Source organism: Lepisma saccharinum, chromosome 25 (genome assembly GCF_977018435.1).
Source record: "Lepisma saccharinum chromosome 25, izLepSacc3.1, whole genome shotgun sequence".
Taxonomy (NCBI): domain Eukaryota; kingdom Metazoa; phylum Arthropoda; class Insecta; order Zygentoma; family Lepismatidae; genus Lepisma; species Lepisma saccharinum.
Window position 1 is genome coordinate 41,529,562 of NC_139253.1, and position 72,089 is coordinate 41,601,650.

The following is a 72,089-nucleotide window of genomic DNA, read 5'->3' on the forward strand; positions in this document are numbered from 1 at the left end:
TCCCTCGGTACCGGAGAAATTTTGTAAAAGTTTCGGAAGTAACAAATATTATCAATGGTCAGAAAAACTTTCGAAAAATAATTCTGTTGCCTAGAGAATTGAAACAATCCAGGATCTCCGCTGATTATTTTGGAAATTACAAATTATTTTGTTAATAAATATCTATCGTAGCAAGTTCTGGTTGAAATGCTATGCAAATGTTGTGGTGTAGAACGCAAAATAACTTGTTCATGAAATCAAAGTAAGATATACACGATACAATAGAGGAACGTCGGATATAAACAACCAGCGTTGGAATTTAGGATAAATGTAGGGGGATGGATCTTCACAATTTGACATTTTCCAAATTCCTAGATTGTTAATGTGATATCAGGCCTATCTAAATGGAGTTCCGGGTTTGATTCATTGTAAAGGCACCTTACACAGTGGTTCGAATTCCACTTGAAACTGTAGGTCGAGTCCAGGTTAGCCTATCTGGGCATAAAGTGGACTTAAACTTGACAGCAAAGTACAAATAAGTGTTTGCACTTTGAATTCTTCCTCTTTTGATTTGAACTGGAATTGATTTTGCCATTTATAATCTAGCCGGTGGGGCACATTTCTTTCTTGTGACTAGAAGAATTCAGAATAACATGTCCAAGTGATTACATATTTCAATACCGGTTGTGATATAAAGACATGCTAACTATAGGAATCGGACTTAAAATATGAGAAAATAACTTAATAGTAATATCTTAATATGTTTAAATGGTAAAAAACTTTCTAAAGTAAAAATAGTGATAAACGATAAGAAAAGACTTGGTATATTTGGGAAGCCATATTTCACAGTTCGAACACCAAAAAAATTCTGAGAAAAATTTATGAAATATAATATATTAAGTAAAATTTTGAAATGAATGGAAAACGAATGAGAAAAGAATTCAAATTCAACACCATAACATAATATTAAAACCGGTTCCTCTATATGGTAGCGAATGTTGGACTCTTCGTCAACATTATAAAACTAGAATAAATTGCTCACAAATGAGAATGTTGCGGTCTCTAAGTGTAGAAACCTTAAGAAATAAAATTAGAAGTAAATAAATCCGAAAAAATTGAAGGTCAAAGCAATGCTGGAAGAAATTTAAATATATCAGTTCAAGTGGAATCAACATGTTCTGAGGATGCCAGATAGCCGCTTGCCTCGAAAATTATTACATTACAGGCCGAAAGAGAAAATGAATTTAAGAAGACCGTATCGCCGACGGAATTATCAATTTTTATAGCCGCAGAAGTTGATTGCCCAGACCTACAAGACGAAGAAGAAGAAGAAAGAAATACCTACATTTAAATATATGAATTGGAATATTCTTATCTGCGAAAGCAAGTCTTCCGCTTTCACCCTCACCTCAGTTACTTTTGTTGTTGAGGGTACTTCCTCAATAGCTGCTTTCCGATATTTGAGGATGGCAACAACATTAGGACATGAATCCTTAGGAGTTGAGAACGAATTTAGAAATGGAGGCACGTAGAGGGGCACCCAAACAGGGCGGGCCAGGGGGACCCGAGCCCCCCACCCCTAGTTCTCGTTTAGGACCCCCCCTATAATGGACCCAATGCATAACTTTCAACACGATTTCATTTCGTAACAAAAAAAAAATTGAGAGATGGAAATTTCATAAATTATTGAAGGGCTCTGTGGGAAATTACGCAGGATTCTACTCTGAAATGGGCATTTTACTCTATCTCAGTATTTCTTTTTTCCAAATACACAATTAGTAATGAAAACGCATGGTGTATTATGATTATGTGCGAGAATAGAGGAAGAAGCTTTGAAATACTGTAGTCCTCGTGTTCTTGAGTGAGTCAGTACATCGAAAAATAGGTGCCTTTGTTTTCCACACGAATGTAAGCTACTTTTAACTTCCATTGTCGGCGTCTGTTGTTGATGTATCGGTTACCCAGTGGCGTAACCACAGGGGCACAGGAAGCATTCCCCCAACCTTGGACGGAAATAAATTCTACGGGGGGCAAACACTGAAGTAAAAAAAGCAAGGCTAGCAGAATCTAAGAGTAGCAGTACAAAAGGATACTCAAGGTGGTATTAGTTTTCATGTATTTCTTTCATTTTTTTTCTTGCGGACCGCCAAAGGCACCTACAGGAAGGGTACAGGGGGCAATTGCTATCCTTGATGTCAATTACTTTTACAAATAAAAATACATTTCGTAAAATTTTCAATTTCAGAGGCGTAGCCAGGGGACGGCGGGAGTCGGCTCTGGGTGCCGAAAAATTTAAATGAAAGAAGTTGTAAAATAGAGAATGCCATGACGCCCTATTAAGTCAGTGTTGTCTTTGGCTGATTGATTGATTAAATTGGTGTTTTAAGTCCACTTTATGCACAGTAAGGCTAATCGGGACTGGACCTACAGTTTAAAGTGAGATCCGAACCACTATGTGCCTTCACTGGGTATCGAACCCGGGACCCCTTGAGTACAAGGCAACGACGTTACAACTGCGCAATCGGGAGACCCTGTTGTCTTTGGTTTTCAATACTTTGGATCTAAAAGTTTTCTTGTTCGCTTCAGTCGCAATGCCATTGTTTTCTCCAATGCATTGTAAATTACTAGAGAGAGAGAAGTGATACCAACTATGTACTTCAGAGTGTTGCTCTTAAACAGATTTGTCCTAAATGCATAAACAGTTGTTTGGGAGGAAATGGAGCGCCCACATTTAAGAGACAATTTATATCATTTTTGCCGTTGGTTTGTTATGAGGTGATGGATGCATTGATTATGTAGAATGTCATACATATGTGCATTAAAGAAGCTTTGAATACGTACACAATTTAGTGTTAGCATGTTGCATTTGTATTTTCATATTTTACGTCCATCCATGTTGCATGTGTAAAACATATGTTGAATATGAAAATTATACGTCATATGTACAAAAATAATCATATTTGGAATACATTTATCATGTATTGTCTGTCTTTTAAGAACACAGTTTGTGTACTCCATTATTAGCCAATGTGAAATTGAACGTGTTGAAGAAATATCTAAAATAACTTGTTCCAACACAAATACACTTACTTCTACCCCTTCGTAGCGTCATTTACGAGGATAATAAGGTATTTGTACAGTCACGGACACTTCTGGATTGTAACGACCGTATTGAAGAACCACTGAAACAAGCCATCCATGTCTGACCACCAAGCGCCTTGTGACTAGACAACCCAACCAGCAATGCAATTCTGCGGCTTGTATACCAGTCACGGGTATACATCTCTGTAAATTGAGTAGTGATGCCAAAGAGAAATACGAGATGAAGATTGTCGATCGTAATGTCTCTTGTTCTCAACATGGAATAATACTCGGTCCACGTTACGTTCCATTATTTAATGTTGTTTGGGAATGAACCTGACGGACTAGGTTTATATTTTCAATCCTTGCATTACAGTAAATTCCATATTTTACAATTATATTAATGCTTTGAATGAAAATAATACCCAGAAAAACATCGAACACACGTGCACACCACTCTTCTCACACACATGCACGTGAAAACAAACACACAAAGCTAAGTTTTAACTTCCAAGTGAATGTCCAAATAACAGTAAATGGAGAAGCACGATGTGCGAAACATGGGACTTTTCACAGAAAGAATGCGTCTATTTTTGACATACGTGGTTTCTATTAATAGACAATGAAACAATTATGAGAGAAATTAAGATGCATTTTCGTCTTCAGGTGTTGAGGAAGGAAACAGACTGACTGGAAAAAAGAAAACGTGGTGTTATTGATAGAGTGTTGGTTAGCGTACAGAGCTTTCACCAGTGAGATCTAGGTTCGATCCCCACCAAGGACAGTTTTTTAAAATTCTTTTCTATTAGTGAAGAAGTATGTAATATTGTTTTCTAAGCATTTTGACGAAAGGATACACATAAAATTTGTTCGTTTAATCTGTATTTTCATTCTTCTAATAAGTTCTCTATCACAAGGGGATATAGAGATTCTCTATCTAGGCGATAGATATCTTCTCAATGGTTCCGTAGCTACGATTCTACAGTCCCTTCCACCCACTTGTCTTATTTATTTGCTTTATTCATATCAACTCACGAAATACCATGAATCTAACGAAAACACACAGATATAGTTAGAACAAGAAACACACCTCGCGTCGAAGGTTCCAGACTCGAGTTCTGGCTTTTTTGCGAGGGTGATTATTCCTGTGTGTGTGTTTATCATCTTTGTCTAAAAAATATTCCTCATTATTGCCGTGATTAACCTAGGGAGAGACCAAAGCGACTGAAATAACAAAAGTACAGAAAATGCAAGACACATCTGCCTAGGGATATTATAACCATAACCCACAGCGCTACAGCCCTTGAAGGGCCTTGGCTTACCTACCGACTGCTGGTCTCCCTCCCACACTGTTCCTCCGTCACCTGTTATAGCGTGGAGGTCTCAGACCAGTATTGGGGTGACGGGTGATCAGCCCGATCAGGTTCGTTCCCAAACAACATTAAATAATGGAACGTAACGTGGACCGAGTATTATTCCATGTCGAGAACACGAGACATTACGATCGACAATCTTCATCTCGTATTTCTCTTTAGGGCCTCCCCGATGGCGCAGTGGTAGCGTCGTCGCCTTGTAATCAAGGGGTCCCGGGTTCGATACCCGGTGGAGGCACAATTGGTTCGGATCCCACTTTAAGCTGTAGGTCCAGTCCCGATTAGCCTTACTGTGCGTAAAGTGGACTTAAAACAACATATCAATCAATCAATCTTATTTCTCTTTGGCATCACTACTCAATTTACAGAGATGTATACCCGTGACTGGTATACAAGCCGCAGAATTGCACTGTTGGTTGGGTTGTCTAGTCACAAGGCGCTTGGTGGTCAGACATGGATGGCTTGTTTCAGTGGTTCTTCAATAGGGTCGTTGCAACCCAGAAGTGTCCGTGACTGTACTACAACTACTGCTTATAACAATAACATTGACACACTTGCCACTGTTTTATTGAATCAGGATTAGTATTTTTTTTACTTATACCTGTAAACATATGTGTGCTACTTCATACTGCATTACTGTGGCTATTGTTACATTTTATACAATGCGTCAGGCCCGTAGCCAGGATTTTTTGAGGGGGGCCAAGTCTGAAACCTTGGATGGATATATATATATATATATATATATATATACAATTGTCATGAAATATATGTCAAATATTAAATAATTAATTAATGTATTTATTTATTTATTTATATGTATAAACATATGTAAACAAATTAATTTGCTAATTTATAAACTAGTAAATTAATTCATTTAACGACTGGTTCAAAATGTCCAAAAATTAGAAGATAGGTGAAATGGTTTTAATAAGTGTTAGATATTATTTAATTATTGCTTCTTATTAAAAAATGATAATTAAATTTTCATACTATATTGTATTATGTTTTTTATAATGGTGTAAATCTGTTAATGGTCTCTCGAAAGGGAATATTTCCTTATCAAAGTTGTAGCTAAAGATTTCAGCGCCCAGGACGAGAATGATTTTATTTTCTCACCCCCTGCACCAAATTTGAACCCCCTACCTACCTAGATGTAGCTGACATACTTAGACATTTTGGAAAATTTATGTACTTACTCTTTTCCGTTGAATTCGATGAAAAGAAAACTTCGCATTCAAGAAATGTGGCTAATAAAAGGACCTAGGGTGACAATGACAACAACCTTACTATAAATATTATTATAAATTTTTAAAATCTTATCTATGACTGTAGAAGTACGTTTTAACCCATGCTGTTACCAGCCCTAAAGAGAGAGAGAGAGAGAGAGAGAGAGAGGAGAGAGAGAGAGAGAGAGAGAGAGAGAGAGAGAGAGAACAAGAGATGTATGCAACATTCACACACAGGCTGGCATCATTCTTTGTTATTCCTTCTTTGTATGTGTTTATGATGTTATTCTTAGTAAAGTATGTTTGAAGTCCAAACTAATTGCTTATCTTCTTTGTAATAACACAAATTGTTATCCTCGGAAAATTTTAATGGGGGAAAAAAATTAATAGAACAAGATCGTTGGTGGGAAGGTGGGAGATCACCCTTCCGAAATGGGAATTCATACCCTGAATGTAACCACCAACGCTATTGAAATCCTTGTAATGAAGAACATGTCTGAATGTGAATTAACCACAAAAAGAAGACATTTTCTCATCAAGACTGCAGTTCCAAAGAAGTCAAAACAGGGAGTAAATATGGTGAACTGTCCCGACCAAATTGGAACATTTAGTAGCTTCGCATAAATGGTTATAAAATTAAAATTACTAAATATAGTAGACTGCATACTTCTGGAGTCTGCCTCTCTCCAGAGCCAACCCATTCATTTATACAAGAAGTAAATCTAAATTCTTGCAAAATCTTAAAAAATTATCCATGTTATTTTTGTAGGTTTGCATCAAAATATTTCATGGGTCGAGGGGGCCCCCCTACCCCCCCCCACCTGGGTACGGGCATGCAATGCGTAACCAACTTCAAAAAATACATTTTTGTGTCCATGTGTGAGCATTATGAAGATACTAAACTGCATGAAGGATTTTGCGAAAAAGTACAGTATATAAAGAGAATTATGATAATCAAATTCTCAATCAAAAGTTATGTATAAGGTATTATTTATATAATGACAATATAATGATTTTTTGTCAGCTCATCAAGTTAAATGTATCTTGATATGTATATTTTTGTTGTCAGAGCTAGATTTGTAATTAAAAATTTTCAAAGGTTAACTTAAGTGCGTAAACTCTTAGGTCTCTACTATTAATTAAAAAAAAACTTGCTCCCCCTTTCCCCCCAGCAAAAGAAAAAAGAGATAGGTTTATATGCTTTGATTAGCTTTGGGGCCTCCCAAATATCTGAAGAAATCGGAGTCTGTGTCACGTAATGGTTCTGATCCCACTTTAAACTGTAGGTCCAGTCCCAATTAGTCTTACTGTGCATAAAGTTGACTTGAAACACCAACTCAATCAATCAATCGAATTTAGAAATGTAGGTTATGTGAAAAAATCTTAAGAAGGAGATTCACTGCCTCCTTCAATTCGAACAAGACAAATTCGTTTTTCTGGAGTTGTTTGTTCAAGATTTTCTATTGCTTTCGCTGGATCCCTTCGTCGACTCGTAAGTACTTAAGAGTACGTTATGTCGATGGCCTAGCTCGTTGAGTGCTTAGGATCTCAACACCGAGAGTCTCAGATTCAACTCCTGTCGGGGGCATGGGTTTTCTTTGTTGCGTGTTCCTGCGTCAATTTCACCAAATTACCATTTATATTATCGTCACGAGTAGCCTAAATTGGCATAAAAATAATATATAATAAGAAAAATTAAGGAAACTAGATAATTCAAGTAGATAAATTCTAACAAATTAAACCTAAGAAGAATATGTTAAAGTCTGCAGAGATGGAAAAATTAATTTGTTTTCTTGTTTTTATCATAAATAAGAATATCTAACCCCGATTACAACTCTTCAATTGTAAAGGTCTTTGTATCCGGTTATAGTATTGATCATATATAACAGAACAATTTACGACATGCCCCTCCTTCTGCCTGCTTTTTTTAAATATTTTCAATCCGATTTTTCTCTTGTATATATTCCTTCAATTTATGCTAACCACTGCGTCAATTGAATTTAAGTAAGAATGTCATTTTAATTTTCGTATTGCATAGACACTATAGCGGGAGTACCGAAATTGTGTTGTATTCAGGCCCAGTAACTACTTGAGCAATTGGTTGTAGTCCATATTACAGTATACTTACACTGAACAAAATGTCACAAAATAAAGTTATGCGTCTTATCAGTACTAACAGGGCCACGCATGATGTTAAAGTGGCTGGATGTGGCACGCGGGACCTAGTTTGGGTAACTCTGTTCTACTACGATTTAACCCAGAGCTCGTCATATCGGAAAGACCCGTGTTTCTCTTTTTGAAGAAACCTTTGGTAATGGCGGGCTTTAATACTTTCCCACCCTACTCTTTAAATGTGGAAACAGCAACCTTTCATTAATGATTAATTGTATTAAGTCTTTTGTGTGAATTTTTACCGTGTAGCAACGTGGTTACTTTTTCCGAACGAATACAACTTCCATTTTACACATGTTCTTTCCATTCTGAACAAAATTTGTCAACAAATGGCTAAGTTGGAAATCGTCTACTAGATTTGCAAATATTACATCAGCAAGAGTTACGGAGGAACAGTAAAGGGCATAGACAAAAGAAAATGTCACAAGATTCTTCTATTCTCGATTTGGGATTGCAATGGTGTCACAAATAATATGATTTATGGAGCATTGTTCAGCCATGCCCAGAACAGCATTCTACCGTTTTCCTTTGTCCAGAACGTGTTGGGCAATCAATTACACGCTTCGATGATGACATCACTTCTTTGTCGAAGAATCCGTTAGCCACACTCACCTTGTTTGCAATTGAAGGTGATTTTGTAAGCGAGGTGATGGCCGTTACAAATTAACAAATAACTGCGGCTGCTTCCTACGGCACAAATATGGGGAGCGAAGATCCCGTCCACTTTCACCAGGCACATCAATGAAATTGAAAGTCTTGGGGGGAACGTCGTCCCGAGGGTCACTGTCAGCCGTTGATATGGACCAATGCAGTATCGTACCAAGGTCAACCCGTTGAATCTAGAGCACTGACGCCCAAGTGAAGAAGACAGGATTCATCAAAGAAGAAGAAATGGTGGCTCGTTTCCATAGCTTCAGTACCCGTGGGCACTGCCAACGAACACCGAGGACCTTGAAGAAGGCGTGTACAAACTTGCTGGCAATTAACCATCATATCCCGTTCCACAACCATCCATTCCCATACAAAGATCTTGAGGGGAAAAAACTTACTCGTTTGAAAGGAGTATCAAATCGTCCTTTAATCTTCAACATGTAATCAGAGCATCTAATTAGTAGAGATCCAGATTACAAAATATAGATCACGCTACGTAACCTTCTAAAGAGCCGTTTATCTACCACACTAAAAAAACGAACTGCAGTGATGATACATAGATAACCTTCAGTCGTCATATTGAAAGGAATGTATCAGAGAAATTTTCTCTAAAAAATAACAGAAGTTAAAAAGGAAACTTGAGTCACTTCCAATGCTGTCACTTAAGTAATAAAATCTGAATGACCATTTTTGAATAATCTTCACTACAATTGTGATATTCTCACTCTGTCAGGCTATGTACAATGAAGGTGAAATAATTAAATAAGTGAACTTATTTTTATTTTATTGTATATAGCTCTTATTTTGTATGGCATCGTTGTTTGTCTTATAAGTACGCAGCCATAATATCATAATGCACAATATGATTCACATATGAAGACACAAAAAATAATGAATATACAAATATCTTTCACAACAGACAAACCAAAGCAGGAATAAATAGCAATTAGACATGAATAAAATATATATGCTTGTCTAGCAGGCTAGGATAATGGTTTTGTATAAACGTACGCAGCATCATCGCACAAAGCTGCTTCCCAATCTTCTCTTAAAGATACCTATTGAATTTTATATTTTTCCATGTGAGAGTGCATTCCAGTATCTAACCAGTGGAAAAGAGTTACCAAAAGAATCAGTACAAGAATTTGAATCCCATTATTTGAGTAGACAAAATGACAAAATGAGTATATTTTTTCTTTTGCTTAACAATTTCTTTATTTTCACAATTTTTTCGTCTTAAATGCAATTGTATACATTTAGCTATTTCCATGATTTTTCATATTTGTTCAAGTTACAGATAAGGACAGTATTTCCAAAGAGCAAGGAGAAGTGTTTTGTCACAACATGCCCCGGTGTGCGGCTAGTTGTGACATGCCGAGGGCATGTTGTGACAGTATCTAGCACTTATGAATTACATAGTATAGACAAATTGTGTAACATCACTGTGCAGTAAAAATAATTTCAATGGTTAGATGCATCATTGATTACACCATTCAGATGAAAAAGTTGCCTCGCGATGTGATTTTTCTATTAATCAAGTGATATCCCTAACACCATATCAGGAAAATTATGGTGTAAGTCTAGTATAATACGAGTATAAAAATGTAATAATCGTTAACAACATAATAATGCAATGAAATAATGAATTGTGAAATTCAAGATGCGTTATGTATCATCATCCGAGTCACAATTTTGACGGATATCAACAGATTTTCCCTTAGTACAAGCATCACGTGCCCACTGTTTTCACTCAAGGCATTGGACCCACTTCCCTCGAGACTTAGAATTGGAAAATGGTTCCGTACGCACAATTCAAAAACAATCATCATTATTATCTGAACTTTGCTCATTTTTAGTACTTTTCCCCTTTTCACATAAATATCTGTAATTTAACAGCTGTCACAACCTACCCCTTACTCCTGTCACAACTTGCTCCATATGTCCTCTTTCACTTCTAATCTTCCCTTGTCACAACCTACCCCTTACTTTTGTCACAACTAGCCCCGTACGTACTTTTTCACTCCTCACCTTTCGATCTCAACTTCAAGTTTAAATTTACTGGAATCAAAACCTCTCACATACTGACTATAAGTAATACAATTCTCAGGATATATTACTGCTGTTTGAGGCTATATTGAAAACTGCAGAGAAGAAATAATATTTACCACAGAAATTATGTAAAAACCCCATAAAAAGAAAACACCCATCTAACTCTTCTCTGGCGAGAAACACACAACTGGCAAACAATGGCTAAGAAATGCACCTGCCAATGAGCCACCACTATCAATAACAAACGCATATCAAGAATAGTTTCCACGGAACAGTGCTTGTCACAACCAGCCCCGTCACAACCAACCAGTCTCCTTTATATATGCAAAATTTTGCTCTTTAGTCACAACGAACAATGCAAAGGCATTTCTACTCTCAAAGAAACATAGAGATCTTAATACTCTCTAGAAAATACATGTTCAGAAATTTAAAGAAATTGAACTGACATACGATTTCACATCAAGAATTCCAAGAAATGTTGTTTTCTTGCATTCTTATCGAACGCTAATGTTAATTTAATTATTTCCTTTATCAACCCCATTAGTGTGCGATTTTGGGTTTTACGTTACCTATAGCTCTTTTCAGTTCTTACGGCGGGCGCTCTAGAAGCTGGCAGGGGAAGTGGGGAGCGGGGATTACGCAACAGACCAATCAGACAACAGCAGTGGCGCCGAGAGACACGACGCGGCCGGGAAAAGTACTGGCCGCTACGTTTCTTATCGTGCTGGATTGGTCGCTTCCCGCTCCCCACTTCCCCTGCCAGCTTCTAGAGCTTCCGCCGTAAGAGCTGAAAAGAGCTATAGTAACTTATGAGTAACTTTTTCATTCATATTTATCGAGAATTAAGTCCTTCTTAATCATGTTTTTTGTCAAGGAGGAAGGAAAATTTATAAACCGGTTTATTCCAGCTGCTTATATTGTAGTCACTAACATTGGAGTTCATCACAAAAATACTACTTCAAAGATAGCAAATGCTATGCGTTGCCTGTAAATTGACCTATTTATATTTCTATCTAACTACTGTAGTCATTTTATGTCGCTTCTGTACCTCTTGGAAAAATCGCGACGATGAGGATAAATTATGAAATGATGAAGGGTTATGGTACAAGCACAATGATACACCCAGAGTTTGAACCTGAGACATCATCTCGTTTCGTAGCGTGTTACGTCGACCACTACACCACGGAGGCAGGCTGCAAGTTGATTTCGATTGAGCGTTCCACATATGCACACACACACACACACACACACAACTATCTACAAGTACCATCATAGTGCATCTTGATACTTTCTTCCGAATGGAAATCAGCACAGACAAATAAACAGGTCTATATAGGGTAGACCGGGGGAAATCAGGTCATGGGGGAAATCGGGTCACGGGGGAATTTGGGTCGTTTTGAATGTACGCGCTTATAACTGGCAGACCAAACGAAAATATTTTATTCCAGTTCCAGCATTACGCTCCCACCTCCCTAGAGAAATGAACATTTCATGCTACGAGCCCAGGAAGTGTGTCGCTTGAGGTTGGTCTGTCTTCTTTGTGGGTGCCATTTTCTAACAACTTGTGAAATTCCAGTCAACGTAAATTTGATATGTTTTTAGTGCACTCATTGTATTAATATTTCAAGTAGAATTAATTTTTATTTTCATGTATTCATAAGTGAATAGGATTCTTGTACAGATATCTCTCTCTTGTAAGTAGGTTGAATAAAAATCAATATTTTCAATAAAAAATCATTTTGATGTTTTTTTAATTTAAATCGATTTTTTATTTTAAAAAAACACGCTTAAAATTGCTTGTATGGTTTTTTGCATCATGCACACAGATAATGTTCTTCATAGAAAGTTTTCTCTAGCAAAGGGCCCTATGAAATATTTGAACAGTTTGATTAAAGCAAATGAAAAAAATTACATGTAAATATACATTTTTCCGTTTCTGATACTATATATAATATTATATGAACCAACTATGCAAATGCATGTTGAATGTGTTAATGAAACTACCTATAATAATTGCATTAACTTTTCTTCCAGTGAAAATAAAACAGTCTGGATGTACTGTATAATTTTAACTTAAAATGTTTTTAAAATATTATAAATCAAGATAAATTTAAGTGCGTTTAAACTTTAAGTATTACATTTCCTTTCGAATGAGCTTCACCCCATCAGTACTTATATTTTCTTTATTTCTTGGTGCCTAATAAACATTAAATGATTACGAGATTAATGTACTTTCAGGGAAAGTGATTCTGATATCTACAGAGCCCTTATGTACATTATTCTATAAATTATTTACATAAAGTGATTTAAATAAGTATTTTTTTTTAAAAAAATACCTTATTTAAATCTTGATTTAAATCGCGTTTTAGTTCAACCTTATTTAAATCAAGTGACCTTGCTTGTAAGGTACATGTACTGGCTGTATTTGTTGAAGAATATAATTTGGGGTAATTTGGTTTTTCTTTTAACGGGGTAAATTGGGTCATTCATTTCATTACAGAATAAATTTCTGCATAATTTTCGTCCTACATATATTATTACATCACTTGTCCACGAGAACAGTAGAGCATGTCTTAGCTTTGATCCATAGCAAGAGGTTAGATGGTACATATCGCAGTTGATATCTATAACAAGTAAGTACAGCTAAAGGCTAGAAATAAATAACTGTGTGTTTTAATCTTTTCGGTCATGTTAACCTTCCGCTGCAAGCAATGCAGCAATGCAAAAAAAGCAAAAAAAAAAAACGAGACGGTCCCTTAGTATGCAAGAGAAGATCTAACGTGCCAGAAAAAAAAACGAACGTGCTCGGCATTTTAGAAAGGTAAGAACCAGACAAGGGATCGCACTCATACTTGCAAATGACCTGGTCAACAGTAAATTATATTTAGTGCCTTCTTTTAAAGGATTATATTTCGTGGAGTGTGTTGGCATGCTGCACTGCTCATCATTGCTAAATTCGAGGTTAATGCTGCAGTAACACTCTTACTTATTAGGTGCACTGATTATAGTAGATAAACTGTATTCATTCTCAATTTCGTTCGTACATAGGTCGAACACAAAAGTAAGCTTTCTTGTCTTCACTCTACATATTTGCAGTAGACGTAGATAAGTAAGCAAATTGTGCAGGGTGCGTCAATGAATCGAGAGATTTTGCTACACTGGATATAGCAAGTTGTTGCATCAGAGGTTACATATGACTACAGTATCTTGCAGCCCTTGCTTTACCATTGAACTTTGATGGAGTCACAGAAGGGGTCACAGCTGGCATTCGCTGTAAGAGCGTATTACAAAACCAACGGGGATATTCCTTGGCCCACCAGATCATCGTATCTCTCCGCGGGTGAATTTCTTTTTGGGATATTTGAAAGCAAAAATTTTCCAACCAATCACCACGCACCATCAATGACCATAAAGATCGGATCCTGGAAGAGGTAACTCAAATCCCTACCCATAGACTGATAGAGTTTGTGGAACGAAATGGAGGTGATCGTAGTAATGTTATTTTTAAATATATCAAAATGCAAGGATTGTATTTGTATGTCTTCTGGTATTTCATTTTCAATTAATAAAGTAGATCATTATGTCTTAATTATGTATGTTTCGATATGTATTACGTATTTTTTGTCTCGAGTGTGGAGTACTTAAAATTGTTCTATTAATTGCCGATGGAGGGTGGTTGGGGGTGAAAGCATGGCATGATGATGACAGGCAGATCCAATTTTTAAGGTGTGCTTAACAATACATTTCGCTACCACGTATTGCATACGAGAATCAACAATTGGACGGAAATGTGATTGGAGCATGTTAATAGCGCTATCTACATTTTGGATTATGGTTGTACCCAGTACTCCAAGTGGAGGGAACGTGAAGGATGCAAAATGCATCCCTCCTGCGAAGGCATTCCTCACCTACTTCACTGTCTCCATGGTGAGCCATAAAAGCATCCACTCCTACATACATATTTTCACATCGAGCACTGGGTGTACAAGAAGTTCCCTGATCTCCTAAACGCCTCTAAGATGCAACAAATTAATTCTCGCTAATTTTCAATTTTCCCATCCATCCATGCCCTATTCTACTTCACATACCACATAGCCAGTAATGATAGAAGTATCCGATATGGCACTTGAAAGAGAACTATTTTAAGATTGAAGTTCATGCTGTAATATTTTCCTCTTTGCAAAACCAATTTGTCAATAGTCTTGCCTTTCATGAGAGCAGTCTCAAATTGGATTTCCAACACAGATTTCCAGTGTTGACTGTTTCATAGGACTATTGGAAGTATCATCTGGAATACAATTAAGGTAAAATCGGCAATGAGAACCAAGTTCTCATCATCTGAACAGAAGAAACCTTTTGGAATGCTTTGTCCTTGGAAAACTTGTATCAAAAATATTATGCTTTTAGCCAAGTGGTGGTGAAAAAGGAGCCCGATCTTCTAATATTTAGTTAAGTAGGTAACCCAGTAATTTTTAACATAATATAATGGAAAGGGTAAGACCACCTACCTAATCCTTGCAATGAATTAACCGAAGTGATTGTATGAAACCCAAAGTGATGAAGAGTGAAGATTTGTAGTTAAGAACCTAAATTTATGAAATGCGCTCTCTTTCATGTCAATACAAATTAGATGGCAAAATATAAAACAAGTTATTCTTTCTTCAGTGTCGTTATTTTAGTTAGAGAGAAGTGACAAAGTTTGTCAACGTGTTTTGAAGTCCACTCAGATAGATTAATTGGTAATGAATCTACAGTTTAAAATAAGATCCTAACTACTGTGCAATGTGCCTCCACCGGGGATCGAACCCGGGTCCTCTTAGTTACAGCGTGTGTGTGTGTGTGCGTGTGTATGTGTGTGTGTGTTACCACTACACCTCCTTCAAGGAGACCTAGAAGCGAAATCAAAAACAATTTTCCGTAACAGAAGTATGTCAAACTCTTCTTCTTTATCTTCTCTAAGGAATCTTTATGATAAGTGGATTACATAAAAGTACAAACATGGAAACAAAGTATAACAAAGATATTTCGCTTTTCTATTTCAACAATGAATCTTAAGAAAACAAATGTTTACTGTTGCTAGACAACAACAGATTAATTGAATTATGTATATCCATCGCCTGCTGTAAATGAGCACAGCAGGCTGCCCAAATCTAAAAGTGCTCTAAATTGTAATCTGGTGGTCGAAGGTTAGAGCATATCGAAAATCAGACGACTGTCAATATGAGGTAACGTTTTAAAATGTGTTATTAACTGTTCTTTAAGTATATATGTATGAAGGAACATTGTCAATTGTTGTTCGTCAGGATGTAGCAATATCATAAACTTAGATATCAGTTAAACGGACAGATGACATCGCGCTGGAAGCTAATGTTTTAAACTTTTTCAAGCACTTTTGCTGCATTTCATATTAGTACTGTATGATGGAATGTAAGTACAAATATAAAATACCTCAATGTACATAATTAGTGTGATTGAGTGTCAATTTTGAAAGAAGAAAATATACAATGAGATAAATATTTCCTTGGGGTTAGTATTTTGGATGGAGGGTGCTTTGCGAAGATAACAAAACAAAATATTCTTAGGTTCTCGATAACGTAGATCTCTGGAGGTTTCAGTGTTGTTAGATTCTAACGTTACCTAAATACCTCAATATACCACTAACATGAAATTATTTTGTACTTATATAATACGTTTGATAGATCTGACCCTTTGATTTTTCAATACCCATGAATAAAAATTAGCCTGAGGTAAAAACCTTAAAACCTTGCAGAAATAGAGGAAGATTTTTATGATTTTCAATAAGTTAATAGCTTAATTATATTAATAATATTAACACTCTATGTTAATTATGTGTGCAAGCTGTAAAAAAGTACTATTATTTATTTATGGCTTATTAGTTACTATGTAGGACACCCATTGTAAGCAAGTAAAACCAGATAAACAAATGCTCTTTTGTCCAAATATACATTTTTTCTTGGTATTCAGAATATGAAATGTGTCTCTCCTCTGCCGTCCCACTCATATTTTCCCCTGACGATATCCTTCTTTTCACATACCCGACGTTTCACGTCACTTTCAACGAAAAATTTAGTACTATGACGTCAACTCACAAACTTTAATTTCAAAAAGCATTATTGCTACAAAGGATAAATGATGAAATTTCTTCTTAAGCCGGCAGAATATGTGCTCTCCGTTAGGACGTAAGGAACCGCTGGGTAAAAAAAAACAGAAAAAAAATACTTCTTGGGTCCGAATTTTAATTGTTTTAAAGCATGTAAATAGTCATGCCTTCATTAATTAATCGAATTTTATTAATTTGAACATTTGCATTACATGATAAAAACAAGAAAAAAAAATAACATGTTGGAATACCAAACTGAAACGCACGAGCGCGTGTTGGGTAAAATTTACCCAGGCAGTGTTTCTACGGCCCTGCGAACAGAACTAACGAAACTCTAACAGGCGTTCAAGGTCCTGACATTCGGGAGCGTTCACTGGAAATGTACTGAGAAAGGTGACCTCAGACACTCATTGGAAGTGATCAAAAAAATATATTTCAAAATCGGCTGAGAAATTTTTACCCATACGCGCGTCCTTACGGGCTAAGCTTGGTTATAACATTATGTGCAAAGATAGAAAATGTACGCAATGCATGAGTGGCATCGACCTCCATCCAGGAACTAGTCCTCGGTGAATTAGTGAAAAGCAGAGAAAAAAAACAACAAAATTAGAATCCAAGAGTGATGTCTAAAAATGAAAAAAATTTACACAATTGTGGTCATAAACATACGAATTAGAATAGAGATAGAATAAATGTGTATAATTTTGGATTAAGAGCATATAGACTACATAATGAGCTTAATCTCCAACACGTACACTTCCTTTCGATCAGATATTAAAATTAATGATATTATATGAAATAGTAGAATCTTGAGAATGAAAAAAAAATATCTGGATATGGACCAGATAATGGCCCAAATTCCTTTTGTTTTATTGCGATTTCATCATGCTATGAATGCAATTTTAACATGATTCGATTTCGATTTACTTCTGTTAACACATCCTGCGGAGTTTTAGTGACTACTTAAGATTTCGTTCAATATATGCTTTCGTGGTTAGGTTAGGCAGGTCAGGTTTGGTTCTCATAGCATTAAAATAAAGACCCCAAATGCATTCTACTAAGGTTCCGATTTACTTTCACATTAATTCCCACTAGTCTACGATACTTACAGTCGCTTGTCAACGGAAAATACATTGTCTATGGGAAGCGCGGATGCTTGCGTAAGGTAATTTTTAAGTTGTTTCTTCAACATAAATAACTTTTTTTCGAAATCCAAAAAGTGCTCATTACTTTAAGGAAGGTTCAAATTTCGTGTGACAATGATTAGCAAAATTCTACAATAATTAGTCTTTCTGCTAGGAGAATTTGAAAAAATAATCATGAAACAATCGGAACCATTACCCAGATAAGTTATGAAAAAAAATTCCAAGATTTTTTAGGGGCCAACGCAAGTCTCTTCAAGAACTGAAGATTCTGGTTTCAGCCGTTGGATCTCGACTCGTAATTTTCTTCACAACTCATTCGTCTCCAAGAAAGCTTCAAGACTCTGAAATGGTTTCAGTGAGCAAGTTACAAAACGTTTTGTGGAAATCCTTTATTTACAAAAGAAAGTATTTGTAGAACCTCGCTGCATTTACAAGTGAATAATATCACAATACATTTATAATGCTTTCAATATTACCAGTAATTAAGTCCACACACACTAAGGTTAGTTGTCTCTGCTTAGTTAGTACTGGTTTCTCCTAGATACATGACAATCACACGTGCACGCACGAAAACGTTCACGGAAGATCCTCCTAGATCTTCGCCTTGGTATTAAAGCCATCAGCCTTTCTTTCTGTCGACTTTCTTCAATAAGGCCCTCCGTTTTGATGGCCATAGCCACCAGCTGGATCCTCGTACCTGACCGTGGGCCTGAAGCCATTCTCATCAGCCTCGTAGGTCACGACTTGGGTTCTTCCATCCGGCAACAAGACGCGGTACTCGCCAAACGCTGATTCGTGCTCTCGACTCTCCCTGTGGCCGAATTGTGTGCCGTGATAGGAGTCGCTCACATCGTATGTAAATTCATACTGGGCGGGTTCCTAAAACAGAAACAGGTTACTTGAAAAATAAGTGGAAATTTCAATTGCTTTTTCTTCAAATATGCAGTGAATTCCCCTGAAGGATATTTATTTTATATTGTCTCCACGATTAAGATATTTTACTTTATTTATTTCTTTGAAATTGTATTGCCAGTTTATATCCTCAAGAATCAGACTATTGGCTGTGTTCTTGTATCTGAAAACCTATTTCTTATAACAGTAATTCGTCACAGAATAGAAATCTAAAGAGTGAAGTTTTATCTGTACACCTTGTTAAGAGATTGTGTTGCACATGTAATCAATCTACAGACTTTCATAATTTATGAACTTGCGTAACCTAACATGATCATCTTGACAAGCCAATTTAAATAACAGATCTAGCAATTTTACGTTACGACAAAGTACATCATGCCAGTGAGAAGAATGAGTGACTTTATTTTACGTGATTAGAATAGGCAAACACAGCAATTTGTTTGAATTGATACACTTTAGCGTTATCTTTACGATATACAATAATGCATCAAACTGTGAGCCTGATTCTTCGCAGAGACCATCTATTACCGCGTTTGTTACAACCTGTCCCGGTTCCCGCGCTAGCTGATCGCTGGCTTTTCTCGGTGCTGGGGAAAGTCAAAGCCAGGCAGCCAATTAAAATACGCAACTTGGCAACAGCGTCTACGTAAGCGCCTCTCTTCTGGCTTCCATTCGCTCCTCGCTGTCCAGCAGACGATTTTTTCCTCGTTTCTCATTGGCACCGAAACTGTAGAGCGATCCCTAGCGCGGGAAACGGGACAGGTTCTAACAAACGCGGTATAGTATTCCTTCAGAAATACTATTTTGTAAGTCTGATAATTGAAATTCAATGAAGGGAGAAAGTTTCGTTTCTTATTTATACACTTTGATAATATGTACTGAATGTTTTGGGTTACCAGTCTGCAAGATCAAACTCAATTTTTCTCTTGGATGGACAGTCACCGGCAGTGGCGGCGATTCCAGAACTAGGCTGGCAAGGTGAAAAAAGTGGGGGAGCAAGGACAGTTCATCTTTCCTTGTTACGTAAGGTTTAGTGTAGTGCAGAGGCAAAAGTGGCAAAACCTGGGGGGCAACTGCCCCCCACGCACCCCCTAATCGCCGCCACTGGTCACCGGCAATAAAAATGCAACACCTAAATCACAGCCTAAATCCTATAATACTCTCTTCTCTGCAAGGTGGTGTGTGTGTTGCTTTACACTACGGCGATAAGTGGGTTTTAATAGGAAATTTTCAAAGGCAACTTCTAGCACCGCCGTAGAGTTAGTCAACACACATAACACCTTGCAGGCAAGCGAGTATTTCAGGATTTAGGTCTGTTGATTGTGTCAAATGCGACTGCACACATTAGACATACACATATACAGAGGGTCATATAGACCTCAATATATAGCCTAAATAAAATGTTGATAATTCATAATAACTTACCGACAAGGAATCCTCGAACGCATTGTATCTATTACTGCCAGATCCAAATGAGTTGTAACCCGAGGATAAAGAATTGGATGGAGCCCCGTAATGAGAAGACGGTACTCGAGAAGACGCTGCGAAGGACGGTGGGCTATAGGTTGATGAAAGTGCTGACGAACGGTAAGAAGAACCAAACTTTGAAGACGGAGAGCCGTATCTCGTGGACAATCTGCTGGACGAAGAACCTATCCTGGAGCGTGATGGTGGACCATACGTCGAGCTAGGCCTGCTGTAACTGGACGCTGACGACGTAGGGGCTCCGTAAGAGGTAGACGGGATGGACGCAATGGTGTATCTTCCATCGTATGAAGAGCTGCCAGACGACGGGGCTCCATAGGTGTCTGACGGAGGCCCATAACTGGAGGCTATTCCGGGTGGGGGAGGTGAAAAGTCATTCCCTGTGGTGGAGTACGATGACGGTGGTAGATAGCGGTTACCAACTGGAGGCTCGGCAGAAACAAATGTCGCCAATAGGAACAATGACAGTGCCTGAAAGAATTCCTGTTTTAATTATATTGATACACCTTGTCCATAAGCTGAATCTTATGAAGATGGTTTCAGGAAACCTCTGTGATGCAACAACTACATGAGACGACTTAGTGAACTAATTGATTGAAAATTTATGTGGTAACCATGGATCGTTCATTGTGAAAACAGAGCGTACTGGCAACGTCGTCAACCTGTAAGGGTTCTGGGTTCGATACCCGGTGGAGCCACATTGCACAGTGGTTCGGATATCCCACTTAAAACTGTAAGTCCAGTCCCGATTAGCCTATCTGTGCATAAAGTAGACACACAACCAAACCAAAGCCAAATCCTTATGAAAATATTGCATGCGATTAGATATGCCCAGTTTACCAATGAAGGGTGTTGAACAAATCTAAGCACGGATCGCATTTGTCTTTTCAACTGTCAAAATCCAGGAGCTAAAATGCCACAATATGATGTGCTGGAATGAAAACAAGTATTGGGTAATGGCAATATTCAAAGAAAGGAATAATATAGGATACCATAAACCAAGAAAAAGTAAGCCATGGTTAAATAATGAATGTCATAACCTAATAGAAATAAGAAATCAAGCTAGACTTAGATGGTTAAATAACTCTGATGATACAAACTTAAGCAATTATAATAGAATAAAGCGAGAAGTTAACCGCACGTTTAGAAGTAAAAAAGAGATTACTTGAAAAGCAAAATTAACGAAATTGAAACAAACAGCAAAAATAAAAATATCAGAGATTTATAAAAGGTGTAAATGAATTTAGAAAGGGGTGGCAACATGAAGTAAACTTGGTAAAAGATAAGAACGGCAATTTTTAGGCTGACCCAAGCGATATTTGAAATAGATTAGTAGTATGATTGACTGTATTATAAACTCGATAAATGATGAGCCCCTCTCAAGCAGATTTGTCTACACTTAAAACTAGCTCAACATGAGCATATGAGCTTTTTGCTCAAGTGTGGAACCCTGTCTAATCCAAGATTTTTGTAAAAATGCCCTCGGGAATTTCCTGTGAAATGATGAGCCCCCTCAGATTGATTTGCCCACACTTACAAAAGTTGCATCAGCCAGATTTTTATCCATAAGCTTGTTAAAAATAAGCTTTTTTTGATATTGTTTTGGACATACTTAAAATTAAGCCAAAAACCCATACCTACCCACACATATTTACTTCCGGTTTAAGTTTAATTGGATACCAGGTTCAATTTGTTTATCTAATATTAAAACAATGCAATTCTTCTAGAATTGCTCTGTGACCCTCTCATTTCTTACATCATAAACATATGATTTTTCACCTATGAGAATAACACTACATATGGTGTCATCAGGTAATGCCTCATGGAATTCACAGATAATTTTAATGTTTGTCCTGTCATTAACCACAACTTCTTTCCTTTTTGAAGTGTTGATTACAAACATGGGTCTCTGTGCTTTGAATTCATCTGGTGTGTAATACATGTCAGTATTGCCAGTAGTGACTCTTTTGAATACTGAAAATGCCTCATATAAATTGAGGAAATCATCCTTGGACATGTCTAAATTATAATTTTCTCTAGGAAATACCTCATTTCTGCCATTTTTAAGATATATGTTCTTGATGTTGCAGTTATCAAATTTACTTGAATTTTTTTCCTGATTATTGTGTCTTCCAGTCTGAAACAGTACCACCACAAAATCCGGCATGTCATATTGTATACTGGAGAATGAATTTGTAGCATCAAACTCATAATAAGTACCAGTTGCGGGCTTCTGTACACATTGATATGTATAAAATTGTAAAGGAACCTGTGGATTTTTTATTATATCTGCTTTGTATTTAAGAGCATAACTGGCTTCATATTCAACAACTGGGATTCTTAGCTCCATAGTCTGAATAATGCATTTGCCTGCATCTGGTAGGGTATTAGGCAGAGCTTCCCCTGTAGAGTTTAATGTGCTGTACCTCATCAAAGCATTATTATCATTGGCAGCTCTTCTAAATGTAATTCTTAAACCACCCTTCCACATAATATATTTGTAATCTGAGAAGAATCCTGGCAATAGGCGCATGGGGAACAGCACTGTGTGGTTCTTAGATAATATCTTATCACCAGCCTCAAATCCACCTATTTTGTAGTAAGAAGCCTCGGTTTTGGATAATTTTAGTGTGGCCAAAGCTGTGGAGGTAATGCCGGGATAATCTACTCTGTTTATAACAACACCATGCTTTCTGATCTCAATTTCAGAGAAAAGATGCGGCACAAAATTATCTACCAATCTTATATTTGAATTTGCCGGATAATCTGTACCATCGAGCTTTACAACATCAAATTTGATGTATAGATCTGCTCTGTGGGGGTGTATAAAGCCATCCCCTACATCAAGATCAACCTCAATCTCTGTGTTGGGTTGATTTAAATTTGCAAATGTCCTCCTGTTTGGGGGGAATGATTGTAGCTCATAACTCTCAATATTTTCCATTTTTTTCTTGTATGTATTTTTATTTAAATATTAATCTCTATGATAGCAGTTGTTGTGGCTCCAGCAAAATCAACTAATTCTTCTTTTTCATTAGTGACCATCAATTCAATATAATCTATTCTATTATGACACACAGGAAAATATAATGTTGGGGATGGATTGTAGATGATGGGCTCCATAAATTCAGAGTTAGGCTTGAATGTTGCAATGATGCCAGTTTGTTTGTGAGTGCCTATGCCATTTGATTTGGTGATCATACCCTCAGCCACATTACAGTGAATATTCTGAGTCTCTATGGCTAAGAATTTAGGTATATTCATAGCAGTGTGTTTAATAGCTGGTTCAAGTTTTGTGTTGTTCTCAAAGCCTAACAGCTCTCCTATAGTACCCAGATCCACTGTCTCTGTAGCAGATGCAATCTCTACTCTGTGAGTGACAGAATTTTGACTTAACACTACACCTCTGGGTAATTGAGCATTTAGAGTAGATAGATTATATTGCCCTGGAGTGATGACAATTTTTTGATCCCCAACAGCAATTGTGTTGTTGTGGTGTGTAATATTAGGGATCAAGTACATGCCATAAAATGCTCTGAGAGCTATTGTTTTGGGATACACTATATCATCATGCAATTTGAGTTTCAATATTGAATTTTGGCTGGTGAGATGGAATACCCCCATGATGTTTTAAATACCACAAGGCCTTTTGAAAATCTTCAATTGATGGTTTATTTATTTGAGACATATATCTAAGAACAGATAAACACAAATGTCCAAAATTAACATCTTTGAAATTTTGAACACGGGCATTATTGTAATAAAGATTAGCTGAATTTAGATATTTTATTAAATTTTCAGGTGGAACACCTCCAAATGAATCAAACACAAATGCCTCATCTTTTAAATATTTAAGATAACAGATCCAGTGAGTGCCCTGATTTTTGTACTTATCCAAATTAACAATACCACACTCTTTGTTGAGTGGTTGTTCTGGTAAAGAATCAGACATGTACACACCTCTAAAATGTTTGATGCCCAGTGGCTTGAATAAAGCTTCAATATCTTGGTTTGTAAGCGGCTCTTGTTTTTTTTAAACTTATTCATGGCTCTCTTAACACCTTTGCCTTGTTTCTCCATGACCAGGTTATGGCGCTTCAATTCATCTAATTCTGCAATATTCTTCTTGGCATCTATTACTGTTTTTGCTATGGCGGCTGATCCCCCGGCCAAGCTCCCCACAGCCCCGAGAGCAGCTAAGATGGCAGGGATCGTAAATATGAATCCCCCCACATGTGATTTTTTTCTAGATTGTTGTAATTTTTTTAATTGGGGGGTACTAAGCAACAATTTCATACCATGGCCCTTGGCAATACAAGAATTTTTTTTCTTGCGCTGCTTTTTGGTTAAAAGGCTATCAATAGTTTTAAGAGATTTAAGACCTGCATAAGGTATTTGATACATAACACCCTTGGCCTTCATTGTAGGTTTATTATATACATATTCACAAACCCCACCCCAGTTTTTGTTTGGTGCTCATAGCTATGGTGGTCCCCAATGCTGCTATTTTTTCACTCAAAGAAGCATCTTTGCTTACAAATCTACCAAATGCAGCCTCTTCTAATTTCTTGTCTGCAACATGTCTCTTGTCAAGATCAGAATGTGTGTTGTATGCTATGTCATGGTCTCTACAAGCAGCATCTAGGGGATTAACACCAGGATCACCTCTGTTTAATCTATGGTCCAATTTTGTACCGGGACCACAATATTGATAGCCTGGAATGTGTAGTTCAAATGGCACCTTGTTTATAATGTCATTAACAAGGCCCCGACCCTCAGAAATATTCCAAAATTTAGGTGGTAGAGTATTAATAATTTTTATAAGATATCCAATCCCCTTAGTGTCATTTACTATAAAATTAGACAATTTTGTGCTTATCATGTCCATAATTCCAACCTTTTCATTGTAAAAATTGTGGTTGCCAGCATTTTCCTCCCCAGCTATCACCAATAACCTATCTACAAGTTTCCTGACATCATCAACCCACACAAATTCTTTGGGCAGGGTGTTGTATTGTTTGATTCCACTGCCAGTCTTGATCTGTGACCATATGGGCTTGATTAAATTGTTGTATTTTGCTCCACTGCTCGACTTGACTCTTTTTTGTGTGGGATCATTGTTCTGGTATAGAGCATCTGATTTTATTAATATTTCTTTGTAATTCTCATAATCTTGATCTGTATAGCTGCCAGGTCTCTTCCTAGTCATCAGTTCCCACAATCCAGGTGTTCCGGGATACTTAACAAAAGCACCTTTTTCTCGGAGACGAGATTCTGAATATACAATCAGATCATCTCCCATAAATGTTACTCTGAAATTGCCAATTCTATGTATGATGCTGCCATCACGCTCTGTGTCAGCATATAAGCCAAAAACCTCATCTTTGTTGTCTTTAGATGTGCTTAAATATTTTTGAGCAAGAAGACCCAATTCAATAGGATCCTGAGTAGTTTCAATTCTTCTAGGAGCAATAGGTCTAGGTGTATGAATACTGGAAAGTGGGGTGAATGGATAATCTAATATGTTCCTTGCAGCTACAGGTACAAGCTCTGTGATCAAATTTTGATTTTGCTCTGTAACAGTTTTGATATTCTTACCTAATTCACCAATAGCATCAATTATAGGCTGTTCTGTTTGTTTGTGTTTTTCATAGATTCCACGGTTCTCTGATTTCCATCCCTTAAATCTTTTTACAAGATAATCTCTTAATTTAAGATCATCAATAATTGGCCTTTTCATGTTTATTTATATATGTTTCAATGTCTAGAAAATTGTTGATTTTATTTCTGTATTTGCCAGTATTAGGTGTTCTTGTCATATCAATTGTGACAAACCCATAACTGTCCTGGTTCCAGCACCCACTGCAAATCTTGGAAAAAATATTGTAGCTCATGTCCCCACCTACATATTCATCATGTATGTGTTTGAGGTTGGTATGGTCTTGATGAAACACACATATAAAATTGCTGTTGTCTCGGATCAGTTGCTTCGGTATTTTTGAAAAAGTCTGTGCCAGGTAGAAACAATCTATGTTTTTGTGTCGGCCCTGTGTAAAGAAATTCCTAACCTTGTTTTGATTATCCAGTATAATGTCATCAAACACAACAACAGAATTATCAAGACATTCATGGAGTGGCTTAACATCTGGTTCAAAAGTGGCTATATGCAATCCATCATATAGCTTCATCAGCTGCTGATATTTTAATTGTTCCAAGCTCTTAGAGAAGATATACAAGTGCCTGTTTTTCCAATCTAACCAGTTGGGTGCTAATAAAAAATTATCAACTATTAGTGTAGTTTTACCACAAGCAGATGGCCCAACAATAAGACACCTAATATTATCAGGCAGCAAGTTGCCATTTCTCTTATTCTGCTGTTCAGGTTCTGGCAGCCTCTTTATAACATCCCAGGTGTTCATATTATTATTTTGTCTGCATCGATCCAGCTGTGTTCTGGAAGTCCTAGCCATTTGACAAGTAACTTGTTGCCTTTTCTGCGGATGATTTTTTCTATGAGATATGTGTCAGGCTGTTTAGTTTTGCTGAGCTCTTCTTCATAGAACCTGCCTTTGAGAATTTCTCCTCGGTGATCCTTTATTATATATGTGTTAAGGGTCCCAGGTTTAACTTGAACCACTGTAAATAATTCAGTGCTCCAGTTTCTTGTAAAGCCTCTTTTGAATAAGTGCTTATATTTGCTGATTCTTACTTGTTCACCCACCCTGTATTTGGCCTTTCTTGTTGTTGGCTGATATTTAGGATAATAAACAGTGCTGATCAATTTTTGCTCATCAGATGAAGTTACTTCAGAGGGTTTCATGTTGATTGTGGAATGGACCGAGTTGTTATATTTTTGTAGAAGTTCTGGAAGAATATTAATCCATTTATAATTACCTTGAAGTGTAAATTGTTTATACATAAGATTTTTTAGGGTTTTGTTGAATCTCTCTACAATTGAGGGCTTGAGATCACTGTAACTCGAATAATGTTGTATTGACTGGCTTTTAATAAATTGTTGAAACACTGAATTATAAAATTCTTTGCCATTATCTGTTTGCAAATAGCGCGGTGATCTTCCACTCTGATTGATGATTGTTCTGATGGCTTTTGTAACACATTTTCCAGTCTTGGATTTGAGTGGCACAGCCCATGCAAATTTTGAAAATGTATCTATTACAGTGAGTAGATATTTGTAGCCCTTGTTGATTTTGTGTAAGTTTTTCAGCTGTCCACTTGCCATTTCAATCAAGTCGCTCTGCCATAAATCATCTATGCTTTTTGTGACTACTGGCAGTCTCTTATAATTATGTCTGGCTTGTCTGTGTAATTCATCAACAATAATTTGTCTAGACATAATATGTAAACAAGAATATTGCAACTATGGGGTGTTCAGCAGCTGATACTACAGGATTTTCTAAATATAATTTGTCCCCTATTTGTATTTTAAATTCCAGAGAGCCATCATCTTCAGCATAGGCTGTTTCTAATGTATTGGGGTCTGTAAAATCCTCCAATTCTACACTGGTGATTTTCACTTTGTTATCAGCATTTGTTATTGATAAGGTGGGGTAGTGGTGTGCCTGTGGTTGAAGCCAATATTTGATCTTGATTGGTCTCAATGTGCCCCCAACAAAAAACTGGTAATAAAATTGTGCAGGGGACAGCATATATATTTTGCCACCTGGTGTAAATGGTGAATCATATTCTTTGTTGGGGATGCTGTACAATTCAAGAATTACTGTATGTTTAGGATTTTCAATTATGCCTGTTATTTCTTTTTCTGCTGTAAGCAATCTACTTGTTACAGATTCAAGGTGCTCATTGATAGTCCTAACAACATCATCATGGCCTGGCTTGATTTTTATGTCCACAACAAGTTTCTTGTATTGTTGCACAATTTCTTGGAGCTGGGTGGCAAAAACAGACAAAGCATTTGCTTGATTGGATTCCATGGTCCCTAGCTGTTGCTTGATATTAGCTACAATTTGCTGTAAATTTTCAACAACTGCCAATTTTGAATTTTGAGCAGTAAGATCATGGACCTGTCTTCTGATATCCTCAAACAGGGCATAAAAAGGTAAAAGGTAAAGTGTTCCCCTGTGCATAGCACCACGCCATGAAGGCGTATAGGGGGTGTGGGGGTAACGCCCCACACTTTCTTGATCCGGTCGTGAGTGGGGATGATGTGATCAGCATCACGCCCCTGACCGCCTTTACCCCCCAGGGTTTCCCCCAGGTACCCATGTTATTCGACGCTGGGTGGGCGCCGGGGCCGCTTCCACCGTTAGAAAAGTTCCCGGATTTGAACCGGCCGGGGATCGAACCCGGGACCTTGAGCATGGTAGTCAGACGCGTTACCGACTGAGCCACTGCGGCCACGCAGTTCATTAATATGTTGATTGGTTGGAAGAGTGGCCACTGTCTGAGTGAGATGTTTGATCTCTGCCTGGATATTCTTGATATGTTCTGATTTCAATATGCGATTCACTGCTCTCTTAATATTTTTAAGTTCCTGTGATGTAGGCAGATTTGATACTGTATTTTGCAAAGATTCAAGTGCGAATTTTACATTGTTTAATTCAGAAGCATCAGCCACATTTTGCATAGCATTTTGGAGCAGGGCTATATCTGCATGAGTGGGTGTGGATTGTTGTAAAATTTCAAGTTTTGTTTGGATATCATCGATCAAGTGATGAAAATGAGATAGCTCAGATTCAGTGTTGAGGTTTTCAAGCTTTGTGATTTGTTGCTGGACACTGACAAGGGTATCTACAATCCCAGGCAATCGGGATTCTTGTACATTTGTCAAATCACTTTGCACTGCTGCTATTGTACCCTCAAGATGGGTTATGGTACTTTGAATTTTTCCAAAATCTTCATATGTTTCAAGTTGCAGCTTAATATTTGCTACACTGCGAGTTATTGCACTCAAAGCATCAGAAGATGGCAAGTTGTTCATAAAATTTTCAAGTGTCTCAATTTTTTCTTTAACCTCGGCTATGGCATTGTTCAGAGGATCCAGATTTGGTATCTCCAGTGACTGAATCTGTTCTTTTAGAGTGGAAATCACTAGATCAAAATCTTCTTGTGATTTTATGCTTTTGACAATTGTTTGGAGCTGTGTCTGGATATTATTTATCTGTTCTTCTAATTGTTGTTTCAATTGCTCAGAGTTGTTAGCCTGGGTCTTAAATTTGGCTTGAAGAGCTGCTACAGCCTCTTCTAAACTTTGAAAATTATCTAATGTGGCCAGGTCAGTATATTTCTGAAGCAATAATTTGAGTTCTGAGTCAATTTTAAGAAGAGGGTCCATGCATTGTGATTGTAAATTTGTAATTTCTAATTGAAGACTGGCATTGAGTGTGGTTTCTAAAGCTTGTAAATCACTTCTTAATTTCTTGACTCTGACATCAAGCATCAGAATCTCATCACTGTGATCTTCATGCCTTGTATGGCCAAATATATCATTAGGCATTTTTGTTTTAGCGGTTATTTATTATTGAATATCTTATTCTTAATTCTATAAAAAAAGGTATAAGCTTGTCATAGGATCCCGGGACCTCAATATATAAGCAGTCACCAGCAGAAACAGTATAAACAGTGCCAGAAATCATGTTTGAGTGCTTAATTCTATAAATATTTCTCCCTACTGAAATTTTAACATCACCCTCAGGAGTTGTAATAAATTGCAATTGCCCACCTACAGGTAATTGGTAATGATTTAAATTATTGTTAAATATGTACAATGTTTTGCCTGTTTCATCATCAACATCTGTAAGTATGCTGTTCAGATGAATAACACTGGTCTACGTCCATTTTGCTGACTGGAGGCTGATGGTTGTTCTTTAGTAATTCGAGGGTGGTAAATCCAAAACCGAAATCCGTTTTTTTCTATCACGTCAGGTTTCGGAGGAAAATAGAAAAATATCTAATATTAGGGATGTATATTTAGAGCAATGAAACAACGTAGTCCGTAAAGAGGTCACAAGATGGCAGCACATGGAATATTATAATTAATATTATTTCAATCAGTTATTCGAACATTGTTAACCCCAAAACAAAGGACAAATATTACTTACTTTGTAAGGAAAGCATATAGTGCATATTTCGGAATTAAATTGGGTGACCAAGATAAATCCTGGGCACCTCATAAAGTATGCAGGACCTGTGTAGACTAAAGGAAAGAAATATGTTAGCGTCTGGAACAACCTTCATGTATCGGGACAGAAAGAGGCATCCATTAAGATATTTTCAAAGGGACGAAGAACTTGTCTATTGTACAGATGTGAAGGGACTAATTAAAGCTATGTGATGTACGTATACGTTTTATGCAGAAGAAATGAGGCTTTTTATTGATAGCTCGAAGAGGAGTTTGAAGTATGTGTTGCTGCATAATGGTAATAAGTTAGCATCCATTCCTGTTGGCCACTCCGTACATTTGAAGGAAAGCTACGAAACAATGAAAGAACTGCTTCGAAAGATAAAGTATGCAAATGACAGTTGGCTTGTGTGCAGATATCTCAAGGTCATTTCAATGTTACTTGGTCAACAAGCAGGTTTCACGAAATATCCATGCTTTTTGTGTTTATGGGACAGTCGAGCAAGGAACGAACATTGGGTACGAAGACTGTGGCCTGCCAGGAAAAGCTTTGAAGTCGGGGCGAAAAACATGCAGAACAAGCCACTTGTTGATCCTAAGAAAGTGTACTTCCTCCACTGCACATTAAGTTCGGATTAATGAAGCAGTATGTAAAAGCTCTGGATAAGAATGGGGCTTGCTTTAAATACATTTGCTCAAAATTTCCTGCATTGGCGCATGAAAAAGTAAAAGCAGGTATTTTTGATGGTCCTCAGATAAGGATGCTAATGCAAGATGAAGAATTCTTACAAACAATGAACCGCACAGAGAAAGATGCATGGTGTGCCTTTTCTGATGTCATTACAAACTTTCTTGGAAACTTCAGGCCGCACAACTACGAGGTTCTAGTTGAAAATTTGTTGGTGACGTTTCAAAAGTTAGGAGTAAATATGAGTGTCAAGCTTCACTTCCTGCACAGCCACTTATATGTATTTCCGTCCAATCTTGGTGCCGTAAGTGAAGAACAGGGCGAACGCTTCCACCAAGACATAAAAACCATGGAGCACCGATATCAGGGGAGATGGAATGAAAATATGATGGCCGACTATTGCTGATTCTTGCAGAGTGACGTTCCTGAGGCCACCTACTCCAGAAAATCAAAGAAACGAAAATTTTTGCATAAGTAGGTATGCATGTTGTGCTATTCTGTGGTGTATGTTAAGTTTAGCATAAGAACAGACATCAGGTGTTGACTGTATGTGCTCGTGAAACAAATTGATCACTTTGCCGGAATTGCCTAAACTTTTTGTCCATTAAAAACTCCCTATTGAGAAAATAGAAACGTATGTTTGTTAAACAACGTGACGTGATACTCTGCATGGACATCTGACTACGTCGCATTCTCTTTGCAACTGCTGTTGGCATGTAACCGGATATAATTTTCTGAAAATTTTGAAATGTGACTTGTGAAACAATGCAACTTAATACCTGTTATCAGCTACGCCACCTATGTATAGTCCTATAATTTCATTATGTGCAGATATCTATATGGAAAATTGTTGGAGTTTAGCCCAGTATTATAATATTGTGAAAATTTTCAAATGTGATTTGTGAAAAATTGTGACGTGATACACTTATTCTGACTACATATTTGAAATCAGCGACCTCAAATTATATAGAATCAGTTAAAATATCTAAGTCAGCAGAAAAAGAAATTTCATTATGTGCAGATATCTATATGGAAAATTGTTGGAGTTTAGCCCAGTATTATAATATTGTGAAAATTTTCAAATGTGATTTGTGAAAAATTGTGACGTGATACACTTTTTCTGACTACATATTTGAAATCGGCGACCTCAAATTATATAGAATCAGTTAAAATATCTAAGTCAGCAGAAAAAAAAATTCATATGTAGACCAGTGTAATTAACAAAGCACTTAGTTTAGATATTATATCAGAAGAGGCTTGTGGTGTTGGCAGGTCCATAATAGCCCGTTTTTTGAACCCAAATAAGTTCATAGGCATGTTTATTTATTTCAAATCATGCTCTGTGTTTGGGCATTGATTCCCACTTTTCAAATCACAATGACCCCATGGTAGAGTATGTATGCCACATGATAAAATACATCTCTTATCATCATGTGGGTCCAGAGCCACTTTTCTTACAATATTGCTAGTCAATAAGTGATCCACACTCTGAATTCTGGATTCTGATGTTCTGATTGTGCTACATGATTTGAGGCAATTTTTGTAATCCTCAAATTCAAGCTCTTTGTCAACAGTCACTCTGCCAATGCCCTTGGCTTTTTTGGCAACAGCACCACTACATGTTTCAAAACTGTACATCTTGGCCCTTAACCCAGCAAATGCCACAATAACATCACCAAGTGTCTCATCTTTTAACTTGCCAGGCACCTTTTTGTTGTGGGGTTGAATTCTTGTATGTTCACTGGTATCAAAATATTCAAGCAATTCAGGCTGTGACATATCTTTATAAATATCTTCTGTTTGAATATCAAGAACAAAACTATCTGTATCCATGTACATCAGTTTTACACTATCACCATAAAAAGGTTTCAGCACATCATAATACAATTTTAACATGTGTAATTTGGCCAATTCCAATATCACAGCCCCTACATAAATAGGTTTATCAAACTTAATTTTTGTTTTTTTCATGTTGAAAAGTGCCATATTTTCATCATAAATTCTTCTATAATTGAAATTAGGCTTTGCAACCAATTTTTTGCTCAGGCTGGGGTCAGTAATTATTTTAACATCGGTATGTTTTCTGACATTTTCAATAGTTTTGCCATACACAGAATTGACCATCAGTTTAAACAAGGCCTTATCAAATTGGCTTTTTGCAGATGTTCGAAGCTCTGTGTTTGTATCAATATATGGCTTCAACCATTTTAAGTGCCTGAACCTCAAAACTTTGCCAACTTTGCTCACTTGGACACCATGATGCATCAGGAACTGGAGGTTTTTGTAATATATGACATAACCCTGTTTTGGCTCCAGTGTCATCATCAATTTCTTCTGTTTAGAGCCAGGTGAGCACTGAACCTCGGGAATTGGGGGCAGATCAGAAAATTTGTTGTGTAAATCATCAGGAATTGTCAGATCAACCTCTAAGAAGAGGCCATAGTTACTGTCATCAAAATCCTTAAGATTCTCAATATTAAAATCTTCGACCCATTCAAGCCCTGCATATGGCAGTTTATCCATCATAGCATAACCATACAAGCTATTTGCATCCACATACAATATATAATTTGATGACCGTGCTGGATCATAATCAGGCATATATTTGTTATTTGCTCTGGCATATCTCTGAGAGCATTGCACCATGCCTCCTCTTATACATTGCTCCATAAACAGATACATATCTTGATCTTGGATAAGATCCAATTGCTTTTTAGTGTTTAAAAACATTGCAGACCATGCTAGCCCCGGAGCACTGTAAAAATACATTGGATCCAGTTCATAATTTTGCATAGAAGATTTTCTGAATGCTTGAAGTATATCAGCTAAGAGGGTCACATCAAGTTTTAAATATGCCATGTGATAATCACCAAATGTCTGGCATTTTAAATTGTTCCACATCAACTGGGCATGGTGATAATCATCATCAGTGATTCCAGATCCTCTGATTTTGCTGTAAAACTCTTGTTGTGGTGGCAGAGCACACTCATCAAATTTAGAAAAATCTGTAACATAATCATATGGATATACCCCCTTCCGCCTAATTAATTTCAGGTCCTGATTTGGAAACAAAGCACATGTGATTTTGAATTGATCATCAGATAATTGAGTGGCCAGTGTAGCCAGGCTAGCCGATAAAATTCTGTAAGAATCAAGAAATCTTATGTGAATAGGAACACCATTAACTTTAATTATTTTGCTAATAGCAATATATTTCTCATCATTTTCAGCTAAAATATTTAAATTCTGCTTGTCAAACCCCTCATATCTGATCAGATGATGAAAATCATAATTGGATGCTCCATGGCAAATTATAGGGATAAATTTTGGTCTCTGGATCTTAGTATTACAGCTATTACACAGGGCCATTTTGAATTTACCATCTGTATGGGAATGGTGTTTCACCTTGATTTTTGTATCTGAAAATTCAGAATCACATACCGGGCATTTTTCTGCATTGTTGAAATCTTCAATCTGTTTCTCTGTTAAAGGCAACATGGGTTTTGATTTTAATAAGACATTAGATGCTATGTCACGGCACTCATTTTCTATTCTATGTGCAAATTTTTTGATGGCATCTGCTCCCATGTATGAATCTTTTTTACTAACTACACCATCCTGTACAATCACATAATAAAAGCTGGAAGGTTCATGTAGCTGGTATGGTGTAATTGAAGATTCTTCAGGATCTGGGCTACAAAATGCAAAAGGTTTGAGATTTGATTCAAAATCACAGACTATATATGCTGGGTGTTCCAACAAGGCTTCAAACTTATTGAATTTTGCATTTTCACTTGGCATTGGCATCACCATATGAACAGGTTTATAGTTGCCACAGTATTTCAGATGCTCAATTAACTTGTTTTTGGCAATTTCTGCATTCTCTTCCCGAACCCCATTCACCATTTTTTGACCATCAAATACAGTTAAACATCTTCTGCACAACTTTAATATTGTATTGGATTTGTCTAGTTGTGTTCTCACTAAAGCTTCAAGATTATGTATCAGAGTGTAATGATATGTGCCATCCCCTTCAATTAAGAGCAGATCAATCGGAACAGCAGAATCATCATCAAATGTACTGATTCTGAGAGGTGCTATCAAGCAATTGCCACGGCCAGTAGAACAAGTAAATACATTAAAAGATAATTGTTTATCATTGATATTCCTGGCCTTTTTTTCAAATTTATCAATATTCTGAACAGACATTGGATATTCTAAACCCTCCATTGCTTCATTAAAAATATGTTCATGTTGTTTGTAATAATTTATTCTCTGAGGATTCCTTGAAACTGGAAACAAAGCAGCTAAAATACACCACAAAAAGCATTTATCATCATTATTTTCAATATTAACCACGGCTTTTTTGTTTTTAATATTGGCAGGTAACGGCAAATATGTAGATCCTTGTAATGGGCTGAATTCAGAAATATTAACATATAACTTGTGTGGAGATCCGCATAGGCTCCATCCAGACTCTTTTCCAGCAAATTCAGAGTGTTTAATATTCAATTGATCTATCAAACTGCTTATTATTTTGTCTGAATTTGCATTTGAATATACCGGTACAGTTTCTGTTATGTGGGGCTGTGTAAATTTTGTGCCATTTGGTTTCTTATATTGTGTAAACAATTTGAGGGACAGCTTATAAGAGCCATTTTGTGCATTTAGAATTGCCTGTACATCAGGATTTATACTGTTCAAAAAATTATTAATGTCACATCTTGGCTCTGATACAAACCGATAATCCCTTAATTGGCTATTAAAACTGCTATGGATAGGTGGTTCATAGCGTGGCTGTTTTGCCGGTCCAGCATTAACAGGTGCTTCATGCTTCCTTTTCAGACCAGATGTAGATGGTTGTGAGGGCAATGTTGATGACTGTACAGAGCAAGCATACTATAGATTCCGGGAGTCCGGAATCCGGATCACAGTGCATACATAAAACAAGAAAAAAAGAATGTGAAAAGAAATAAAATAAACATAACTAAATAAAAATGACCCAATTATACTAAAATATAACTATGTGCTGGTATCTGTGAAGACCACTAACAATACTGTAATGTGTAATTTGTGACTTGTAATTTACATATAATAATCAAATCACTGTATTGGGAACCATGTATATGTATGTGTCTTATATATTTTCTTTTCTGTTATTATTATTTTTTTTTTCTCTCTTCTTATATTTGTTTTATATATATATGTGTACTGTAGTAAAGGCTAATTTAAATAAAGGTAGTGTGTGCAACAATAATGGGTGAACCGTAATACGAGCAACTGCCGTCCCAGTTTATATCAGAGGCACTGGGACATGCGCATACCCTCGAATGTATGCGGGTGGAGGTTAGGATACATTCGGGGGTTCCCCCATTATTGTACAGAGCAAGTACCTTTATGTTTATATGTGAAATATTCCATGCTATATTTTCTATTGCATTTAGGACATATTTTAATGGGAGTTCTGCATTTGTCTTGGTTACAATTCCTTTGGTGTCTGGCCCAATTGGGGCTGGATATATTCTTATTACACTGATTGCAATATTTTTGATTCGGCATTTTTGTTGTTGTTTATTATATACAATTTCTTGGGGTTCAAATCAAAACTTTATACTTAATAAAAATATCAGTTGGGTTCAGCTGTGTGCTTTGTATATTTCTTGTGTATATTTAATATGTTAATATTATTAATTTTTATCCTCGGTTTATTATATAAAATTTTTTGGGTTTTAAATCAAAACTCTATGCTTATTATGACAGGTTGTAAAGCCAATAGCCTACAAGTGGAAAAAGAGAATAAATATTGATCTAAACTGACCTTCCACAAATACCTGCACGGACATGCATGTCTAGAATGGCAATGACCTAGCACTGTGTTATGTATTGATTTTTTGTATAACAGGCTGGGACAGATATAAGCCTGACTCTAAATAAGAGTAGATTACAACAAACAAGCTGGATGTAACAAATATCAGATTTTTTATTGTTCAATATATCTGAAATATATTTAATATGAATAATTATATATTAAACCAAACAGGCCTGTAAGTATGAGAAGCACTGTAACAACACATCTGTTCTCCTCAGCCACTCTCACAATACTGGCTGATGCAATTTTGTTTGCACGCAAAGCTTCAATACTCGGAAATTTCTGTAAGCACTGACGCAGAGGAGAATCACTTGAAACATGCAAAGCAAAAATTCAATGCTACTGTGTCGGGAATTGTGCACATTAATCACTTTGATCTAAACAAACACTAACACAGAGGAGAATCACTTGAAACATGCAAAGCAAAAGTTCAATACTACCGTGTCGGGAATTGTGCATATTAATCACTTTGATCTAAACAAACACTAACACAGAGGAGAATCACTTGAAACATGCAAACATATGATGTAAGAAATGAGAGGGTCACAGAGCAATTCTAGAAGAATTGCATTGTTTTAATATTAGATAAACAAATTGAACCTGGTATCCAATTAAACTTAAACCGGAAGTAAATATGTGTGGGTAGGTATGGGTTTTTGGCTTAATTTTAAGTATGTCCAAAACAATATCAAAAAAAGCTTATTTTTAACAAGCTTATGGATAAAAATCTGGCTGATGCAACTTTTGTAAGTGTGGGCAAATCAATCTAAGGGGGCTCATCATTTCACAGGAAATTCCCGAGGGCATTTTTACAAAAATCTTGGATTAGACAGGGTTCCACACTTGAGCAAAAAGCTCATATGCTCATGTTGAGCTAGTTTTAAGTGTAGACAAATCTGCTTGAGAGGGGCTCATCATTTATCGAGTTTATAATACAGTCAATCATACTACTTAGATTGAAGAACTACTTTAATGACCTTTTAAATGTTCATGTAAGAAATAGATCAGAAGTAAATGAAGTACACACAGCAGAACCTTTAGTTCCAGAACCTAACTTGACTGAAGTTAAAGATGCTATTGAAAGGCTAAAGAATAACAAAGCACATGGCATTGATTTAATACCAGCTAAGTTAATTAAATATGGTGGGAATTCGTTAATATATCAAATTCATAAATTAATTTGTTTAATATGGAATAAAGAAGAAATCGCTCAACAGTGGAAAGAATCCATAATTGTTCCTGTGTTTTAAAAAGGTGATAAAATGAACTGCAATAATTACAGTGGAATTTCTCTACTCTCAACAACATATAAAATATTATCTAACTAACCCCATATGCTAATGAAATTATAGGTGATTATCAATGTAGATTAAAAAGTAACAAATCAACAACAGATCAAATTTTTCACATCAGACAGACACCTGAGAAAAAAGTGAGAATATAATAAAAAATTACAACAGCTATTCATTAATTTTAAAAAAGCTTATGATTCAGTCAAAAGAGATAAATTATATAATACGCATATAGTCGAGTTTGGAATACCTAAGAAGCTTGTTAATATGATAAAAGTATGCACCAGTGAAACAGAAAGTAAAATTCGTATGGATATTAATATGTCTGACAAATTTACAATACATGATCGGTTAAAACAAGGAGATGCATTATCTTAATTGTTCTTCAATTTGCCTTAGAATGCGCTGTTAGGAAGGTAAAAAAAATTAACGAAGGACTAAAATTAAATGGTGTGACTCAGATGTTAGCATAAACTTACTGGGAGATGATGTAAAGACAATTAAGAATAATGCTAAATATTTGTCAAAACAGCTAAAGAGATAAGTTTGGAAGTTAGCAAAGAGAAAACTAGATATATATATGCTTACAGGCCGAAACCAAGTGTTAGGTAATAATCAAAATCTAATTATTGATAACAACTCGTTTGAACCAGTTTTCAAATTCAAGTACGTAGGAGGAATACGTACCAACAAATGAAAATGATATTAAAGAGGAAACAAAAAGCAGGCTTAATTCAGGAAATGCATGTTACGTTTCTCTTCATAAACTTCTGTCGTCTCATTTAATATCTTAGAAACTAAAAGTTAAAATATACAAAACAGTAATTTTGCCTGTATTATTATATGGATGCGAAACTTGGTCCCTTGCATTGAAAGAGGAACATAAATTGAGAGTATTTGAAAATAAGATCCTTAGGAAAATATTTGGACCTAAAAGGGATGCGAGTGGATAAGGTTACATAATTTGTATTCATGCCCAGATATTATTAGAATGATTAAATCAAGAAAACTTAAACGGGCAGGCGATGTGGCATGAATGGCAGAGGAAAGAAGAGGATTCATGTTGGGACACCTGATGGTAAGAGACCAGTAGGAAGACCAAGACGAAGATGGAGGGACAACGTTGAGATGGACCTAAAGGAAATCGGTAGTGATGGAAAAGAGTATATAGATCTTGCTCAGGACAGGGACAAATGGAAGGCCTGTGTAGCTGCAGCCATCAACCTTCGGGTTCAAGAAGGCTAGAGAGTTAGTTAGTTAGTCAGTTAGAAATAAAGAATTAACATGAATAAAAGGCATATAATTTGTATTACATGATTCATATCACGTGCATTCCTTGTGAAAGTGCCCCTGAACCTCAATTTTTAAAATTAAATGAAATGCTGTCTAACTTTATCCTATCTTGTGAGCAAACAATCTAAAATTGTCATTTGCATAAAAATTCAAGTATTATACATAATTAAGTTAGAAGGTATTTTACAAATTGTTCGTTTAATTTAACATTAATTTGCATTTTGTATTGTGTTCCACCCGTGACACCAAAAGAAAAATGTTTTTCCATTTTTTACATTTCCCCTTCAACTCTACTAGAATATTCAAAGGTCAATTACCTTCTCTCATTGTCTTAAATCATTTATTTTTCATCATTTGACAATTCACAGAAATTAAAATAAATTTCTTATTAAGTAAACAAACAATGTTTCTTCTATCTCACCCGTGACACAAAAATGTTCACTCATAGCTACAAATCTGGGAAAGTATTTGAATGGTAATGTTTAATCAACAGTGTTAAATTTCATATTTAATTTGCACAGAAACTGTACGAAAAATGTCGTTTAACTATCAGTAGAATAGTTACTTTAATATCAAAAATGTAGTCCGCGTGTTCCACACTTGACAATGGAATGCCGCATAAAAATAGTGTAACGTAGAAGTTATGGCATGTATCAAAACTTGATAGCATAAGTTTTTTTTTATCTTCTGTATATTGATAATAAATTAATATAACACACATTTGAATCAATTTGTTTCAATCTTCCATCCACTTGTCTGTGTTCATCTTGTGATTCTAAGAATGTTCGTATCGAAGAGCAATACCATAAGAAGGCCATGAAGTAATACAAAGTGTTAAATCATGGTTGCAAGTCAGTTATGTGAACGTGAGAAAAGTGGATAGTTGACAGGTATTGTTTCATCAGTACTTTACCTTAAACTAATCCAAAACTAAAGGCAGTAAACACTAGGAATATAACTATGGCTTTGTAGGTCACATCTAGAAAAACACAATCCATTGTTAACCTGGAAGAATTGCCATGGCTGTCTCTCTCATTGTCACTATCATCATCTATCACTGTCTCAAATTGCGTAAGATACGAATGAGAGGATCCTTTTGCAGAACTGGTTTCTTGACAATGACCTGCGACCTGCATTCTCCATAGATCATTCTCATTGTCTTCTGAAGAGTAACAACCTCGAAATCCGTTCAGGTTGCTGACATTCAGCATCGCTGAATGCGATGCTCTTACATCCACTTAAAATATATATAAACACAGCGCCATATCTTCGACTGAAACTTAAATTTTGAGTAGATGGATACGCACCAAGTAATCTTCTTCCAAATACTTCAGAGAAGTGTGTAACTAACCTGAGCGTTTAAGGTGTGATATTTGTTGACATGTTACGATTTTTCATAAAACGTTTGTTATTTCAACTAATATTAATTATATCACATACAACTATACTTAGACGGTAAAGCCGTTAATTGAACATCAATATTCTGAAATGCATCATAACTTGCCAGTTTTGATGTCAGACTTCCAACTCGCCAGATCAAGGGAATAGACCCGCCTGAATATTACTACCTGGGCGGGTCGAGAAACAAAGAAAACGGGAATAAACAAGACTTAAAGGGTGATCAAGAACAGTGTTTATGTTTTTTTTCTATTTTGATATAGTCACCAGATATAACAATTGTATTTATTATCAATTTTACATTTTGCATGATATTGATGTAGATATATGAAAACCGTATAATTTCAAAATTTGTAATTTGATGTAACAGCATCATGTTATATTATGACTTATTTTTGGGACACTTGTTGTAGAGCTGGTATAAAGGTAAAGGTAAAGTGCTCCCCTGTGCATAGCACCACGCCATGAAGGCGTATAGGGGGTGTGGGGATAACGCCCCACACTTTCTTGATCCGGTCGTGAGTGGGGGTGATGTGATCAGCATCACGCCCCTGACCGCCTTTACCCCAAAGGGTTTCCCCCAGGTACCCATGTTATTCGACGCTGGGTGGGCGCCGGAGCCGCTTCCATCGTTAGAAAAGTTCCCGGATTTGAACCGGCCGGGGATCGAACCCGGGACCTTTAGCATGGTAGTCAGACGCGTTACCGACTGAGCCACCAAAGTATGAATGGATGAATGTGTTTTTTTTCTTCTTGGCGATACGTGAAAGTACTGGAGTAATTACTTACATAAACGTTCGTGTTATTTGTGCGAATTGCACAACGCTAATTTTAATGTTATTGTGTTTTAGTGTTCGTACTGCTTGAAATCTTTTTAAGAATTGATCTTTTCATCCATTCGGGCGATAAGTGACTAGCCTGAAACAACGAATATCAATCTGTAGGTTATTGTAAACTTATATATATATATATATATATATATATATATATATATATATATATATATATATATATATATATATATATAATTTCATACACTTTGTCTAATCTCTAAAATTAGTGTTGTATTATCAGAAAGCCTTGCAAGTTAAATAGAGTCTCATGTTCCCGAGACATGGAGTAGCAGACTAAATTTGTGACGACTTGTATCCAAATGTTGGACGTTAGAAGTGGCACCAGAAAGGGACGATCTTATTTTAGAGATAGTATCACTAAGGAAGGAGGACTATTCACAACTGCTGCTGTGTGTCAAGGTTCGCCAGAGTTGACAGCGGTAATGCGAGTGGGGTAAATGATAAAAGGAGCAGTAACATGTACGATGATTAATCACTGAATTTTGAAGCCGTAATAATACCGCGTGAGATCATCGGTTACCATTACAATGGCACGTACTCGCAATGGCAGAATTTCACGAGATGTTTGTGAACCGAATGGTGGTCTGTTGTGGTGGTGTATCCAGTAAGAACGCCGGCTGTTCAGGATTGAGTTCAGAAGATGTCAAGAGCTGTCAAACTAGTGGAAAACATCATTGTTTTCTTCCAACCATGCCCGTATTTCGTAAGCCCGTTGACTTAGTGCATCTACCTGGTTGAATTAGCAACACTGTAAGGTGCATGAACTTCGAGAGCTTCTATGTAGTATTATACATCCACAGGTTTCAGAGGGTCTTAGATCGTGCCTACAAAACGTCTCATGCAATCGGTTGCCACTATCGACTGTGCACATTGCAATCGTGCACCTGCATACAAGCTGTTGCCTTCCAATTACCGACACGACTATCTGAAGAATGCGAACGATATCGTGAGTCATCAGACAACATTTTCTTTCAACAATTCAAAGCTTCGACACCAGACCGAACAGTTCTCCCCGATGTGCTGATGAAGGGATCTAATCACAGCATCTACAGGCAGCTTTAGCAACTTGGATATGTCAGCTGTCACTGTCAAATCATCCCATATTGATCATCTGCTGTGCAAGCTACACCAAGAACACCAAACCTAACTAACCTATTCACATTTGTATTCCCGGAATTATAAGCTTAGGTGAGAAGGTTAGGTAAGGTTTTTTACTCTTAGTTCACATCTGCAAGATGCTATGAATGTCTCCAGTTACTCATGATCTAATGGGATGTATGATGGTTCCCAGGCATCCTCGTTTGACAAAGCTTGTGTTTAAGTTATTTAGAAGTCCACTTATTCTCGGATAGGCTAATCTTGACTAGACCTGCAGTTTAAAGAGGAATACGAACCACTGTACAATGTGCTTCCACCGAAGATCGAACCTGGAACTTATTGATTGCAATGCAACAGCTTTACTGCTACGCCGTCGTGGAGACCGTCTAACTAGTGTAGAAAACACGTATAGGGTTATTTGCATTTTAGTTATTTTACATTATACGGCACAGCACCGCTACTTCACACTTTATCGTGTGGTGCTCACGCTTGATTGATTGATTTAGTTTATTTTACTTCGCTTTTCTTCCACTTTTGGCTAATCGCGAAGATTACGAGGAGTGATGATATGGTGAAATTGATGAAAGAAAACTCACAAAGAATACCCATGCCGGGATCCGAACCCGGGACCTCTGGCGTCGTAGTACGCTGTGCTAACCATTTCGCCAAGGAGATCGGCTGGTGCTCTCGCTTCTGTACCTACATTCTCCTCAATAATCTTAATTCAGTGATCCCTCAGTGTGTATTCGAGGATTCGAATCCAAAACTCAAGGATTACTTTAGTTTGAAGTTTTGTCACTAAGCCATTGAGACTGAAATTTAATAAAAGGGAAAGATTTACAATTTATGTCATTACTGATACACTGAATTAATAACTAAAAGAGGGTTGGGTTTGTAAATGAATGGATATTAGATAGTAGTATATCTAGGTTAGAATTTCGTTGACATGTCCAAGGATTATTATTCAAGAAGAAATAAAAAATGCAGTGACACTAAAACAGATAGAAGTTTAAAAAATGTAGGAGAAAAAAAAGTACTACAGTGAAGCATAACAGAACCGCATAAGATAAAATGAGACTCAAGTTTTTATGTAATTTAAACGAAGAGGATAAAGCACAGCTGAAAAATGAATCAAGTTATGGGAAATCAATAAAAGGAGGAAGATACGAACATTCCAAGAAACCCAGTTCCCATATCCTTCACAAAAATTGAAGCAGCAAAGATTTCCAAGCAAGCCGCACGAAGTTCATTTATTGTAAACCTGTGTCCCACCCCTTTCCTCCCACGAAAAGGGATAGCCATTTTCGGAAGCAAAGGAAATAGCTACGATAAGCTAACCAATATAGGCCTGCTTGCGTGCCTCGAATTCTTAAGACGTCACGTCTACCGCAAGTTCGCTAAAACTAGCGGACCTTCTAAGGTGCACCGTTCGCTTTCTGTATAGCAAGAATACTTCTGACAGTAATCCTTAACCCAAAATTCACTATACTGTAAATATTCGTATATTTTTATAATTGTTCGTATTGTTCAGAATTTTGAATAAGTCATACCGCCCTTATGGCGTAAGCGATGACATCGAAACAAAGGGCGCCTGCAGAGGGGGGCCAGGGTGCACTGAAGTATTTTGGAAAACATTCATGTAATTTAAATGGTGACTATGTAACGTAAAAAACATGGACGTGGAGTGCCGTGACAGTAGATTAAGTGCATATGCTAGTTATCCTAGTACTCGGGAAAATCATTGTTTCACGTTTCTCCCACTTAAAACACTGCTATTCACTCTGAGAAAAATCCTACGGGCGGCTTTGTCAAAACCATCTAAGAAGCTACTGTACATACACAAATGCCAGCAATTAATTAATTTAATTTAATTATTTACAAGACATTCGGCCATAATAGAGGGGTTACCTCCCGTTTCGCCGAATCCCCTTTCGCCGAATGCCCCAAAGACAAATATCTCACCTAAGCAAAATTTTCGGCGAAATGGGAATTTCCGTTTTGCCGAATCCCATTTCACCGAAAATTCTGAGCAGAGAGAATGTTCCCTCTGCCGGGGAATTTCAGGAACTGAAGGGAAAAAATATTTCAACCAACTCAAAAACTCATCATATCAATGGAGAACCATGAACTGACCAGGTAATAACACGAAAATTTGGAGTACCAATTATTACTACAATATTTCTGACTCTATATACAATAGGAAATTACTTTAAATATTATTCAATTATTTTTAAAGACTTAAGTATCTCTTAAATTGATATCGATGTGTATTTACGAGGGGAGCAATGCACATGTGTCGTCGACCCAAGTTTCCAGCATGTAGTAATGGAAAGAATCGCTGTTGAACACCTCCGGAGCTTCATCTTGCAGGAAGAGGAACACGTCGACTATATTTTCCACCGGGACGAGCGGTAGTGCTGCACTTGTTGGGAAGCAAACAAAACAGGAAGGGGAGCATCTGCCTTTGATACTTTGCATGCAAGATGTACAACTGACGAAACAGACTCAGCTATCACAGAGTTTTCTCAGATGTTCTAGCGTTCCAAAAAACTGAAGCGCTTTGGACTCAAACACCTGAAATTTCCTTCATTCAAAATATTCGGCGAAAGTGGATTCGGCAAATCGGGAATTCCCCTTTCCCCGAAAATTTTACTTAGATGTGAAATCTGATATAATTCGCCTCTGGGCCATTCGGCGAAATGGGAAGACACGAATAGAGGAATATGTTAAAGCTTTCGGAATCAAAATCAAACTGAATATTTCCTACGTAGAAATTTTCAGGGAAAAATGCAGGCTCGACCAGGACACCGTTCCGATGTCGTGGTGTTTCCATATTTTTGGCAATCCCCTGTGTCATGTATGCATTAGAAAATATCGTATTTTGATATCTATCGTACTGAGGATGGTTAAAGCAATCTGGTTCTATCTTATATTTTGCCGCCCTCCGTGACGGATTGGTTAGCACAGCGCGCTACGATGCCAGGGGTCTCGGATTCGATTCCCGACATGGGTGTTCTTTGCGAGTGTCCCTTCATCAATTTCATCATATCATCACTCATACTCATCTTCGCGTTTAGCCGAAAGTATCAGAAAAGTAATCAATCAAACTCTAATATCATTCTCTTTACGTAGGGTATTTTACCTGCAGTTGCAACACTCTTATACAAGTGGAGTTAGGCGCTACGCTATCGGGGAGACCTTTGCAAATTACAAATTCAGCGGAATAGTTAATGTTTGTGATAGTGGGATCCTATTAGTGGGACTGGAAGTCACATTATAATCAGAGTTTAAGCTATAGAAAATCGATGTGGCAAAATTATACTTGAAGATCTTGTAATGTTAGAAAGTTTAAGGTGGCACAATTGATGAATGTGTAAAGCTTCCCAACTAACTGAAGAAAACTACAATTTTTCAATCTGAATTATATACATATATTTCAAATGACAAATTGTTTCAAAACTATTGAACAGATTGGAAAGGAAATAGAAATGGGATTGTGAAGTTTTCGAATTTTGTTCACCTTATGCTGCTATGCTGCAGCAAAGTGACAAACTCAACAAATCCTTTACGTAATATGTAAATGACATTTTAGCTGTAATTGGCAAAGTTGCTAAAAGCTGTTTCACCAAAATTACTATCTTACTCTCTCTCTCATTGACACACATGCACCCCCGCACCACACGCATACAGTGAAACTTAATTATGCTAATCACTACTGAAAGGTACCGCTCGACACACGACACTGTTTGCCTTGGAGGGGAGATTGTCCGAGGGGGAGCTTTTATGTTTACATGCACGCAAGCAAGCAGGAAATATTCATTGACGATTAAGCACACACAGGAGATGTACTACGTAGAAATTTTCAGCGAAAAATGCAGGCTCGACCAGGACTCGAACACGGGTCTCTGGCATACAGTGCCATTGCTCTAACCACTGAGCTACCGAGCCGGCCTGGCCTCGCCTGATTTTTCGCTATCGATGTTTTACCTGCGTGGAATCGAGGCCAGGCCGGCTCGGTAGCTCAGTGGTTAGAGCAATGGCACGGTATGCCAGAGACCCGTGTTCGAGTCCTGGTCGAGCCTGCATTTTTCGCTGAAAATTTCTACGTAGTACATCTCCTGTGTGTGCTTAATCGTCAATGAATATTTCCTGCTTGCTTGCGTGCATGTAAACATAAAAGCTCCCCCTCGGACAATCTCCCCTCCAAGGCAAACAGTGTCGTGTGTCGAGCGGTACCTTTCAGTAGTGATTAGCATAATTAAGTTTCACTGTATGCGTGTGGTGCGGGGGTGCATGTGTGTCAATGAGAGAGAGAGTAAGATAGTAATTTTGGTGAAACAGCTTTTAGCAACTTTGCCAATTACAGCTAAAATGTCATTTACATATTACGTAAAGGATTTGTTGAGTTTGTCACTTTGCTGCAGCATAGCAGCATAAGGTGAACAAAATTCGAAAACTTCACAATCCCATTTCTATTTCCTTTCCAATCTGTTCAATAGTTTTGAAACAATTTGTCATTTGAAATATATGTATATAATTCAGATTGAAAAATTGTAGTTTTCTTCAGTTAGTTGGGAAGCTTTACACATTCATCAATTGTGCCACCTTAAACTTTCTAACATTACAAGATCTTCAAGTATAATTTTGCCACATCGATTTTCTATAGCTTAAACTCTGATTATAATGTGACTTCCAGTCCCACTAATAGGATCCCACTATCACAAACATTAACTATTCCGCTGAATTTGTAATTTGCAAAGGTCTCCCCGATAGCGTAGCGCCTAACTCCACTTGTATAAGAGTGTTGCAACTGCAGGTAAAATACCCTACGTAAAGAGAATGATATTAGAGTTTGATTGATTACTTTTCTGATACTTTCGGCTAAACGCGAAGATGAGTATGAGTGATGATATGATGAAATTGATGAAGGGACACTCGCAAAGAACACCCATGTCGGGAATCGAATCCGAGACCCCTGGCATCGTAGCGCGCTGTGCTAACCAATCCGTCACGGAGGGCGGCAAAATATAAGATAGAACCAGATTGCTTTAACCATCCTCAGTACGATAGATATCAAAATACGATATTTTCTAATGCATACATGACACAGGGGATTGCCAAAAATATGGAAACACCACGACATCGGAACGGGTAATATTGATGCAATTTTTCCATTTGAATCGGACGCGGTGCGACATTCTTTTGTTTTGCGCCGTAAGATAGGACCCTGTCGGCCAGGTAGGAGTCGACAGTTGCACTGTAGATAGCGTGCATTGCAGTTGATACTGAATCATGTCTGAGCTGACAGTGTTTCAAAGAGGACAAATTTTTGGTACCCGCCTTACAGGCGCCTCTGAGGGACTCTATCCAAGATCATGATGATACAATAGTGTGTCCGGAAAGACATCATCAGATAAACACCTGCGTGGATGTACACAGAGTGACAGAGACAGAAGGACACTGAAGAGGATTGTGACCATGTTTTGAATGAAGAATGGTGCAAGATCCCATTATCCACCATCCAGGACTTGTATTTGTCCATTCCTCGGAGACTGCAGGCTGTTTTGGAAGCTAAAGGCGGTGCTGCACCTTATTAGCTACAACATTCCGGCTTTTCTTCGCAGGTGTTTCCATATTTTTGTCCATCCCCTGTATATCCTATAGCTTGAACCTCGTGAAAAATAAGGCTCGTTCTCGGGTTCGAATCCCAGCCTGGACATGAGTGTTCTTTGTGAGCGTATCACATCATCATTTATCTTCATCTTAAAGTGGACTTAAAACACCAACTCAACTCAACATTTATATTCATCTTTTCGAATAGCCAAAATTGGCACGAAGGCTGGAGCTCATATCCTGTAACGAACTGTTATACAGCAAACCAGGGTGAGAGTCCAGGACAAGTCTTTATTGTTCGCTAAGTTTCGAAGACATTCAGGAGCAGGTGGTTCGATTCTGGCCAGAAAGTAACTTAATAATCATTCGAGTATTATGAAAATAATTCTATGCTATCATTAGCAAGAAACAAGTAACATAACGGGTTACCTGAATGATTAGTTGACTTGATTGAATTGTTGTTTTAAGTTCACTTTATGCACAGATAGGATAATCGGAACTGAACCCACAGTTTACAGTGGCATCCGAATCATTGTGCAATGTGTCTACTCCGGTATCGAACCCGGGACCCCGAATGCTTAGTTGACAAAGTTAACATTCGATACACGAGGGATTCAAGATTATTAGATTCCCATGTTGAGTTTAAACCTGAATATTACTTATTCATAAATATACTTTTGTAGCAACAACTTCTTGCACAAGTTCTGAAATCTATAAAATGGTGTTGCATTGCTGCTAATTGGGTTGTATCAGACTATATCAATACGTAATGTTTATCGACCACTCACCTTCATTTCCATGAATCGTTGCGAGTTTAACACTGAAGACCGACTGTTTTTTGCTTCACGTTCAAGTCCCTTTTATACTTTCATCCAGTTTTTGGCTACCGAAACGGAAGTGGAATAAAAAATAGGGCATAAAGGCTTGGAGGGCAAAGTCACGCCCTCGTCTTCCTCCTCCCATTCCCCTCATCACTCTTCCTTTCATCTGGGAATTCGTGCCCAGTCCACTTTGTGGAGTCGCCGGTAGCGAGAGAACGGTTCCTCGGCGACGGACATCTACAGCAAGGACATCTTTCTTGATTTCTCCACAAGTACAATCAAAATGATGTACTTGCGGTACAACATCCGGACGACCTTCCCGAGTCAATCCTCGTACCAGGAAGCCCGTCGCCGCTGTGCCATCCGCAAAGCTCATCCGTGAGCAAGGTCCGTCGGTGGTAAGTGGGTTAGAAAGCTGGAGGGTGTGCACGCTGGGGTCTGTTGCGCAAATGATACAGATCTGTCTGCAAAAGAAGACCGCCAACCTCACGCCGGTCTCTTGCACCATCCTTTCTATAAATCAAGAGGTTCCATCTTCTTTCTGGGCCCTTCGGAGATCGGCGTTACTTGCCCGCAGATTGATTCGTGACCACGGCTTGCATCACGAAAACAAAATCTACCTTTCGGTGAACGGGAGGGAGAGGCAGCCGCGGGAGGGAATTTGGAGTATGGTTGCCGCTCCTTGAAACGCTGAGGGTATTTGGATTGTGCCAGAGGAACGCACCGTGGAAATTAAAAGAGTCCAATCGTGCCGGAGAGCTTAATGCCAAACGCATACAGGCACCTGTGCAATGCATGTTTCTCTCAAGTCGGATTTAAGTGAGGTAATTTTTCGCGAATCTCGCACCTGCCACACCTCTGAAGTATTGGGAAATGCATTTCGGCGCTGATTCATTTAACGCCAAGAGGAGCGGTTAGAGTCGTGCACTACGACACCAGGGGTCCTAGTTTCGAATCCTCGGTATGTATGGGTCCTCATCTTAACTAGAGAAGTACATCAACTTAAAATAACCGAAAAGGAAATAAATCATATTACCAAAGAGCCAAGCTTGATCAACTAATTTGTTTCAGGAAAGCAGATACTTTTAAGACATTACTATATTTCTTATTTTGATTTTTGTTATTTAACGTCGCATTCCTACCTCTTTTGGCTAATCGCGACGATGATGATGGGTGGTGATATGATGAAATTAATGAATTGACACTCAAATCGAACACTCATGCCCAGGCTGGGATTCGAACCCCGTACCTCTGCCGTGTTACTTATACGCATACAATAAATATACAGAGTGAACCAAAAGTATGTGGACAGTAGGTGGAATAGGGTTTGTGTTAGGGTTATACTATAACATTTGGTACTCAAGCCCCAAAGAGACAAACCATTTACCGCATTCGTCAGAAATTTGATACCACTGATTCAAAGGATCAGAAACAACTTGTTGCGAAGCATTTGTTCACAGTCCCCAAAAGTCTAGAAGAAGAGCTTCAGCAGAATTAAGCAATTCACAAAACCTCTACAGTAGAGGTTTATAGTTAGGGTTAAACACTATAACAATTGTGTTCATTATAACACAAAACCTATTCCACTTACTGTCCGCCTACTTTTGGTTCAATCTGTATATCTCTCAATAGTAGAAACGATGTAGAAAATGCAAGGACAAGTGATCAGTCACTAATATATTCCTTTAAGGGTGGCCGCTGAAGAATGAATCTAAGATATATGATCTGAAAAGAAGGTTTTAGAAATTGTTGTGGTATATAATTAGTAATTATAGGAATTTATCATTTAGATAGAAATCCCTTTTTCCCAAAGCTAGCTCTTAACACAATGTAAAATTATTATTAAATGGGGAAATCTATTTAGTCTACGCACCCCCCTTCTCTCTCTCTCTCTCTCTCTCTCTCTCTCTCTCTCTCTCTCTCTCTCTCTCTCTCTCTCTCTCTCTCTCTCTCTCTCTCTCTCTCACACACACACACACATTCACACGCATTGTCAGTGTCTCGGTCTCGTAAATACCTGTTTCGATTTCGTCTCGAGTTGTAATTGTCATTATCGTTCTTGAATCTCGTTTCTCACTTTAAATGCCAATAAATTTACCTAAACAAAATATGTATAAAATTAATTTTGGCTACGTTTCATGTTAGTCGAATGCGTTTGACTTATTGTATTGTTTGATTAATTTATTTGTTTTATTTTGCTTCACATTTCAAAAAACACACACAAAAAGAACACAACACAGGCCCCACAGAAGATTATACTGGCTGTTGAGTACAAGCGTCAGAGCATCGTTAGTCGACAATAATGTGAAAATGAGGTTGACATTCGGTGTCTCTAGAAAGGATTACCCCCATACACCCCAAGAACTTAAAGAGACATTAACTTTTGTGTGATACGTGTGAGCACGCACATGTACTTTCTTGAATAAGATTAAAAGTCAATATGGCAGTTGTAGAATTTAATTACAAGCATATTCTAAGCAAAGGAAACATTTGTAAAATTATCTGGAATTGGAAGTCAAAATCAAGAGATTCTAGTAGGTTTCTAGCAGTGGCGAAGATATAGTACAAGCAATGCAAGCACTTCTTGCACTATTAAAATAGTATTTAATGTACTTAATTTTGAGTGTCTTATTTAGTTTCTATCGCACTCGATGTCGCGAAATTTTACGGCAGCAAACTCTCTCAGCAGCCCGTTGGCAAGCGCCAAACTCTGAATATTTGCTTTATTATAAACACAGAATTATTGAAATAAATCATTATAACTGTTCCAAATTCCATGTAAACATACTTTAAAGCATTACTTTAAGTTTCACGATTTGTAAAACGTGTCAATAATGTCGACGTTCAGGTTTTCTTTTTAATGACAATCATGTCCCCGACACTGGAGAGCGCTGGAATCTGCAGAACAGCTGGTGGCTGTTGTCTGCCTCACACCTCTCTCATCTAAAATCGCAATGCCACGCCAGTTTTGACAACTACCAAATAATTTACACGATGTTTATCGTGAGTTTCTATACAAACAAATTCAATAAACTGATATTTTTTCGATAACACTTGTCACGAAAGCAATGAAACTCTCTTCTGAGACCTGCAAATAGCAAAAACGTTAAGTCCTAAATGCTATCACACTCAAAATACTATTTTTATTAATATGATACATTGTCAAAAAAACAACAACAAAAAACAGCGCATTTTCTTCCTGTTCTAATGACCTATTATTACAACGCTTAATATAATTTTAAGCTTCAAGTCAGTTATTTTACTCTCCCGTGAACAATAATTTTTACAACGAAGTTGGTATCACTTTTCTGTTAGTTTCGGAGCTTTTCGGAACATTTTCCATTTGTGTGGGAAGAACGAGTGGTTCAAGTGAGTGTTTTCTTTTGTTTGGTGTGTTGTGAATGTACCAAAACGAACATGGATATTTCAAATTGTGTACGGGAAACTGTACGTAATAGCAAGTATTTTATTATATCAATAACGTGACCAAGAATTTGAACTAAGAAGGATGGCCGTTGAGAGAGGAGTTTGGGATATATTATTATTATTTAAAATGACCTTCCTTTTCTAGAAAAACTAGGTCGACGGGCTGTATAATTTATTTACACCCCCCACCCCCCTTTCGGAGTACTGCATTGCTTGCCTTCTCCTTAAGACCACGCTTCGCCACTGGTTTCTAGGTATAAAATATGGATGAATTTCGGTTGAATTTAGGTTTTAAGCCATGTCATATATTAGATAATTCCCTATTCTATAGCGTACTGACTAAGCATCTGTTCACAGTTCACATTAAACATTCACCACATGCTCATTGGACAGAAATTCGATATACATGTGCTGCAAAGTAAAAAACGGGTATTTTGTGGTGACGTAATATTCTTCATGTGGGTTTCAGAGGATCTCTTCGTTATATATCTGCCAATATGCTTTCCGCTCATTAACTGCATGAAAAGACGAAAAAAATAACTGGATCAGGTGTCGGGCGAAAGAGAAGAGTGGACTGGACGATCGTGTACGACAGGACGCCTCTACTTGACCAGACGGATGGAAAGGGTGGCAATCATCCATTTACCAAGGGCGTCTGCTGAAATTGAGGATGATATATTCGTTGAGCGTGATAATATCCACCCACTTTCTGTCAGCATTGTACGAATCTTTCAACACCGTTGTGCGTGTCAAATGGATGAAATATTGCGGGTACGTTGGTTATTATCGGACACAAAGAAAGTCTTTCAGCACAATTGTAGTTCTGCAAGGGGAAGACCGTACATGACAATGAACAAAAAAGTCTGTCTTTGAAAAGATGTGTTACACTGGATGAACAGTCAATTGTCGAAGTTGATAATAAGGTAACTTCAGTGCATTAGCTAAGAAACCAAAAGATGTAATAATTGAAATGGTAATTATTAGTTGCTGAGGTCAAGGTTGTTTGGGGAGTGGATGAGAAGACCGGACAGCTCCTCGTGACACATCTTGTTGTGTAGGATTTTGAGGGTACAAAATAACACATACACATATGAGGATCCAAATTACTCATAGCTCCGACTTTCTGAGTACTGTGTATGAACAGTCTAATCATAAGAGGAAGGTTTTTGGATGATGTGGAGTAGGCAAAGGTTCACAACGGGCTATAGACACACATACAGAGAGAGAGAGAGAGGGAGGGAGAGAGAGAGAGAGAGAGAGAGTTAGAGAGCGAGAGCGCAGTGCTTGAAGTGAAAAAGGAGGGGCGGATGTTTGGTAGAGCCTTGTGGTTAGCTAGAGGGCTTAAGATGGTGACAGCTGGGGGATGTCTTGTTGAAATTTTGCTAGTTGGGAGATACCATCCCCAGCAGCCCCTCACTTTGAGGACAGAGGGAGAGAGAATTAATCGAATTTTGGTCTGAAAACTTTATGTGTGTTAATCAATGTTTACTTAGAGCCACAGTAAGTCATTAAGCTTTCCAAGTGGTATATGTGAAGAGCTTCTTGGTTCGATGACCAAGTAAGTTCTGGACAAGATCCAGGATGCACGTGGCAGATAGCCAGCAGCACCTCTTCATTCAAGCTACAAGTGGTCACTATTTGAATTTCGTTATTTTTATGTCACTTGTCCTCCACTTTTGACTAATCGCGAAGATGAAGAAAAAAATGATGAAAAACACCCATGCCGAGCCGAACTCGTACCTGATAACAAGGGTGGTCAACCACGTACCACCCTACAAGTGATGACATTTTCGATGTACAATATAGGTACATGAATGTTACTGCACACTACCAATTCAATAACCTACAAAACTCAAATGATCAGAGAACGGTTTAACGTTTCCTTGACTGAACTTCTACGAAGAAAACAAGCATTACACACTGTTTTCCTAGTGGTATTCCCATTTGTAGAGACTGCGTATATTAAATACGACGGATGGAGATAAGTTTTCTGTGTGCCGTTACTTTTTTAGTTGTGTTGTAAGCGTAAAATGTGTGTATAATTTGCAATTTCATATAAATTCTACCTTAAAGAGTAAAGCTACGTTACTATTGTTTTGTCATTATTTGTTCAAGTTGATCCTAGTCCTTTTTTTCCATTAAATATTCAACACCCTTGCTACTTTAATTTTATTTATATATTTTTATCTTTACAGTAACCTCTCTTTTTCTGTAAATACTCTATTAGCACGAGTGCATTTTATTAGATATGGTATTGTTCGTATTCACGTAAATGTTATTTATATTTGTTCAATTATAAATATTTTATTTATTTTTTCTCTCTGAATTCTTCTTCATTTGATATTTTTATATTGTTTGGTGTGCATAATACGAGGCTAATTCTTGAATGAATTTAATTTGCCTTTGTCTTAAAGAAATGCATTCTTGTAATAATTGTAGCTATCGTGTGAACATTTCAGGACCTTGATTATCTCATTCCTTCAATACAAACTTATGATTGGAACACTCTCAAAAAAATTATGATGTTAAATTAAGCTCATTAAGGTAATTCCTAAGCTAATGAAATAGTTGAAACATCAAGGACATCCATTCCTTAGCATGACCTGCAATTGAGGGTCCCCCCATCCTTCTCACTTTTCATGCCGAACAAAGTTTGAAGTGGAATTCGAAGATGGCCAGTGAAGTCAAAAGGCAGATTCCTCTCCCCCACACCCACTTTCGGAGAAAAGTATATATTAACATCTCTCTCTGGAGAGAGTCTTCTTTATTTTTTGCTTCATTTAGCATTCAATTCGACCACCATCTTCAGATGGCGAGTTGCCAAATATTGAGTGTCTTGATAGGCGTAGGAGGCCCCGTCTAGTCTCTTTTCCTGAAGAAAATAGTTGGTTTATTGCGGCATTCAAAGCACATGAAAACCTTCCTAACGTTTAATTTAGCTTCTCGGAAATATTTTCCAGTAAGACTATATAACCTGAAAATTTTTCTCGAGGCAAGATAAACAGAAAAGAGAGGTGGAATAAAACACTATTCATTGAAAGAATATATATAGGGTGTCCCACATGAAGCCGGTAAGCCTGTAATGAATTGCGTACACGTTTTATGTGGCACACCCTGTATAGAACAAACTGACACAAACGTAATAAATCAAGACATTAATATTTTAAAAAGTTTTGTTAATTGAGAATGAATCTTTCCATGAGTACTCACCTTCTATTCTACAACATTTACGAAAAAACTAAATTGTGAAAAGTAAGGTTAAGATCCATATGAATAACTACACTAATGTCCAAAATGAAAGCAACAAACGGAAATTCTTTCCCGTGTGTCCACTTGACCACATAATACGATCAGGTGATAGTAATATTTATGATGTCATAGACAACTGATTTAAGATAGAAAAAAACTAACCTTAATGTGCAAGGATTCAGGGGTGCCCATCGCCCCCCCCCCAAATCATGTCATGCGTCCCTCCCCCCAAATCATATCATTCACGCCCTTAAACCATATCGTAATCCCCACAAAATATTTAATTACGACAGCGTGTCTACCGAAAGTAACTTTTTCCTTAGCTTCACTGAACATTATAATTAATCTGCCCCTCCTCCCTAAACAGGGGTGCCATCACTCAAGACCACCCCTAAAATCGTTCATCATAATCGAGAATATCGCTTGGACTATAGGTTCAGTCCCGATTAGCCTTAGAGTGCATAAAGTGAACTTAAAACACCAAATCAATCAATCGAGAATATCGCTTGTCTTGTAATACAAATTTAGTATGAAAACTTCATATTCATCTCATTAAAGTGCGAAACACACACCGTAGCAACAAATCACTGCGAGCGAAGCGAGCAAGAAAATTTTTACATCCATTTCTTTGCAGGCTTTGAAGAATATTAATTTAATGAGGTGTCAATACTTTCTTAAGATCCCGAGATATTTAGTCTTTTCCTTTTCCAACTTTTCCTTTGGCATATTCGGGGTCGAAAACGTATGGATGCCTTATCGCTAAATAAAGTCCAAAATGTAATGTTTGAACTCTCTCTCCACTACAGAAATCCCTTGACAATTTAAGATTTAACACTTTATCAAGAGCTTTCTATCTCCCCGTTTAAATTTCATACTCAATCCTACCACCATGCCAATTTTAGACTTACATTTAATATTAAAGAGTAGATATTGTCTCCTCCAAAAAATTAATTCTCAGGCTCCACACCAGAATTTCCGCAACAGTCTAAGACAATAGTAATACACAAGAATTTGATATCCCCTTCAATTTAATGCTCAATCCTCCTCTAACTAAAGTACTCTAAGACCTAGAGTTGGATACTGTTCCCCCCCCAGAGTTTAATTCAGAATCCCCCTCAGAACCCTCGTGTCAATTAAGGCCTAATATATAGGAGTTCGATACCCCCCTTTCGATAATGCCCTAAACACTTTCATTTCTTCATCTAATGGATTAAATATGATGCATTTAAGGTGTAAAATTTTTACATATATTTTGGAAAAGATATAAATTGAATTTTATATTATTTGAAGGGAAAAAATCCCCCCGATAAAATCTGGATGGCGGAACCTGAGCCATAAAACTCCCCTCTGGGCCCCCCTGCCACGATTTATCAACAAAAAAAAATCACGAAAGCAACAGGTTAAACTTGGCAAATTTATCAACAAAAAAATCACACGAGGAAAGGATTTCTGTTTGTTGCTTTAATTTTGGACACTAGTATAGATTACAGTGCATAGTAATATAACATTCAATCGTGTTTGTGGTTATACTTTTAGATTTCATGAGATCCGATGAAGCACCATAACAATGGTTACCATTGCAGTGAGTACGATTATGTTGAAATGCAAGTAAGAGGAGAGCCATTCCAAGGTTAAATTTCACGCAGCCGTATTGATGTTGAAGGCACTAATTTGTAAATATTTTATTTGGAAATGTTTGCAAAGCTTTATTGGCCATTGTAATTGCCATTCCTAGTGAGAATGTAGACGCAGTTTTAATTGAAACTCGATTTATTAATTGATTGATTTGGTTTATTTTACTTCGCTGTTCTACCACTTTTGGCTAATCGTGAACATGAGGATGAGATGATGTAGTTGATGGGACATTCACAAAGAACACCCATGCCCAGGCCGGGATTCGAACCCGGGACCCCTGGCAAATTTAAACTGGAATCAATGAAATATGCCCTCTCCGACAAACAAGCCAATGACACTTGATTACAGAGACACTTTTGCCGATTCCACGTAACAAAGTGAAATAATGTAATAACATAAAGCAGATTTATGTAATGTAATAATGATGAAAGATCCGAGCAAGATTCTGAACCTTAAAGAGAAAGCATAATATGGCTTGAAACATAACTTCAATTGAATGTACACTAGATTCCAAGATTAACATTACTGTATTCATCACTTGTATTATACTTACGATCGTCAATTGGTTTTTTTTTAAGGCATGCACGTTCATAAATTCACGTGGCAAAGTCATCATAACGCAATATTTTCACTTTTGTGAAATATACGTTGAACAGATATAGTTTTATTATTGAATGATCCTCACTCTTGAAGTTGCATGATACTCAAATAATCGTTGATACTGCTCTTTCAAAAGCAATACCAATTGTACTCTGAAGATCGTTTCGTAGTTCTTGTTCTCAGTTATGAATACACCCGCATGGTGGATTTTGACCGCTGATTTATTTCAGTGTTGCTTCAGCATCCACATAAGGAAAGAAAGGGATATGCGTAGAGAGCGTTCAGGCTTCTGGTGGACAGCTACACTGCAAACAGCATGACAGATACAAATTTGGGTTTTACGCTAAGTATATTGCTAGTGGTCCCTAACCATCCCGTAAGGGGAATAGGAACAGTATGCTAATGCAACAATCCAAACCGCATATTCAAGTGGATGTACGGTCGGAACCATTACGACTGGTTTTCTTGATCCCAAGTTCAGATAGGACCAACGTAATCTGAGTTGAAGCATGTAGTCATATATTATAAGACACGAGATGAAAAAATGAGCAAAGTATAAAGATGTGATCATCGCCATTTGTGTATATGACTACACTTTCAATCTAATTCCTCTCCCTGAAATGAAGTTATTCTTCCACGGGTTGAAATTATATACCTATGTATGTGTGTATGTATGCATATGTATATATGAGCAAAAATCAACAATGTTGCTCCTCATTCATGACAATAAATAATAATATTTTTTTTTTAAATCCGTTTCATAGTAACACTTTGAAAAACATTATCACTAAGGTGTTCATGCACGAAGACGTGACAGACTATACAAAGGTTTATATCGCAAAAACATTCCACTTGCGACTTCCCTCACATCACTCCTAACTGAGCCTACTCCAGTTGTTATCCTATTGCTTTACAGATGTGACAGAAGATGCAATATAGCGATATGAAGTACTACGTTCTCAACTTATCAATTACAGCTTAAATCAGTGATGTTGTATGCAGTGTAGTACGTCGAATTGGCATCGATGACTACAATAGTTCTACGGCGATATTCAATACCTCAGCCGAAAAATTATCAAATCTAGCGACGATACATCAGTTCTGCGCTGATGTTTAATATCTCAGCCGAATACTATCAAAAGCTCGCAAAGATACAGCAGTTCTACGACCAAGTTCAATATCTCAGCAGGACTCTTATCAAATCTAGCGACGATATAGCAGTTCTCCGCTCAAGTGTAATATCTCGGCCGAATACTGTCAAAATCTCGCAAAGATACAGCAGTTCTACGACTAAGTTCAATATCTCAGCCGGACAATTATCAAATCTAGCGACGATACAGCAGTTCTGCGCTGATGTTTGTAATGTCCCGACTAGATAACTCTCAATATCAAATGTCGTATCATAATGTTGAATTTCCCTCTTACAAAATATCGATAATGTTGTTAACTACTTTTGTATTTTTGAGATGGTATGAATAAATCATAATTCTAAATTTCAAAAACTACAGTGTCATTGATTTGGGATGAACTACATGTTGCTATCAATCTTTCGTTTTCTTGATTGATTTATTGATTTGGTGTTTTAAGTTTACTTTATGCACAATAAGGCTAATCGGGACTGGAGCTATAGTTTAAAGTGGGATCCGAACCACTATGAGCCTCCCGGGACACCTTGAATACAAGGCGACGAAGCTACCACTGTGCCATCGGGGAGGCCTCTATCAATCTTTTGTAATCGTTTAATGGTAATATATGTTAATCATAACGTCATGTGTTCGATTCTCTGGCAAAGAATCATAATTCACTATTGATTGAACTTTAATGTGGGAAAACGAAAAATTTTAAAACAATGCTTCCGTTAGGATAATGGGGAGTTTTTGGAACATAAAATGGTAACCAATAAAAATAGTAAAGCGGATGTATTTAACACTGAATATTCGTTTCAACCACCAATATAAGTGTCAATAATTGGACTTACAAGATCAAGCAAGAATAGTTTGCGTTTGGAGTAAAGATAATAAAAAATTACGAAAGTGATAAATGAATGGATCATTTGTTGGGATAGTAACGGTTTTGAAATTATGGAATATTTCAAGAAACATAAAACAGACACCTAAAACTGCACGCAGCATAAAGACTACTGAAAGCATTATTACGTATGCATTCTTTGTAGAGAGTATTCACAATAACTTGTCTTATTAACACGAAGGATAGTCTGGAGAATTACTTAAGAGTCTGTTTTTCCGTATTAAGTCATTTATAATATACTGTATCATTATCTCATGCATTAGAAACAACAATTAGAAAATAAACATGTTAGATTGGGTATATGTGATGTACGGAAGTGTTCATGTTCTGGTTCTTCACAAGTCACAACTGCAGTGTAACTGGAACGTACAAGAAATTAAAATGCACCATTCTGACGCCCTGTTCACTGAACAGTGTTCAGTAGATCACATGCTTCAAACAACGTGTACAATTAAGAGAGTTAACTATAATGTTACCCCCCTGTAAAAAAGTATGATCTCTTCATTCGGTCTATCTCTCAATGTCAGATGTGATTGGAACGCCTTACATTATCAGAGACTAATCACATACCCAAGATCTGTTTCCAGATAAGGAACTGGAAATTGTAACGAGAGAAGTAGGTGGATCTCATTAACGTGCGTAACGAAGTCGTTTATCTCTAATAAGCCCCACGGGTTCAAGCACACGTATGCATCATTTCCATAATTATTTATTTTTTGTTATAATCCTGAGGAGCAATCTTATTTCATGTAATATATGTACTTGTTAAATAATGAAATTTGATGGATATGATTGTTGAATCATTTTTACCAGAGCTCATTAACCGCATGCTTTTAGGAATGTTCGGAATATAATTTGAAATAGCTCCTAACAGATTGTTAATCTTTTAAGATTGTTCAATGTTATGAATGTTACATAGACTACGACATTGTCACGTTTTATTATTAGTTCCGGATAGTTTTATATGATACGAAAATTGTAAAAATGTGAGAAATGATAAAACAAAAGGGCAAAATAAAACAGAGAGGTGGTAGTTGAATACCAAATATACTCCAACCAAACTAAGTAGCATGAATAAATATCTGCAAAGGTTCATGCATTGTGTGCACTTATTCTTGGATGATCAAGGTAGACACAAATTTCTTTTGTATTCTTTGAGAGAAAGAAAAACACGAACAGTGTCACCTAAAACAAAACTCCATAATCAGATCAACATCACACCATGTATCTCTCTCAAATTTGTGAGCGGTTAGGAATAATGCTTGTGGTGAGCTATACCGTACCATAGTTTTAATACTACGTCGGGATCAAACCAGAGACCCTAAGTTGTCTCTTGGATGACGTAGCTATTCATTACTCATATCCTGAAAATTATTACTCGCTTGGCCTAAAAGTGAGATGTGCGAAAGATCACGTTCAAAGGAATGGCAAAAGAATTGACTTGAACTAGAAGTGGGTTTTATACTCTCCACGACTGAATCGATATGGACATTGTTGTTAGGAAAATGATCTTGCTTGCCTCCCGTTTGGATGACGATTATTCCCACAGATTGTCATTTCAATAATGGCAATTGTCACACATCTGACTTCCCTGTCAGATTTTATTCCACTCCTTCCTCACTGTCCAAAAACTGTCCCTCAGTTCTCATGTTCTCCTCACCATCCAAACCCATCGACTCTCCCCTAACGTTTCTTCTTATTAAGTATTCCTTTGTCTGCTTCCTGTTAGGTTAAGGATAACAGCAGACTTTTCACTTTTACCCAACGCCTTGGGTACGATACGATACTTAAAATACAGAGTATGCAAAAATAGTGTGCAGTTAACTGTGCTATAATTTAGTAGGAGAAAGGTTTCTTTTCAAAGTAACGTAAATGTAACAGTTCCTCATTCAGAACTCGAAGTGGAAATTCCTAGCTGGGGGGAAGCTTGGTTGAGTTTGATGATATGTTGGCGATTGCTTGTACATATCAGTATGGAGACAATGAAGTATCCTCCGGGTTGCCCCGTTAACTTAGAGCACTGCCTCTTGATAAGTTCCGCTATAAGAGCGTTAAATTTGTGCACTGCTAGTTTCAAAATCTTATATAAACTTTTCCCCACATAGTCAGTCAAATTACTGTTAAATACGATTGTTAAATATTTGTTGAAAACAAAGCGAATAGTTTCCGGAAAGACAAGTCACACTATTAAAACACAGGTCAAAGAACGTAAAAGTAAGTCCTGCATGAAGCGCCTGAAGAGTTCGGTCTGTCTTTTACAATCGTGGACTTTCCATCCTGCATTGTTCTCAAAGACCCATTTAGTAGTGCGATTCAGATTCACTTACTCGCCTTCATTTTGCCGCAGGCCTTACAGCACAATAGACATCTGTTACAATGCACAGAATCCATTGTTACACCCGCCTCCCCACTTGCTACTCTGCTATAGTTCACAAGGGACAACACCCTCAAAATAATTGATCACAATCCTCCCACAACTCGCTGCTGAAATAGGTTCGGTATCCTTGAAGTGTCAATGTCACAGACGGTCCATCAAAGCCCAGAAAAATAGGCCACGATAGAAAGAAGCGATCCCAATTTTTTTTCAATCAGCAATCTACAGGAAGATGGCCGCCTGTTAGACTCGCACCAGCGTCTATTTCCCGCTTCTCGAGTCGTGCTTAACCTCGACCTCAACCATCTGTTTTGCTTCATCATGGCGATTAGAAAACAAAACATCGTCACCTTGTACTGTTAACGTTCCCTTTCGTCCTGCCCTTGTTACCTGGGAGATGTTGAAAAGACTGGTTTCGCGGGTGATACGCAATTACTGTCACGCTGTTTTCTTTCAGTTCGTTGTCGTGGCGCAAAGACTAAGAGCAAAAAACAGATGCATCAATTCAAGACAGTTATCGCGCCAACGGGGTATTTGGCGGGAACAAAGGCGGCGTGAAGGAGCATTGTTTTATGGCTTGATTGTAGACCAAGGACCTTTTTGTGGTTCCAAATGATTACAGTAGTTCTTTAACGAAATATTAGTTCTAGCTAACCTCAATCAAATATGGTTCTCGAGGAAGCAAAAATAAAAGACAAGCTACACAATACGGTCGTGAAACTAGTGACTTAATCTGCTCAAGTCATTCAACTTGATAGCATTTTGAGATTGTACTGTTAGGAGATTGAACGTCAAATATGAGTAAATCGTATTATTTTAGATTATTGGCTAAACTGGGCAAAAAAAATCACCTTAATGACTGTATGATAAAAAAACTGACGGTCACATTAAACGATCATTACTTTGCCTCTTGGAGCGAACATTTGGGAGTATAAATATCCTATTCGTAGGGCTTGGAAGTTGACCTAAAAATTTTTAAAACTCAATTATAAAATTGAATTTAAATTTTAAAAAAGAGGCCTAAAATTGTAAAACAATATATTATTTATTTATATTTAAAAGGACGCACACTGTTACTACAGATAATAAAATGTACGCTTCGGTTTTTCATACCTTACCAACTGGCTCTACAGCTCTAGGCGATCTTTGGCCTCCTGTACTATCAGCCTCCAAGTATCTCGGTCCAATATATTCTCCCTCCATCCATGGACTCCCATTCTTTGTAGATCTTGTACGACACTATCCCGCCATCTTAGTTTGGGTCTGCCTCTTCTTCTTGTGGAATACATTATCTCATACATAATTCTTCGCGGCATTCTATCCTTATTCATAAGTTCTATGTGACCCATCCAACTAATTCTTCTGGCTTTAATAAATCTTACTATATCCTTTTGGTTTAAGATGAATTTATCTCTTCGTTGTTTCGACTTCTCCAAAAATCTCCATCCTTGATTGGTCCATATATTTTTCTGATTCTTCTTCTTTCTGTTTTCCTAATTGTTCTTCATTTTCTAAACTCATTGTCCATACCTCAGCACTGTAAGTTATTATCGGTCTTATAAGTGTCTTGTAAATCAATAGTTTTGTATATCTGCTAATTAACTTGCTTTTTAGTAATTGTATATTAGCACAATATGCTTTGTTCCCTGCGTTTATTCTTTCTCTGATTGTATCATGCATATTATTTTGGTCATTTATCGTCATTCCAAGATACTTGAAGTTTGTTACTGCTTCGAATTTCTTGTCATCTATTGTAAATTGGTGGTAACGCTTTTTATCTTGTTTTGGTGTCAGTAGTATGAATTTGGCTTTGTTCATGTTTGTCTGTAACCCAATTTTATTTGCTTCTTCTTCTAATATTCTGTATGTTCTCTTTAATTCTTCTTCTGTTCTGGATATTATAACTACGTCGTCGGCATATGCGTAAATTTGGCTAAGTTTCGTAAATATTGTCCCTCTTTTCTCTATTTTGCTTATTATTCCATGAGGTGCTATGTTAAATAAGCATGTAGATAGTCCATCTCCTTGTTTTACTCCTGTGTTATATTCTGTTAGTTCACCAATATCGCTCCATATTTTGACCTTGAAATATGTGCGTTGCAGTGTCATGTTTGTTAATCTAACCAAGAACGCCAAGAAATGCAAAGTTTTTTTTTTTCTAACTGAAAATAAAGGGGCTGCTAAATGTTCACTATCGCCTTCAAGACTCCGAAATAGAGGTGTATTTTCCTCAACTTTATAGAGTCCTTGTTACATATACGAGACTTGGTTGATTTTTGATTGATTTGCTTTATTTCTTGTGCCACTTTGGGCTAATTTTACGAAAATAGGGATGAGTAATGACATGATGAAATTGATGAATGGACAGTCATAAACATCCATGCCCAGGACGGGATTCGAACCCGGGACCCCTGGCGTCGTACCGCGATGTGCTAACCACTCCGCCACGGGGGCCGGCATATACGAGACAATAAACTACAGCCTGTCTCATCACTCTCTCATTATTAGGCTATCTCGACTTCTAGTCTCTTTTGTGGACCTGAATCAGGCAGTAGTCTAATTACATATACACTTAACAACACATACTTATTACCAACAAGGGTACTGAAAATATGGACGGCTAAATATGGTGAAATAAGTTTGATAACAAAATGGATCTTTCGGTTCAGGTGGCTCTCAAAAAGATTTCTGGAAATTCGTTCTCCTTCCCACCCGAACAAGTCTCAATCAGTGCTTCAGAAGAGTCTGTTTGCTCTGGATCCAAGTTTCATACGCAACACACTGAATGATTTACCAAACATGGCGTAGCAAGGGGTGGGTGAAGTGGGCAACGGCCGGGCGTCGCACCTGAATGGGCCTCGCATCCCATGAGGTTGACGTAAAAAATGTAATATATAGAAAGAAGTGAGGAAAATGCTATATTTTGTGGGCAACAAAATTAAAACATTCTGTTTTTATCTGGCTTTAAATTTTAATTTAAAGTTATAATTTGAATGAATACATCAAATAAGAAGCGTAACATACAGGCGGGCGGGCCCTTAGCCTAAGGGGGCCTGGAAAAAGTAAACATTATTGTTGTATTTCTGAAATGAAGCATTTACGCATTGACGATAAGTTTCTTCGACATTTTTATCCATTTATTCCTTTTTCTTTAATAAAAAGCACTTTGTCTTGTCTTTTCCGCTTTCTCTTGACTTTGTACTCCCAATTTTAATGTATTTACAACTGCCACGGAGCAAGGTGTGAGGCATTTAAATGTTTGCGTTGTTTTCAATTCAAGGAGGGCATAGATAGTATTAGCAGTTCTTCCTTCCTTCCTACAGCTTAAGATGCAGAGATTGTCCTCTGTAACGAGTACGAAGATCATTTAGCCTCCGAATTTCCTAAACAAGTTCTAAGTTTCAGGACTGTGCTTAAATGCTTAAATCTAAAATCACCTCACAACACCCATAAGTGCTTTAGCAAAGTTTCTTCTCCTTGATAACTCTACAATAGCTTCCAGTGTCACGACAGAAGAATTGTATATTTCTCAATATTGAAACTTAGGAAGAACTCCTGGAAGCCTGTGTAGAGTAGTATGATTCAGGCCAAATTTAGCGGACTCAGTATTCTCACTGTTGAATGTGAAATGGCAAGATCTAGTGATGTTGTCAAGTAAAAGAGTCATTCGTAGCTCAGGAGTCAGCTCTCTGTTAAGAGGAGCAGGGGAGGGGATAAGTAATGTTTGTCTTTTCTTCATTTGAATACACAAATGTCAAAGAAAGATAAGTTGTAATGCATGAAAATTCATAGGTAGAGTTTCGATTTTCGATAAGTGTTCTGTAGCCCCAACCAGGCATTCAAAGTAATTACTTAAATGTATTGGAAGAATATGACTACACATAGGGAGACCGAATTTGTTTCTTGCGGACGCCTACCCGAGGATTTTGTTACGCCACTGCGTTAAATATTTAATGCTACAAGAACATTTCAGACGTATACAACAAAAACGAAATTCAGAATTATCTTCTAAATCCTGGTACAATTAATATGCAACAAAATGAAAATGGCTATATATTTTTTAAAGTCAACTTAGCTGTACCAATTGACTGTACCAAAGATTCCACAGGTATGGAGCAAATGACTATCGTTTTTAGATTTTGATGTTGAAACTGAATGTGTGGAAGAGCCAGCCTTGTAGCTAAACATTTTGGCGATCTAGGCAGGATTGTGGTTTAGAGCCCCCAATTTTCCCCAAACACCGACAATTAATGTGCGTCCTTCGATATTTTCTTTTTACACCATGGTTTGTGATATTTACATCCATGAAATTTTGAAGTGAGGAAACAAAGAATAGCTTATTAATAATCACATAGGTTATATATAAAGATTCGTAGTCTGATTTAAAAAAAAAAAGTTAGCATATTTAAGGATATTTCAGTTATGTCTTATGCCTGAAGAACATCTTTAAAAACGTACTATTACTACTATCCAGCAGTGTGTTACAAGAATATACCTCTGCCAAGGGTATAATTTTCGTTAGTAATTTATTATTATTATTTAAATATGATAATCTACTGATGCATCCCTGAAGGCTTTGTATCGATTTACATTGAGAATTCCAGTTTAAAGAACGGATGGGGCCTCGCATCCTAATCTCGCCCAGGCCCTCGCGATATGTTGCTACGCCACTGCTTACCAATATGGCTTAGTTCTTCAATGTCTTCCTTGCAGCACTTATAAACATTCCTTAACGATCTGACCAATTAGAATTCTATGCTTGACTACCATATTATTTTTTTTCCTACTCCGTCGCATACTTCAGAAAATATTCCTAAGTAAGGGTCACGCATTTTGTGATTTCAGTGGTTAACGGTCCAGTGTGGTGTGGATTCGAATGCTCTTAAAGGCTTAAGGACATCCCAGTATTCTCCACGTCATGTCACAAACGTGACAGGCCTAAAATCCATCATGCACACGCAACACGTACGTGCGTGCTCCTGTGTCGAGAAGTGATTATGACAATTGAAATTTTTTAGTTCGTTCAGAGTGGTGCTCTTCGAATCTCGTGTCTTCTGATGCAACAAAGACAAGATAATCACGCGTGTAACTGACCTAGCCTTCATCTTGAATTGGTCTCGGAAGAGCAGCTCTTGTCCGAGGCTTGTGACTGTAATATGGGCGATGGAGTCGTAAGAGAACAATGGCTTTATTTACTCTCCGCTGTGAGTAAGGCGAGTGAGGCGAGGTAACTTTACGTAACACAAAGATTGGCTTTTATTCGTTCGATTGGCATCGAGTCTGCGGTCCGTCCGACAAGAACTTTCACGGAAGAAGAAATCGTCAGCAGTGGCTTTTTTCTTCTGCCCTCTTCTTCGCATCTGGAACCACTCACTCTCTACGCTCTTCATGCCCAACATTCCTCTTTTCTTTCTTTTGTGGTGCTTCTTCTTTTGAAGTATCATTTTGCAAAGAGGGTGGATACACGTATGTCTAATTTCATGCTCAACAATTTACAGGCTCTTAACATCAAAAATGTTGAACTATATTTACGTGCTTGAAAAGGGTGAAGTGGCATGTCAAAGAATTTCGGGAATCTGTGGAGCAAGGTCGCGCATAACGGTAGAGAAGCAATTCTATGGACTAAAGCAGTGCTCGCTGCTGTAAACGATTGGTCTGGTAGAGCGACCACAAACACCTCATACCGTTCATCTCAGGCCATAAGTAAGCCTTCTCCACGCTGCCCCTTCCCTGCACGCGCGAGTACGATGCACACGACTAGGTTCCGCGCAGGTCCTTTGCTTATGGTTTCACTATAGCTGCAGCTGCATTTTCCCCTCCATGCACTCACATCCCCTCCCGCGCATTCATTGGTCGAACCTCCTCGTGTCCTACTTACGCTGAGGACTTGTTTTTTTCGCTTGCTCCAGAGATTCCCTGGACACAGTGTAGCTGCAGGAGCATTTTCCCCTCCATGCACTCGCTTCCTCTCTCACGCATCCCATTGGTCGAACCGCCTTCAAGTCCTACTTATGATTGTTTCTGTTCTCTTGCTTCAGAAATTCCCGGGACATAATGTATGTTGACATGCTATAAAAGGGAGTAGTGGCGTTTCTAATGGAGCCGCGATGGGCTAGTCGGTGGTGCGTCTGACTGCCGTAAGGTCGGAATTTGTTCCCGCATAAAGCGGCTCCGAGGCTCACCCAGCCTCAAATCAATGGATACCTGCCGCAACACTGGAGGGTAAAGGCGGCCTAAGCGTGGTGTTGATCACATCACCTCCAAAATGGCCAAGATCGAGAATGTGTGGTGCCCTAACGACCACATACCCTAAATGTGCCTTCATGGCACGGTGCCATATGCACGGGGGTGCATATGTACCTAGTGAAGCGTACAAGAATTTTGTATCCAGAGATTTATTCCATATTTTTCCAATCCGGTACCTCAGTTGTAAAGGTCAAAAGTGTATTGAAAAGATACTCAATGTTACTTTACACGTAAAATCGTTTTAAAATTAAACCCGATACAATTTTTGAACGTGAGTTTTCAATTGTTTTCTGGTGCCAATTGACGCTCCCAAATCTGGATGTACATTTTGGTAAGAGTGGTTATTAACTAGTAGAATCAATACAATGGATGCAGTCTGAATTCGGTAGTCATCAACGTGGTAGTAACGACAATAGCTGCATGTATTCAGCCTAACCCAACGGATTACATAAAATGCATTACCGAAGAGTGGGCAATGCAAGGGTGTCACCAGAATTTCAAAGAAAGGCATTATCTTTATGATGAGACAGTCATACCCACGTAATCAAAGAAAGTAATAAACGTTTGGCAAACTTTGTTCAGGTTGATGAAACCTCCCAGTTGGTGTATCAATTTACAGCCGACCATCTCCAAATATGTGCATCACGAATGCTTTTATGGAAACGTTTATTGAGTGCAATTTAAGTCTGGCTGCAAGAGGACTGGAAGATGATCCTCGTTAAGGCAAGTGATTTACAGCCCGTTCTCGGCACAAGACTTCACAGCATTGGGTGTTGGAACCAGCCTTACAATGTCTAATTGGAATCTCTTGTACCATTATGGTACCTTGAACTCCATTGTTTAAGGTTCATTTCAGCAGTGTGGTTTGTAGCATTGCTTATGCAATTAAAGATTTGCCACGTTTAACCCATTCACATGTAGAACTCTCATCTACCGTTACTCCCTGTTCTGTAGAAGAAACTACCTTATTGGTTGATTGGAATTAAAAATATGGGTACATATACTTGTCCCATATTCCGGACACTAGTTTCTTATCCATATATATATAAATGGATGTAGGCCTATGTGTGTATATGTGTGTCTTTGTTTGTTCAGCAATAACTCTCGAACGCCTGGAGCGATTTCAACCAAACTTGGTACGCGTATCACTTGCAACCTGGAAAGAAATACTGTGGTGGTAAGACACCTCTGGCACCCCTAGGGGTAGGGGTGGGAAGGGGTGACATGTAAAAATAATCGAGAACCACCAATATTAAATTCCGCACAAACAGACATCCATGACTCTATGCAATCCGCACAACGATAGTGTTTCTCGGGTTGTCTAACATTCAGGCTGTGTTGCGAATGGAATCCATAGTTTTCGTGACACTCCCAGTGCGGTTCAACTTCAAGTTCATCACCTATCGGCATGGGGGTGAGAGGGGGTGAAAAATAAAATGCCAAAAATTACCTAGGTTAGTGTCGAATCCATAGTTTTCGGAGTCGCTAAGCTAATTGGTGGCATTCACGATCACATTTAAAATTAGTTACATTTTACGCTATAGTTAGAATTCATTATTTTCCTGTCTAATACAATATTGGGATAAATAAATACCCGGGCAGCGCCGGGTAATGAGCTAGTCCACAACAAAAAAATCGACAGGTCTCACGATTTAAAAGAAAAGGTCCCTGATATTCACTTCACAAAATTCATAACCGGGCGCCGCAACCGTATGGAGAACCATCGTATATCAGCACAATAGGTTTATTTGTATCGAATGGTATTGTGGGTTGCGCTTCTCGTAGTTCCTTTAGACTGTTCCTAACTTATTTAGATGTTTCTGTAGTCCATTTTCACGAAACATCTTTCTTCAAGAGAGAGGTAAGATGTGGTATCTTTGAAGTGAGATTGTGGATAAATCTTCTATGGAAGTTTAACATGCCGATAAAGGGCCTCAACTGTGAGATGTCCGATGGTTCTCGACAGTCCAATATTGCCTCTAGATTCTTACGGGAAGGACTAATGCCTTTCGAAGATAAGCAGTACCCCAAGTATTCGACTTCCGGAGATAGAAAGGTACATTTGTTGAAGTTGGCCTTCACGTTATGTTGCTGAAGTTTAGAGACGACTAGAAGCGTCCTTTCATAGCATTGGGTCAATGTATCTCCACCTACTATAACGTCATCAAAGTAGAATGCGACGCCTGGCGTGTCTCCCAAGCCAGCGTCATTTGAAAAATATCGCCACTAACTGTGATCCCGAAGCACAACCATTTTATCTTAGAGAGTCCGAAGTGTGCGTTCACTAAAGTTGCAATTTGTGACTATTCTGACAAGAGAAGTTGGCAATAAGCCATATGGAGGTCCACTACGGAGAAATAACGGCAATTCTTCAATTTAGCAAATACATCATCAGTTTTGCTAATATTGAACTTCATATTTTCTGTCATCTTGTTGACTGTTGAAGAAAAATCAACACATAACCTCAAAGACCCATCTTTCTTGGTGACTACCACAAGAGGAGATGTCCAATCAGAGTAGGTGATATCCTCCAAGAGGCGTTATTGTACTAGTTTCTTAACTTCAACTCACCTTTACAAAGTGCGCTTTGCCGATCGAACTCAAAGAGTGGTACATTCACGTTGGATTCGTCACAGGACACACAGACAACAAAACAGTCCAGAAACCTGGGATGATGATAGTCCACTTGGACCAGAAGGTGCGGCGGAGGATCGAAATTCGGATTTCAAAACTTTAAATGCCTTTGCACCTATAAAGGCAATGAGTACAGGAACTCTCTGATCATCGCTGAACTTTTGAATAATACAGTTCGAAGCGTAAGAAATAATCTTCAATGTCCTCTGAGTCTTCGTCGAAAGTTGCAAATGCCATGGAGTAGAGCAGAGTAGACCCAGGGGAGTCGTTTCCCCCTCGCCGTCAACGCATTCGTGCACATACGTGTGGTTAAGTGAGAATAACGCCAGACACGTCCACCTGTGTCACGTCCAAGCCCAAGCCACGTATCTCTACTTACGAGTGACCGCGAAGGACTGACCTATTACTGCGCTAGTTGTCGTATAGAGTCGACAGTGTACGTGTACCGTCATGGACGTCCCTGCGAAGTGAACGAGTGAAGCCAGGATCCGATGATGCCAGATGGAGCTGCCTACTGATCCACTTTCGCCAACCAAGATAACAGCGAAGTACAACGCTGGAGTGTGGACGTCTTCCAAAACTGTACGACCACTTTCATCCGACCCAGGTGAGAGGGAATGCAGCGAAGGTAAGATCCAACCATGTGCGTGTGTGAGAGAGATGACGCCAATCTACCGC

The 72,089-nt window shown here is 37.7% G+C and overlaps 1 protein-coding gene across 1 annotated transcript; it reads right to left on the reverse strand.

The window, feature by feature from the left end:
• Nucleotides 1-18,153: 18,153 nt before the first annotated feature.
• Nucleotides 18,154-49,220, reverse strand: LOC145978636 (uncharacterized). Its single transcript, XM_083111390.1, has 3 exons — nucleotides 49,187-49,220; nucleotides 20,135-20,665; nucleotides 18,154-18,676 (listed from the first exon to the last, which is right to left on the reverse strand). The coding sequence occupies exons 1-3, from the start codon at nucleotides 49,196-49,198 to the stop codon at nucleotides 18,443-18,445; spliced, it is 777 nt and encodes a 258-aa protein (XP_082967516.1). The 5' UTR covers nucleotides 49,199-49,220; the 3' UTR covers nucleotides 18,154-18,442.
• Between the last annotated feature and the right edge of the window lie 22,869 nt (nucleotides 49,221-72,089).

Excerpts from the sequence above, each read along its gene's own strand:
- LOC145978636 (XM_083111390.1), bottom strand. Across the intron at positions 18,677-20,134 it reads CGTTCGAGGATTCCTTGTCG|GAACCCGCCCAGTATGAATT; the intron begins GTAAGTTATTAT and ends TTTCTGTTTTAG.